The 55586-nt window shown below is 39.5% G+C and overlaps 2 protein-coding genes across 3 annotated transcripts; both read right to left on the reverse strand.

The window, feature by feature from the left end:
• Positions 1-4846: 4846 nt before the first annotated feature.
• LOC113013069 (protein HEG homolog 1-like) lies at positions 4847-8560 on the reverse strand. 2 transcript variants are annotated; one of them, XM_026153664.1, is made up of 10 exons: positions 8492-8560; positions 8031-8137; positions 7811-7869; positions 7526-7677; positions 6414-6542; positions 6276-6318; positions 6146-6183; positions 5884-5971; positions 5422-5701; positions 4847-5319 (listed from the first exon to the last, which is right to left on the reverse strand). In XM_026153664.1, exons 2-10 carry the CDS (start codon positions 8085-8087, stop codon positions 5179-5181), a joined length of 987 nt encoding a protein of 328 aa, XP_026009449.1. In that variant the 5' UTR covers positions 8088-8137; positions 8492-8560; the 3' UTR covers positions 4847-5178. The 2 variants fall into 2 exon arrangements, with proteins under 2 accessions (XP_026009449.1, XP_026009458.1); XM_026153673.1 differs by having other exon boundaries at positions 8488-8560.
• Positions 8561-45567: 37007 nt separating this feature from the next.
• On the reverse strand, positions 45568-49147 carry LOC113013081 (protein HEG homolog 1-like). Its single transcript, XM_026153686.1, has 10 exons — positions 49136-49147; positions 48675-48781; positions 48455-48513; positions 48170-48321; positions 47084-47212; positions 46948-46990; positions 46818-46855; positions 46556-46643; positions 46077-46368; positions 45568-45987 (listed from the first exon to the last, which is right to left on the reverse strand). Exons 2-10 carry the CDS (start codon positions 48729-48731, stop codon positions 45829-45831), a joined length of 1017 nt encoding a protein of 338 aa, XP_026009471.1. The 5' UTR covers positions 48732-48781; positions 49136-49147; the 3' UTR covers positions 45568-45828.
• Positions 49148-55586: the final 6439 nt, after the last annotated feature.

Raw genomic sequence — 55586 nt, forward strand, 5'->3', positions numbered from 1 at the left:
TATAAGGAAAGGACAAAACTCTGCTTATCGCTCACGCCTTGGAGGAAACCGGGGACGGAAATTTCCTTCAACGGTCAGTCAAAAATTTAAAAAGAGAAATGAATGAACTTTCCAGGTTGCCCGATCTCTTCACATATCTTCCTCCAAGCTCGGTCCTTTATATTCCTGTCTCGGTACAGAAAGCAGCTGGGGTCGTACAGCTCCGGGTTGTTTGCTACGCCGTTGATTAGCCTTCCCTCCATTGAAGAATGAAGGGCTTTGGCTGGATCTGCCCCTTTGACCTAAAGAGGGGACCTGAAAGAGGGGGTAGGGGCGGTAGTTACACTCGCAGTAGCACAGAAACAGAGTGGGAGGGAGAGAAAGAGAAAGAGAGCCGGGACAACAACGTCACATTAGAAAGGTATAGTGATCATCCACAACTATTTTCAGTTGATAAAGGATTCAGAATTTTATTTATGCAGGCCCATATGACAGAGAATATGCATGTTCTTTTTGTTTTCATATTGTAATTTATATTTAATTGTGTTGTGGTTTGCAGTGTTTTGTGTTGTTTCACTTTAAAATTGTTTAAAAGTAAAATGCTGAAAATTTAAATAGCTAAAAGTTGAAATGTGAATAAATGTTTTTTGAATTATATGATTTATTTATAAAATTTTATGTGGAGTGAATAAATAAAGTATATTTATGGTGCTCCAGGATGCTGGGCGCAGTGTTGAGCTTTTGTTACCTAGTGGCACACAAGCCAGGAAGTACCAACGACCGGATTTGGTGTGTGGTAGTAACAGGTAAATGAACTTTTTAAAAAAAAATTATTTGAATATATATGAGTGCTTGTGTATAAATACACAAACAATACACATATGCTTTCAATTGTGTAATTTAAGTGATGTAGGGAGCTCTGTTTTGGAAGTTCAGTTAACGCTAGAAATGTTTTTTGGTGTTTGTACGTGCTTTGTCTCAAGGGGGCATAAAATATATTTATATATAAACATTTATAAAGAAAACCACTTTTTTTTTTACATTAGTAATTCCTTTTGTGCATAACTTTATATTATCGTTAATAATATATATATATATATATATATATATATATATATATATATATACATATATATACACACACATATATATATATATATATATATATATATATATATATATATATATATAAAATAATTTCCCCCAGGGATCAATAAAGTATTCTGATTCTGATTCTGATTCTGATATATATATATATATATCTATATATATATATATATATATCTATATATATATATATATATATATATATATATATATATATATATATATATATATATATATATATATATCTACACATAATAACACCCAGCACGCCCCTGCGGGCAGTTTATCCTTGGCCTGGGAGCTTGAGGGTCCTGCGCAGTATCTTAGCTGTTCCCAGGACTGCGCTCTTCTGGACAGAGATCTCCGATGTTATTCCCGGGATCTGCTGGAGCCACTCGGCTAGCTTGGGAGTCACCGCACCTAGTGCTCCGATTACCACGGGGACCACCGTTACCTTCACCCTCCACATCCTCTCGAGCTCTTCTCTGAACCCTTGGTATTTCTCCAGCTTCTCGTGTTCCTTCTTCCTGATATTGCTGTCATTCGGAACCGCTACATCGATCACTACGGCCGTCTTCTTCTGTTTGTCTACCACCACTATGTCCGGTTGGTTAGCCACCACCATTTTGTCCGTCTGTATCTGGAAGTCCCACAGGATCTTAGCTCGGTCATTCTCCACCACCCTTGGGGGCATCTCCCATTTTGACCTCGGGACTTCCAGATTATACTTGGCACAGATGTTCCTGTACACTATGCCGGCCACTTGGTTATGGCGTTCCATGTATGCCTTGCCTGCTAGCATCTTGCACCCTGCTGTTATGTGCTGGATTGTCTCTGGGGCATCTTTACACAGCCTGCACCTGGGGTCTTGCCTGGTGTGATAGACCCTAGCCTCTATGGATCTTGTGCTCAGAGCTTGTTCTTGTGCTGCCATGATTAGTGCCTCTGTGCTGTCTTTCAGTCCAGCTTTGTCCAGCCACTGGTAGGATTTCTGGATATCAGCCACCTCCTCTATCTGCCGGTGGTACATACCGTGCAGGGGCCTGTCCTTCCATGATGGTTCCTCGTCTCCCTCCTCTTTCTTGGGTTTCTGCTGCCTGAGGTATTCACTGAGCACTCGGTCAGTTGGGGCCATCTTCCCAATGTATTCTTGGATGTTCCTTGTCTCATCCTGGACTGTGGTGCTGACACTCACCAGTCCCCGGCCCCCTTCCTTCCGCTTAGCGTACAGCCTCAGGGTGCTGGACTTGGGGTGAAACCCTCCATGCATGGTAAGGAGCTTTCTTGTCTTTATGTCAGTGGCTTCTATCTCCTCCTTTGGCCAGCCTATTACCCCAGCAGGATACCTGATCACGGGCGTGATGATGGCCCAGATCTTGTTCTTACATATATATACATATATATATACATATATATACATATACATATATATATATATATATATATATATATATATATATATATATACATACATATATATATATATATATATATATATATATATATATAAAAATATACATATACATATATATACATATATACATATATACATATATATTAGGGGTGAAACGATACACAAAATTCACGGTTCGGTTCGATACTTTGGTGTCACGGTTCGATATTTTTTCGATACAAAAAAACGTTCATGCATTTTTAATTTGTCATTTATTAAAATTATAAATATATATTTTAACTCAAAAGTACAGTTTTTAAATTTAACCCTAACCCTTGTGCGTGTTTTTTATTTTGACAGCGAATGCGCACCTGCGGACCACTTATGTGCAGCCCTGGTTATTTAGCTCGTCATATTGCAGCCACAGAAATTCTTTTGTCCATGAAACCATAAAGCTGCACTTTCTTTTTGCCTTATAGTCTGATTTGTCATAACTTCTCCGTTTTGTGGTAAGCTTTTCTTTGGCTGTCACTTCTTCACCCTGACCTGTCTTATTTGGCTCAGCAGAACTGAAATGCTTTTACACACGCACTCACATAAGCTCAGCGATTCTCTGCGCGATCAACCTCTCACATGTTTAAGCTTGCTGCGGGAGATTTCACTTGTCATGTTTGCATAGTAAGCTAACGATTAATAAGACGATGTCAGAGGAATTGGTGCACAAATTATCATCACTCACAGATCAGTGCTGTCGCTCTCTATACACAGTTCGCACGATTGCAAAGTGAAAGCAAAAAAACAAGCGCAAATTCAAACGCGACTTCAATATGTCACATATTGACAGTGGCTCACCGATGCCAATGACATAATTACCCAGCTACATTTCCGAAAGAATGCAAAAGCATTGACATATATTTTTCCTACAATAGCCCAACGGGCAGGGAAGAGATAGATTTTGGTAGCCCGACTGAAAAAATCGCTAGCTCCGGGACGTCGGGCTAGCGATATTGCAAGCCCTGTATCTGATTGAGGAATCACTCATCTTTGGAAAAGAGAGTTTATTACAGAGAAATGTCTCTTTCCAAAATAAAAGCTATACTATCCGCTTCTTCTGGGCTATATTCTCAGCAGCATAAGGAGAATCATGTGCTAACAGCTGTCTAAATGACTCGGCTAAAGTTAGTAGCATGCTTGCTTTTTTTTGTCTGCTTCCACTTGTCTTTGCACTAGGATGATGTCGGCGTAAATGTGCAGTCATATTCGTTGTGTTCCCACTAGTGCTTTCAGGTTAATCTCGTTGAAATGACCTTAACGCCACAACACGGCAAATCTCCGTTAACGAGCTACCGCCGATCGCTCCGTGCATGGGGCTAGACGGCCAACACGTTAACAAGCTAACTGCGCTAACACACTAGTTCACACCAATGTAATTGAGCATTGCATGGCACATCCAACATACTGTTTTACTTTAGTCCATGACTCGCTTACCTTCAGGGTCATACGTCACATGAAAACCAAAATAATTCCAAACGCCAGATCTGAATGAGGTTCAATTTGCCTGTTGCAAGGATAGCTTAACTTCTGTCTCGCTAGCTTGCCCTGCGCTCTTCCTTCTGACTATGCTGTCTGTGTTGAGCGCTCAGTGGATCTGCGCTCGACAGTGCAGCCTAGGCGGAGTAGTCGAACACAGATTCACTGAGCGCTCAACACAGACAGCATCGTCAGAAGGAAAATTGATAAAATAAATTACAAATGTTGTATTGTTCGATACATATGCGTACCGAACCGAAAGCACTGTATCGAACGGTTCAATATCGATACGAATATCGTTGCACCCCTAATATACATACACACACACATGTGTATATATATATATATATATATATATATATATATATATGTATATATATATGTATATATATATATGTATGTATGTATGTATGTATGTATGTGTGTGTGTGTGTGTATGTATGAAATGTACATGTATGCATGTAATTTTAATAAATATTAAATATTTAAAGAAATATTTAATTTAATATTTAAATAAATTCCCCTTTCACACTGTGGACAGTCTATTCTTTAGGCTCAGAGCTTGAGGGCCCTTCGCAGTATCTTTGCTCTTCCTGGGATTGACCCTTACTGGATACCGATATCCTTGTTGTAATTGGAAGTGACCAGATTTGACAAAAAGGCTACATCTTTGACACACACGCACACACATGTGCAACAGGTTCTTATAATTTTATTAGAAGAAACTCGTGTCATTCACAAAAACTGAATTAAACATCAAATTTCAGTTCATTACAAAAAATTTTTACATGAAAAAAAGAAATTGTGAATTCATACATGAAGGAAGCATTAATCGTATAACACAACAATATTAAGCAGCTCCTCATTATCGCATTATATTTGGACATGAACGTCCAGGTTTCTCATTCAGTTTGAATAGACAACTCTTCAGTAATTCATACTTCAATGAACCAAAACAGATTAAAAAAAAAAAAAAATGAGACTAATCCTCAAAATCATGCCACCAACTTGATATAAAGTAGTCACGATCAGACATGACTGGTTTATGACTGTTTGTACTGTAGTCAGATACATAAGATTCAATAAGGTTCATTACATACAGTAATTATAAAATACATTTAAAAACATAAACCTGTCATTGTATAGTGAGCCTTTCTGATTTTGTACTACTAGTAGCGTCTTCCATCATCGTGTGTGTAGTACGGGTTCCTCTGGCCTTGGTTCTGAGTATACGGGTTCATTGTAGGTTGATTCTGGGCATAAGAGTTGTTCTGAGATTGAGCCTGATCGTATGATTCATCATATAACCGCTATAGAGGAAAAAAAGAGAGAGTGAATTTAATGCCAAACACTAAGAAACCAAAAAGCCTGATGAGGGTATTTCTTCTCTATACACACAGAGACATACTCACCGAACCACTGTTCATATGTCCAAAGTTTTGTCGGCCATTGCTTGGTTTCATCTCCAGGTTGGTCCTGTTGTCCCAGCTGTTGGTGGTGGTGGCAGCTCGTGGGAACACAGGCACCCCACCATTCTGAAAACCTGAATGGCCATTGGCTGACCTGTTAAATGAGACTCCCTGGCTGTGGCCCAACTTGTTGCTAGCCATCGGTTGTGCGGCAGAACTCGGGTTAGTGTAGGGTTTTTCCATTTCTGCACTTTTGCTCTTCTTGAAGCTTATGTTTAATTTTCTGAAATCACAGCAGTAAAATAATATTTGAATTCACTATTGTGTCTGTCAGACATGGACAAATTCTCTTGATTTTAATTGCATTTGCATCTAAAATAAAGCCTAAATCAAAATGAGGAAAAACACTTTCTCACATTTATGGGGGCAAATGAAAGATGTTATTGTTATTGGTAAGAAACTTACTGGGTAGCTACTACTGGTAGAAGGATGATGGCTATGAGCAGCAGTCCTCCAAGCACAGAGCCCACAATTACCAGAATGAGCTGCCAGTCTAATAAAACACAATGAATAGGACATAAACTTTTATCGGATTTTCCAGCTTTTGAATAACCTTTCTACCTATTGTATCATGTGTTATATTTTATCTTGTGAGTTTTTTCTTTAAATAGCTGTCATTAAGTAACCATGCTTCTGCTTTCACTTTAAAAACATGCAGTATACTCACTTTCTGAGCAGTTAAAACCAGAATAACCAAACGAGCATCTGCAAGACAAGAAGAAGGTTGATTTTAAGATTTATATTTAAAAGCAACCTTACATCAACAGAGGACATACAGGAGGGGAAGGAGTACTTACGGCACGCACTCATTATCCTTCAATTCTTTCCCAAAGGGACAAGCTGTAAAAAAGAAAAATTGAGACACTTTGTCGTTTGCTTACATAAGACACACACAGACACACACACCACTTACTTTGCTCAGGAAATTGTCTTACCAATGCACATTCTAGTACTGTAGTCTGTTTGCATGTAGCCTTTGTTACAAATACAGCTGAAAGTTCCATCGCCTGATTTGCAGTTTGTGGAGTGTTCATCACAGGGAGTGTCATCACACAGGTTTGTAACTTTAAATGACGGAGAGAAAAAAAGCCTCAGTACTCAAGGACATGTTTCGCAACATGTACAACAGTAAAATAAATGAATCACTAATATGCCATGAAATGAACCCTGGACTGAAATTAACAGCATGACTTCATCTTCAAAATATCATGATCATCAGAACATCATAAATCACCGAATTATAAATAAAGATTACAATACATGCAATGGCAGCAGCTGCCCTGATTGTGACATCCATTATATTTTTATTACAACTAAATTATCTTTGACAGATGGTGGAAATAGTTTCATTTAGACAGAAGTGTAGATTTAGTACAAAGGATTCTGAAACACATCTTGTCAATTATATTCTTTCTGAAAACAAATCTATTCCTACTGTGAGTTTTATTCTAGATACATATCGACATAAAACAATGTGCTTGTCATGGCTGTGTTGTGTGGCAGGCAGGCAGGAAAAAGGACCCAAAATGCAGGACTCTCAAAACGGGACTGGAACTCAAAACGCAGCTTTATTGCTGGCAAAAGTTCCTCATAAAGTAATACTCAAAAAAGCAAAACAAAACCAAGACTCACAACAGAGGCGCTAGAGGACTGACCATGACAAACACACAGCATGTTGAGGGTACAACACGCGAGAGAGCAAAGGCCAACACAGGGCTTGTATACACAGGGGAGTAATCAGGGAATGGGAAACAGGAGGGGGACACAGCTGCGAGAAATTAGGCTAACGAGACAGGGGAGAAGTAAAACTGAGCACACTGACATCAGACATGAACATGTAAAACAGGAAACAAGAAATACTTTACTAAGACACGGACTTGACAGAAAATATAACCCGTAATACAAAATCAGACCAGCACAACTCAAGATTCAGAACATAAATATAATGAACATAATCTAGAAAAACACCAAAATATAAGAAACAGAAAAAGCTGGGTCAAAATGATTCAGAACCGTGACAGTGCTAGAATACAGGTAACAAACTTACTGTTAAAGGTCTTCTCAATCACGTTACAGCCCGTACACTCTGTTAATGTTTTTACAACTTGATCATCTGTGATTTCAGAACTGGCCTCGAAGATGATCTGTACTGATGCAATGACCTCTGAGCTTGCCCTTGACACACGAGTGGTTCTTGGACTGTAAAGACAGAAATCACATTTAGTGATGATTGCATCATTTATTTGTGCAGTATAATAACATGTTAATGTACATTGATGTGAAACAGGCTGAAAGATTTTATAGTAAAAGCTGTTGTCAGTCTGAGACTTACAGGAGTTTCAGCACTATAGATTTGGAGTAACCGTTCATCTCGTTATAAACTTCATCCAGCTGTGTTTTCAAAAGAAAATATGTTTTGCTCAGTATGACTATTAAGATTGATTAAATAACTGATGAAATTGTTTTTAGTATAACTTGTAATGTCAAGTGCATTTTCAAAAAATGTCCATAAAGACACATTTATTGATAGAGAATACTACCAAATTACTTACCTCAGCAATGATTTCATTAGCAGTTTCTATAAATTCCTTTGATGTGGTGTCTGTCATTTCATCTTTAAATGTTTTTTTCACTTGAAGATTTCCAGGGAAGACTCTGGCTGAAAACAAGAAAATATCAGAAGAAAGTGAAAATCTAATAAAATGATATTTTATATCTCTCATTTTCTTGCTGAAAGGAGGGAGATTGATGCCAGTCTCATACAGTGTCTGTCTGTTAAATATCAAGCTACAACTAGCAGGTATTTAACTAAGGTTAAGACAGGAGGCTAGCTGGGTTAGTCCCAGACATAAACCCCAGAAAAACAAAAAAAACCAAAATCCAATTTGTCATTCTTACACTTTATTTTTGCGAAGATAAAGTAAACCAAATCTAAAATGTTAACATTAAAATGTATTTCACAGATTGCATTAAGTTGGCTAAGCCAGGCTAACAGTCAACATTACTCACTTACTGTTTATGTCCGACTAAATCAGGGCTGCCCAATCCCAGTCCTCGAGAGCTACTATCCTGCAGCTTTTAGATGCATCCCTACTCCAACACAGCTGAATCAAATGAATGGCTTGTTATCAGGCCTTTGCCAAACACGATGGCATGCTGAAGAGGTAATCAAACCATTTGATTCAGCTGTGTTGGAGTAGGGATGCATCTAAAAGCTGCAGGACGGTAGCTCTCGAGGACTGGGATTGGGCACCCCTGGACTAAACTGATTAGGAGATAGCTAGTTCAAGAGGTACATATTGTTTTGAATGACCTGTCCTTCAGTGATCTACTAATCTTCCTCCAGCCCACGTAGTGTTATATACTGCTATATAATCTTCATTCATGTCACTGTTAAATAAAGTAAAATCTTCATAGCGGCACACAAACAAATACTTACAACGTTCACAACTGTTTGAAACATTGTTGTAGGAATCACCAGCGAGGCACAAGCATACATATGTGTTGTTATAACGGACCTCACAGGTGCTTCCAGTGCCACAGGGATTTGGGTTGCAGGGATCTTCAAAGTGAGAAACAAAACAAGTGCGAGCACACACACACACACACACACACACACACACACACACACACACACACACACACACACACACACACACACACACACAGAGAGAGAGACTTAGAAATAATATTATTAATAATGGATTGCATTTATATAGTGCTTTTACAGACCCTCAAAGCGCTTTACTATTCCTCTATTCATTCACATACTGGTGGAGGCAAGATACAGCAGAGTGACAGAAGTGAAGCTGCCATATCACACCATCAGCCCATCGTGCCATCACCAGTAGGCAGTAGGTGAAGTGTCTTGTCCAAGGATACAACGACCGAGACTGTCCGAGCCGGGGCAACCTTCCGATTACAAGACGAACTGCCAACTCTTGAGCCACGATCGAAACACTATATCAGCATTATAACCAGTGAACATTTAGATCCAGGGGGATCGAATTACCTTTAAATGGAGTTGTTGTTGTTGTAGTTGCAGGACCTGTTGTTGTTGGAGTTGCAGGGCCTGTTGTTGTAGTTGCAGGGCCTGTTGTTGTTGGAGTTGCAGGGCCTGTTGTTGTTGTAGTTGGAGGGCCTGTTGTTGTTGTAGTTGGAAGGCCTGTTGTTGTTGTAGTTGGAAGGCCTGTTGTTGTTGTTGTTGTAGTTGGAAGGCCTGTTGTTGTTGTAGTTGGAGGGCCTGTTGTTGTTGTAGTTGGAAGGGCTGTTGTTGTTGTAGTTGGAAGGCCTGTTGTTGTTGTTGTAGTTGGAAGGCCTGTTGTTGTTGTAGTTGGAAGGCCTGTTGTTGTTGTAGTTGGAAGGGCTGTTGTTGTTGTAGTTGGAAGGGCTGTTGTTGTTGTAGTTGGAGGGCCTGTTGTTGTTGTAGTTGGAAGGGCTGTTGTTGTTGTAGTTGGAGGGCCTGTTGTTGTTGTAGTTGGAAGGGCTGTTGTTGTTGTAGTTGGAGGGCCTGTTGTTGTTGTAGTTGGAAGGGCTGTTGTTGTTGTAGTTGGAGGGCCTGTTGTTGTTGTAGTTGGAGGGCCTGTTGTTGTTGTAGTTGGAAGGGCTGTTGTTGTTGTAGTTGGAAGGGCTGTTGTTGTTGTAGTTGGAGGGCCTGTTGTTGTTGTAGTTGGAAGGGCTGTTGTTGTTGTAGTTGGAGGGCCTGTTGTTGTTGTAGTTGGAAGGGCTGTTGTTGTTGTAGTTGGAGGGCCTGTTGTTGTTGTAGTTGGAAGGGCTGTTGTTGTTGTAGTTACTTCGTCTCCTGAACCTGAAATTTCAGGATCTTCTGCTCTTGTTGAAGAGGCTAATAGTTGTGTTAAAACGCAGTAGTTAGTATATGATTACCTTTGTTCACAACTTTGAAATTTGATACCCAGGAAGCAAGCCAGAGAAAAAAATTATATCAAAGTTATTAAAGCAGGATCATATAGTCTATGTTTAATGATGCAAGACATCAAACAAAGAGCTAAGTAGGGTCATTTCTCAGTCTCAGTAAGAGAGCACCAGCAGTGACACAGACTCTGCATGGAAAACATAAAGTTCACTCAACCATCATTTAGGATTCAGACATGTAAAGCATTAAACAGTTTGCAGGATCTGAAGTGAACAAAGAGACTTCCTTGATCGTGGCCTTGCCAGAAGGATGTGGTATAACAACAGGGTCATAAAATAATAAAATGGCAATTAATGTCAGACTGTTGACATGAACACACTGGTCAAATTTGCTTATATATGTGCTAAACCAGCCCAGATACACAATGGTTGCAAAGGAAGATGTGCAAGTTAGACCATTATTAAAAACATATGAGTACTGGACAAGTGTATAGAATTTGTATGGAAGCAAAACAAAAGGGGAAAGGAACTAGTAACTGTTAATCATGAAAATGATATTCTCATATTCAAGCTAATTTGAGATATTTTGATTGGAGGACATTTATCCAGGCAGTCTTACGTCATGGCTAGCTCTCCATTTTGCTGTTACAGCTGTAATCTTGGATCAGGAATGACTGCAAAGTCTTAAATAACATAATCCATTTATCTACTATTTACATAAAGCCTATTAAAGCTCCACCTGTGTGCATAACAGTTTAGACTGAATTAAACTGAAAGCTTAATTAAATAAATTAAAAAAACAACTATATTAAAATGAATATTTCACCTCTAAAGTTTATCTGATGTTTTAATTTGTTAACATGTGCTCTACCCTGTCACTCTATCATACACTATCAAACTGACAAAAATAAGGATTTTAAAGTTGTTGCAATAAAATCAGGCTACTTACCAAAAATGGCTACAACAAGCCAAATGACAGACAGGAGGATGAATTTTTGAGCCATTGGATGAATCAAAAACAACTTTACCACAGGGTGGAAAAAAGTTAGTGAAGGCCAGAAGTGGCCGAGTCTGTAGTTCTCTTAATCTTTGAGCTTGAAACTGCCAATTGTTCTCCACTGGCGGTTTTAATCAGCAGCCACTCCTCCTTTAGTGTGCTAAGTGCAGGTCACACCCAGAGACGATGACCAGGAAGCCCACTTTTCAAGCCTTTTATCTACTAATCAATTTTCCATGACTTTACCAGCTGGGTTATCTAATGGATATTTTAAAGGCTGGTCCAGACCAACATGGTGCTGATCACAAACATATGTGCTCTATGAAGTGCAGAGAAAAATGATTCTTTTAGAATTAAAATTACTGTGGACCATTTGGATTTATTGGCAGTTAAAACCAAAGAAAGTGAAGAGAAGGAAGAAATTCACAAAACATTGCCCCAAACCTTTTATTTTCAGAATTTTTATTTGTATTTTTCTATGCGTATGCCTTATTTACAGCATATATCATAATTAAACCCATACAGAATGAAGATAAATCACAGTTATGGTTAAATTAGGTGCTACAATACTAAAGATTAATGAAATTCAAATATATATATTTTTTGTTTGTACTTATAACCGGGGGGATCTCTTTTCAAGTAAAGTTTGATCCTAGCATACCAAATTATGGAAGCTTCTTTCCAACACTGACCACCAACCCCTGACCTATGAATACCAAAACTTGAGATTAATTTTGTTTTTATTAAGTTGTGAGCCTAGCACAAGAAAACATGTGAGCTTGTTTCTACCACTGAAAAAAAGAAAAACAAATTACCAGGCAGAGTTTAATCAAGGTTTTGAGTTACTATTTCAAAATTTTGACTTCTGGATGGCATCTTATTGGATCATCAAAAACATTATTAAAATTACCCTTTGCTATTCCTCATTGTATGTTAGTTAAAACCAAAGAAAGTGAAGCAGAGAAAGAAGAGTTCCTGAAAAAAGCTGCCCCAAAATTCAGCCTGGTTATATCTTTGTAGAAAATGTTCTATTTTTCTATGTTTATACCTTATTTGGAGCAGATTTCATAGTTAAAGTTAAACTAAGGGCTATATAACTAAAGAGTAAAGCTTATTTATGAGATTATTTGTTTCTTAAATTCTGGAAGGATCACTTATCCTTAATGGATGGTTTTATTTTGGTGTTATTTTTCGTAAAAACATTTAACTTAGGTGGATCATTGTTATGGTTATATTACATTATGCAGGGAAAGACTGAAGAGATTTAAAAAGGAAAGGAAACTATAGTTTCCTTTCCTTTTTATGTGTATGTGTACTTCTTCCCTATAGGGGAAGAAGATCAAGATCAAGATCAAGATCAAATGCCAACTTGAGCTTGTGTCCTTTGTACCCGCTAATAGAGTTTGATTTACAGTGGAACAGCTACCCATGGAGGTTATTATCATTGTGCAATATAAAACATGTCACAGTTGCTCTGAGCGACGCCCCACATGCTGCTTTTTTTCTTGCTGAACTTATCTCCATATAGCTGATGCTTTCAAATATGTGCAAAAAAACCAAAAGACAAAAATAATGCTTCAGTATTTATGTGGCACTGCAATGTTCAGTGTCAGGATTCGGCTGTGTGGCAGGCAGGAAGTGGACCCAAACGCAAGCTCACAGAGGCAGGAATGAACTCAAAACACAGCTTTATTGCTGGAGGGAAACGGCGAAACAAACTGATAAGAAGCTACACTGTGAAGCAATACACTAGCATACAGAGAAACACAAAGCCATGAATGAGGGAGAAGGCGACACTGAACAGAGGGAGACGCAGACATAAATACACAGAGGTTTAACGAGGGAGGTGGGAGCACAAGGGGGACACAGTTGACACAGATAATCGTAACGAGACAGGGCAGGAGCAACACAACATGACACATACTGACGGGAGACTGTCAAAGTAAAACAGGAAGTACACAAAGGCGCAGACAGGAGGAGAGAGGGAGCACGGGGAGAGCACAGATATAACGGGCTGGGGAAAACATGGAATAAAACACGAGGGGAAACGGGGGCTCACAGATACACAGAGGGGCACACAGGGGGTAAAAGTCACAAGGGGAAGTCAAATAAGGAACAAAATACAAAAATACATGAAACTAAGAATGCTGGGCCAACATGGCCCAGGATCATGACAGTTCACCTCATTTTCTAGTAAATCTCAATTTCAGGCTTTATCTGTTATTTATAGGGGCAATAACGAACTTGAGGAACAAAGATAAGATCCCTGCCCAGTCATTTTATAAATTTATGACACTTTGGTCAGTGTTTTATTTAACCCTCTTTAAGCGTCTTCAAAATCCCCAATAAAACACAGGTACATTTACACAACACTACAAAAGAAACTATGCCCATGAAATCCAATGTGATTACTAAAAAACATTTGAAATCGTTGCTTGATTAGATGGTTCACCCCACTTATAAGGTGTGTGGGAAACTAGGCGGGTTGTAAAACAGTGAAGGCTAAAGTGACCTTTGATTTTTAGATGTCATGTGATGTGAGATAACACAGTCGGGGCTAAACAACAAAGATTACAAGAGGTTAAAAAGACTTGAACAGAAGATTCAGAAGTTTTAAAATTTATTAAGAGCCATCATTATTATAGCGTTACATCACATCACTTTCACCATGGGTACCAATGTAAAACAAAAATAGTTTTAACCAAAGTCAGTACTACTACTACTAATTATTATAGTAACATATCAGCCAACTATTCATTTCTTGAATTGAATTAAAAGTCCTAAACAGGGTTGGATTGAGAGAAACTTTCTTAGGGTGGCATGGAAATCAGACAGGGTGGCAAAATCTCGTATATGAAACTATGGAAGCTTGTCTCCACCACTGAAATACATAAATAAATAAATAAATTTACACTCCCATGTTTTGACCTATGGATGCAAAAGCCTGAGATGCAGTGCAGAAAAATGCTCTTCTTGGTCTTCAAAGCAACCAATAATTTGTTTTTGTTTCAAAGTCTTCTTACTTTTAATTTTTTACTTTATACTCTGACTTCTTGATGTCCTTGTCCATTCTTTTATGAACACACTGTGCCCATCTACTGATGGCTGCTTCCAGCAGGATGATGCACCATCTCATGAAGCTCAAATCACCTCAAACTTGTGTCTTGAACATGACTCAAATGGGCTCCACCAGATCTCAGTTCAATAGAGCATCTTTGCTAAATCCCCCTCCCCTCCAGCACACACAAACAACAATAATTCAAAGATACAGCCTTGATGTCTACAATTTTGCTCAAATGCTTTATTTCACAAATGAGGATTACATTGCGGGAGAAACATAAAATGATCAATGTTCTTCTAGAATAAACTAGAGCTTAAAAACCTCATGACAAATGCTGCACAGTTTAAGGCTCTGTATGAAAAACTTTTCCGTCAAATGTATTCTTCAAATTAAGTTTATTCCACGTATAAGATTCAAGCCTCGCTCACATGTTGCAAAAAAGGCAAAATAACAGATATTGACATAATATAGTTGTCTTTACCCCAGTAAAGACCCAGATTAGTTAGCATACTGGTTTATTTTTTATTCACAACAACGGAGTTTTACAGTCCATATTGGATCGGCTGGAGCCACTGTCGAGTCCCCATGGTGACCATTGTTGCCACTGTTCCCTTCACCTCCTCACATCTTCTCATGCTCCTATCTCAGCCCTTGGTACTTCTCCAGCTTCTTGTGTTTCTTCTTCCTGACGTTGATATCACTCAGTATCGCCACATCTATTACTACAGCCGTCTTCTTCTGCTTGTCCACCATGACTAAGTCCTGTTGATTAGCCATCACCAGTTTGTTCGTCTGTATTTGAAAGTCCCACAGCAACTTAGCTCGATCATTCACAACCAACCTATTAGGCATATTCCACTGATACTGAATTGTCTCTGGGGCATTTCTGCACAGTCTGCATATCGGGTCTCGCCTGGTGTAGTAGACAAGTGCTTCTACCAATCCTGTGCTTAGAAATAGTTCCTGTTCTGCCAGGATAAGTGCCTTTGTGCTGTCTTTTGCTCCAGCTTTGTCAAGCCACTGGTAGGATTTCTTGATATCAGCTACTTCTTCTATCTGTCGGTGGTATATGCCGGGCAGGAGCCTGTCTTCCATGACGGTTCCTCTTTTTGCTCCCCTTTTTTCTTGGGTCTGCTGCCTGAGGCATTCAGTAAGCACATGTGGTGATTTTAATATTGACCTGTTGAATCCAAAAAAGCATAAAATGACCGACGAATTCCTAAACACTATGTACAGTTTGAGTTTACATCCTAAAATAACCAGGCCTAGCAGAATTACACCACATTGTGCCACCTTACTTGACAATATTTTCACTAACAATATGGAAAACAACATTGTGAGCGGAATATTAATTAATGACATCAGTGATCACCTACCAGTTTTTTGCAGTTTATGACACTAATTATAAGAAAAATCAGCATGAAGAACAACTGAGATACAGACGTGTAAGGACAGAAGAAACTATGACTGCATTTAAGAACGATCTATTAAATCAGGACTGGGACAAGGTGTACAAAGAAGCTGATATTGATATTGCATATGGCATATTTTTAAGAATATTCATGGAGTTGTACGATAAAAACTGTCCAACAATAAAATACAACAGAAAGCACAAATATTCAGATAGACCATGGCTCACTAAGGGTTTACAAAATGCATGTAAAAAGAAAAATACACTCTATAGGGAATACCTAAAACAAAGAACAAAAGAAGCTGAAAATAAATATAAAAAATACAAAAATAAGTTGACCAATATTATACGTGTATGTAGAAAGGAGTATTATAGTAAAATATTGAACAACAATAAACATAATATGAAAGGAATATGGGATGTTTTAAACGGTATCATTAAAAATAATTCTGGACAACAAAGTTATCCTGAATACTTTATCGATAATGGCAATATTATGGAAAACACTGCTGATAAGGTCAACAGCTTTAATCATTATTTTGTAAATATTGGACCAAAACTGGCAGAACAAATTCCTGAGTCACTGCCATCAGTAGAATGTAGTGAAAACCTGATTGATTGGAACCCTAACTCAATGTTCCTCACATCAGTGGAGGAAAAAGAAATAATTGACATTGTACACATGTGTAAATATAAAACATCTACTGATTGTAATGATATTGACATGAAAATCGTCAAGAAGGTCATTGAAGGAATTGTAGGACCTCTAACATATATTTGCAACTTATCATTTCAGACGGGAAAAGTGCCAAACAAAATGAAAATAGCTAAAGTTGTGCCGCTGTATAAAACCGGGGATAGACGCCACTTCACAAATTACAGGCCTGTTTCTTTACTACCACAATTCTCCAAAATCCTAGAAAACCTGTTTAATAAACGATTAGACAAATTCTTAGATAAATATAAATTACTCTCTGACAGTCAATATGGATTCAGATCAAAAAGATCAACATCTCTGGCATTAATCGAATCAATTGAGGAGATTACGAATGCTATAGATCAGAAACAGTATGCAGCTGGAGTATTTCTGGATCTCAAGAAAGCATTTGACACAATCAATCATGACATATTAATTAATAAACTGGAACGGTATGGGATTAGGGGGGTTGTACTGCAATGGGTGAAAAATTATTTAAGTGACCGGAAACAATTTGTGAAGCTGGGTGTCCATTCCTCATCATGCTTGGACATTGCTTGTGGTGTTCCACAAGGCTCTGTACTGGGTCCAAAATTATTTATTATTTATATAAATGATATTTGTAAGGCATCTGATATATTAAAATCAGTATTATTTGCAGATGACACAAATATTTTTTGTTCTGGGGGGAATCTAAAGGAGCTGCTGGATACAATTACTTCAGAAATGTGCAAAATTTAAAAATGGTTTAACAGGAACAAACTATCGCTAAATCTAAGTAAAACTAAAATTATCTTATTTGGGAATTCCCTTAGAAATGCACAAGTGCAGATTCATGTAGATGGTGTGGAAATTGAACGAGTACTTGAACATAAGTTTCTTGGTGTGATTATAGATGATAAATTAAACTGGAAGTCTCATATAAATCATATACATAACAAAATTTCAAGAAGTGTCTCAATCTTGAGTAAAGTAAAACACATTCTGGACCACAAATCACTCCACATTCTCTATTGTTCCCTGATTGCACCGTATTCGAATTACTGTGCAGAGGTTTGGGGCAATACTTACAAATGTTCGCTATCATCAATCTTTATATTACAAAAAAGGGCCATAAGGATAATCCATAAAACTGGTTACAGAGATCATACAAATCCACTATTCTTAAAATCAAAAATTCTAAAATTCACAGATCTGGTTCATTTTCTCACAGCACAAATTATATATAAAGCAATAAATAACCTGCTTCCTGACAATATTCTAAAAATGTTTTCTAAAAGGGAACGGGGATACAATTTGAGGGGGGAATTAAATTTAAAACATCCTCGTATCCGTACAACATTAAGAAGTTTTTGCATCTCTGTGTGTGGAGTGAAGCTGTGGAACAGACTAAGTAAAGATATGAAGCAATGTCCAAGCATGGCGCAGTTTAAAAAGCGGTTTAAGGATATGGTTTTTACAGGGTACAGGGAAAAGGTAGAGATTTGATAGGGTGTTCTTGTCTAATATTTTCATGTGTGTGCGCATGCACGGGTTTGTTGGTATGGGTATATATATATATATATATATATATATATATATATATATATATATATATATATATATATATATATATATATATAAAATTGTAGGTTGTGTATCCTTCAGGTGTTAATGGGGTTATTGAAAATGTGTATATGTGCGTATGTGTGTATATACGTAGGTATGGATAGATAGAAACATATATGTGTATATATTAAAATAAAAAAAAAAATAAAAAAAAATTACACATAACATATAATGTAATTGCAAGGAGGTATTTCTGTAGTCTATTGATACTAGATAGTGGAAAAGGGGTGGGATTAAATAAGCTTATGCTTCTTCCTGCTCCTTTTTGAACATGGACGTTATTTGGAGTTGTGGTTGCTCGTTTTCCTTTTGTTTGCTTTGTTCATTTGTCTCTTTTAATTCTATTTTTTTATACTTTTTCAACATGTTCAAAATAAAGATTCAATCAATCAATCAATCAATCACATCATAAATTCTTTTTTTTTTTTATGATGTGACTAAGGCAATTCTACCACACTTGTTCAGATTGGCAGGGAAGCCAGCTTTAGTAAGAGTCCTGATGGTTCCATTTATACATGTTGATTGGTAATTTATTTTTTCAACATGTGAACAATATACAGGTACATTTAGAAAAGAAAATAAGATAGAAAAAAAAAATACTATACAAAATACATACAAAAAAACATTCTGATTAATTTCCATGTTGAAGGGAAGAAGTAAACACTTATTTAATCCCACCCCTTTGCCATAAATTATCAGTTAATATTTAGTCAGCTTCCTTACTGATATAATTTGTAATAAAAAAAATAGTGAACATATTTCTGATATACAATATACTATAATATCACATCATGAGTTGTTTTTTTTGTTTTTTTTTTAAATAGAGACATTCACTTAATTTCAATATTTTCCTTTTCTTCATAGTTTGAGAAGATCATATTTTTATAACTGTTTTTGAACAGTTTTATGTTTGGACATTGCTTTAATTCCATATTCAGACTGTTCCATAGTTTCACTCCATGAACAGAAACACAAAAGCCTTTTCTTGTAGTACGTACCTTCCCTGTTTTGAAGTTACAAAAACCCCTTAAATTTTAATTTCCTTCTTTCAAAAAAAACATACTCTGAATATTACCTGGCAGTACTTTAGTTTTTGCTTTGAATAGAATTTGTGCTGTTTAGAATTTCAACATTTCAGACTGCAAAAATAGTGAGTTATGTTCCCTATAACCTGCATTGTGGATGATTCGAATTGCTTTTTATTTGAAGAGTAAAAAGTGAATGTAATGTGGTTTTATAGTTATTGCCCCAGACCTCTGCACAATAGCTTAAGTATGGTGAAACCAGTGAACAGTATAGAATATGAAGTGATGTTCTGTCGAATACCTGTTTTGCCTTGTTTAGTACTGCAATGCTTCGTGATACTTTGGAATGAATATATCTTACGTGAGCTCTCCAGTTAAGTTTTTCATCTATTATTACCCCCAGAAATTTATTTTCACTGACTCTTTCAATATCAACACCATTTATTTGAATCTTTGCATTTCTATTTAAACTACTATTTCCAAATAACATATGTTTAGATTTATTCAAATTTAATGATAATTTATTTTTATCAAGCCAGAACTTCACTTTACTTATTTCATTAGTCATGTCATCCAATAAATTCTGCAGATCATCACCAGAGCAAAAAATGTTTGTATCGTCAGCAAAGAGAACCATTTTCAATACTTTGGACACTTTACAGATGTCGTTAATGTACAAGTTGAAGAATTTTGGACGCAAAACTGACCCTTGGGGTACACCACAAGCAATGTCCATACATAAGGAGCAACCACCATTTAATTTCACAAACTGCTTCCTGCCACCTAAATAACTCCGTACCCAATCTAAAGCTACCCCTCTGACACCACAACGTTCCAGTTTTCTTATTAATATATCATGATCTATAGTGTCAAATGCCTTTGTCAAGTCTATGAGTAACCCAGCCACATATTGCTTTTTGTCTATGGAATTTGTGATGTATTCTATTGAATCTAATAGTGCCAATGATGATGATCTGCTTGATCTGAATCCGTACTGACTCTCAGTGAGCAGTTTATGGTTTATCTATAAATTTTTCCAGTCGGTTTTTAAAAAGTTTTTCAAGAACTTTTAAGAATTGAGGTAGTAAAGAGACAGGCCTGTAGTTTGTGGGGCGATCGTGGCTAAAGAGTTGGGAGTTCGCCTTGTAATCGGAAGGTTGCCGGTTCGAGCCCCGGCTTGGACAGTCTCGGTCATTATGTCCTTTGGCAAGACACTTCACCCGTTGCCTACTGGTGGTGGTCAGAGGGCCCGGTGGTGCCAGTGTCTGGCAGCCTCGCCTCTGTCAGTGCGCCCCAGGGCTTGCCATCACCAGTGTGTGAATGGCTGGATGACTGGATATGTAAAGCGCTTTGGGGCCCTTAGGGACTAGTAAAGCACTATATAAATACAGGCCATTTACCATTTGTGAAATGGTGTTTGTTTCCAGATTTGTATAGAGGTATAACTTTTGCTACTTTCATTCTGTCTGGAAATCGACCAGTTTGAAATGATAAATTACAGATGTATGTAAATGGTTTTATAATAGCCTCAATGACTCTTTTAACCACTATCATATCAATATCATTACTATCCAAAGATTTCTGATTTTTACATTTTTTGACAATTTCAAATAGATAACATGCCTGGAAAGGAAAGCTGACATACTGTTGCTGCACAAAGCATGACACTTCTTTACTCCTGAGTAGCACGGATGCTCCAAAAATGTTTGTCAGTAAAACTCTTGTAACGTTGGGTTGTGTTCAGTAGTCGAGAGGAGGCGGTAGAAACCTTAGCAGGATAGTAGGAAAAAAACACGATCACACTGGTACTGGGAATTCCACAGCGTATCCTTTAATGCACCTTCTCTTCATCAACCATGCAAGGCCTGGTTGAATGGCTGCTGCTTATCAAACATGACAGACAGTGTTCATACAACCTGTAGTGTTGCAAAGGGTTTCTGGAGGGTTAAAACATACCCATGTATTCGCGTGCAAGCACGTTGCTCCCATAAATCACAGAGATGGCAGTGGCGCACACTAATGACATAAATGACCATAAACCCTCGACTTATGTTACATTAAAAAGACACCACACCATTGTGACTGTTACACTCTGGTGCCCTCCAGTGGTTAAAAAAAACAAACACAAACTACAAATAGCTTCTCAGAGATTGATGCTGAATTCTGCGGGAGGATTGTGTGCTATTATGCTTTATCTGTGTGTAAATTAAATAAACATGGATTAAAATTATTCGACTCTTTCTAAAGCATCCATGCTATAAGAGGAGTCAGGTGTGCCTTCTCAGGTGAATCACTGAAAAAAAACAAAACGCCTTTATTTCAAAACCAGGTTAGTGTATTTAGCTACTATATAATGTATAAAAAAACCTAAACACTAATATACTTATATTTATTATATGAGTGCTAATAAAAAGATACAACACAAAACTGGGAAAATATATATTTATTTTGCTTATAAATTACTGACTTTAGTCAGTTATTGAAGTCAAAGTAAAATACTCTCTGTATATACAAAACAGGATATCATCCAATCTGCAACTTATAGATAGAGAAGCAAGAGAATTTAAAGGACCAGTGTGAATGATCTTTAAAAATAGGGGCTTGTTTATTTATATATATTTTTCAAAAATTCCCCTCTCACCCCGGTGGACGGTCTATTCTTTAAGCTCGGAGCTTGAGGGTCCTTTGCTGTGTCTTTGTTGTTGTTTGAAATGCACTTTTTCTGGACAGAGATCTCAACCAGCCAGTATGGCTTCAGTTATCCATCTCTCACTCATATCCAAGGTAAGCTTGGTTAGCATGGGGTGTCTAGGGACCCTTACTCAATACAGATGCTTTGGTCAGGAATCAAACTGACCAGGTCACTCAAACACACACACACACACACGCACACACACACACGCACACACACACACACACGCACACGCACACACACACACACCCTTGTGCAACCTCATCGCTTGATGCTAATATATCCTACATACAGGTTCTTATAATTTTATGAGAAGAAACTCATCTCATTCATAACAACTGAATTAAACATCAAATGTAAGTTCATTACAAAACTTTAAGACATTTACACTAAAACTGTCAATTCATAGATGAATGAAGCATTAATCAGACAACAAACAATATTAAGCAGCTCCTAATTATTGCATTATATTTGGACATGAGTGTCCAGGTTTCTCGTTCAGTTTGAATAGACAACTCTTCAATAACTCATACGTCAATTAAACAAAACAGAAAAAAAAAAATAAGGACAGTCCTCGAAATCATGCCACCAACTTGATATAAAGCAGTCACAATCAGACATGATTGGTTTATGACAGCTTGTACTGTAGCCAGTTACATAAGATTCATTACATATAATTTTAAATTATAAAATACATTTAAAAACACAAACCTGTCATTGCATAGTGAGCCTTTCTGATTTTATACTATTAATATTGTCTTCCATCATCATGTGTGTAGTGCCGGTTGCTGTTGCCTTGGTTCTGAATATACAGGTTCATCATGGGTTGATTCTGGGCATAAGGGTTGTTCTAATGTCGAGCCTGAGCGTATGGGCTTATGTCCTCTTGTTCATCATATATTTGCTACAGAAAAAAAAAAGAATGAGAGTAAATTTAAGAAACCAAAAATTCTGATGAGTGTATCACTTCTTAGGACAGACAGAGGCATACTCACCGAACCACTGTTCATATGTCCAAAGTTTTGTCGGCCATTGCTTGGTTTCATCTCCAGGTTGGTCCTGTTGTCCCAGCTGTTGGTGGTGGTGGCAGCTCGTGGGAACACAGGCACCCCACCATTCTGAAAACCTGAATTGCCATTGGCTGACCTGTTAAATGAGACTCCCTGGCTGTAGCCAAACTTATTGCTAGCCATCAGTTGTGAGGCAGAACTCAGGTTAGTGTAGGGTTTTTCCATTTCTGCACTTTTGCTATTCTTGGAGATTTTGTTTGATTTTCTGAAATCACAACAGTAAAATAATATTATAATTTACCATTGTGTCTGTCAGTGTCTTTCAGACATGAACAAATTCTCTTCAACAACTTCATCTTCTTTGATCTCAGAACTGGCTTTGAAGGTGATGTCTACTAATGCATTGACCTTCAAAGCCGTATTCCTTGACCTAGAAGTGGTTCTTGGCCTGTAAAGGCAAAATCACATTTAGTGACAACTGTATCTCGATTTACTCATGAAAATACCATGTTAGTGTTCTGTGATGTGAAGTAGGCTGAAAAAAATGGTACGGTAGAATTTGTTGTGAGCCTGAGACTTACAGGAGTTTCAGCACTATACATCCAAAGTAACCGTCCTTCCCTCTATAAACCTTATCCAGCTGTGTTTTCAAAAGAAAATACGTTTTGGTCAAGATGAATAAGATATCATTATTTTTAACTTTACCTTAAATTTAGCTTGTAATGTCAAGTGCATTTTATTGATAGAGAGTAGCAACTGATTACTTACATCAGCAATAATTATATCTGCAGTTTCTTTAAATTCCTTTGATCTGCAGTCTCTCATTTTTTCCATTAAATTCTTTATTTAGTTGAAGTTTTCCAGGAAAAACTTTGGCTAAAAACAAGAAAGCATCATCAGAAGAAACTTGAAATCTAATAAAATTACACTTTATATGTATAATTTTCTTTCTGATTGGAGGAAGTCCCAGTGTCGTACAGTGTCTGTCTGTTACATATGAACCTACAACTAGCAGGTACTTAACTAAGATTGAGACAGAAAGCTAGCTGGGTAGCTAACATAAAATCTTACCTGCTAACACATGGCAAAAAGAATATTTGAGGATGTCTACCTCACCTGTCTAAAGAATAAAAAACTCCAACTTGTCTTTCTTACACTTAGGTTTGCATGGATAAAGTAAACCAAATCTAAAATGTTAATTACTGACATTAAAGTTTGTTGTTTCACAAATTGTATTAAATTGGTTAAGGCAGGCTAACAGTTTACCAACAGTTTACCGAACTCACCCACTGTTTATGTCTGATTCGGAGATAGCTAGTTCAAAAGGTACATATTGTTTTGAATGACCTGTCCTTCAGTGATCTACTAATCTTTGTCCATCCCGTGTAGAATTATATATTGCTGTCTTCATTATGTCACTGTTAAATACAGTAAAATCTCCATAGCGGCACACAAACAAATACTTACAGCGCTCACAACTGTTTGAAACATTGTTGTAGGAATCACCAGCGAGGCACAAGCATACATATATGTTGTTATAACGGACCTCACAGGTGCTTCCAGTGCCACAGGGATTTGGGTTGCAGGGATCTTTAAAGTGAGAAAAAAAAAACAGGTGTGTGTGCACACACACACACAAAATTTGAAACACTGTGTGAATAGTATAACCTGTGAACATTTGGATCTAGAGCATTGAATTACCTTTAAATGGAGTTATTTTTGCTGCAGTAGTTGAATCGTCCGTTGCTGCAGTAGTTGAATCGCCTGTTGCGGTTGCTGAAGTTGCTAAGAGTTGTGTTAAAATGCAGTAGTTAGTACATGATAACCTTTGTTCATAACTTTGAAATTCGATATCCAGGAAACAAGCCAGAAAAAAAAATATCAATCAAAGTTATTAAAGCAGGATCATAAAGTGTATGAGCAGGCATGAAACAATGAAAGGTAATTTGTGGGGGTGTCAGTGTCAAACTCATTGAAAAAAAAAAATTTTTTCTGATAAAAATGCCATTTCACATTTATATGGATAATACAAAACTAACTCTAACTACATGAAGATACATTAATTATTTACTGATTTTATTTTTAATTAGGCAACACACTCTCAGTAAGAGAGCACCAGAAGTGACACAGACTCTGCATGGAGAATATAAAGTTCACTCAACCATCATTTAGGTTTCAGACATGTAAAGCAGCGGTCCCCAACCCCCGGGCCTCGGACCCATACCGGTCCGTGAGTCATTTGGTACCGGGCCGTGAGAGTAGAGGCTCAGGTGTGAAATGTATGGTTTTCAGGGTTTTTATCGGTTTTCAGCGTTATTTTGTTATCGTTTTTATCGTTAACTCAGTTTTCCTGGGTCTTTTCACGTGTGTTGTGAATAAATCTTCTTTTTTTCGGTACTGGTACTAGTTTTATTTTGTTGTATTTATCCGCGACACCTTAAAGGCCGGTCCGTGAAAATATTGTTGGGCATAAACCGGTCCGTGGCGCAAAAATGGTTGGAGACTGCTGATGTAAAGCATTAAACAGTTTGCAGGATCTGAAGTGAACAGACTTCCTTGATATTGGCCTCCGAAAAGGATGTGGTATAACAACAGGTTCATAAAATAATAAAATGAAATATTGTCAGACTGTTGACACGGACACACTGGTCAAATTTACTTATGTATGTGCTAAACCAGCCCAGATACACAATGGCTGCAAAAGAAAGCTGTGCAAGTTACACAATTATTACAAACGTCCTGGGCAAGTGTATAGAATTTGGATAGAAGCAAAACAAAAGGGGAAAGGAACTAGTAACTGTTAATCAACACAACTCTGTTGCACAACTCTGTTGCTTGTGAAGCTCGCACACAAGAATTTCACTCACATGTGCTGTACCAATGTACCTGCACATGTGATGTGACAATAAAAGTGATTTGATTTGATTTGATCATGAAAATGATATTCTCATATTCAAACTAATTTGAGATATTTCGATTGGAGGACATTTATCCAGGCAGTCTTACGTCATGGCTAGCTCTCCGTTTTAGTGTTACAGCTGTAATCTTGGATCAGGAATGACTGCAAATTCTTAAATAAAATAATTTATTTATCTGCTATTTATATAAAGCCTATTAAAGCTCCACCTGTGTACATAACAGTTTAGATTGAATTAAAATGAAGCCTAATGAAATTAAAAAACAACTATATTAAAATGAATATTTCACCTCTAAGGTTTTTCTGATGTGTTAATTTGTTTATCACTTTATCATACACTATTAAACTGAAAAAAAATTAGGATTTTAAATTTGATGCAATAAAATCAGGCTACTTACCAAAAATGGCTACAACAAGCCAAAGGACAGACAGGAGGATGAATTTTTGAGCCATTGGATGAATCAAAAACAACTTTAACACAGGGGGGAAAAAAGTTAGTGAAGGCCAGAAGTGGCCGAGTCTGTAGTTCTCTAAATCTTTGAGCTTAAAACTGCCAATTGTCCTCCACTGGTGGTTTTAATCAGTAACCACCCCTCATATAGGCAGTGTGCTAAGTGCAGGTCACGCCCAGAGATGATGACCAGGAAGCCCACTTTTTAAGCTTTTTGTCTACTAATCAATTTTCCACGACTTTTTTGCCAGCTGGTTTATCTAATGGATATTTTAAAGGCCAGTCCAGACCAACATGGTGCTGATCACAAACGAAGAAACATAAAATTCCCACACTTTTTGTTTGACATATGAGCTCTATGAAGTGCAGAGTGATAGGTTTGTAGCTTGAACTTATTCGCTGGAACGTTGAAGACAATATAAGTACACAGCAAGCAAGACACAAAGTAGGCAAAGTTCTTCATGTTTCTCGTGCACGGGAGAGAACCGGACAAACGCCGTTCCTTCGCTTGACCCCAGTTGCTCTCGTCCGCTCCCCCATAACACTGCTCTTTTATTGAGGTTACATGAATATACATAGGTTCATTAACATATGATGTCTACATACAAACAAAGAGTACCTCACCTGTGTGTGTGTGTGTGTGTGTGTGTGTGGGGGGGGGGGGGGGGGGGGGGTCAGAGTGTGACCCCATAAATGACTTCCCTAAACCTGCTGGTCTGGAAGTCCAGCAGTTCATCTAAACAAAAGGCACTTAGCCTAAAACAGATATAGCTACGTTTATCCTACCATAAAACAATAAGAGAAGGTACGACCTCTCCCATGCTCCCAGAGTGCTCTGGAATGCATACAAAGTTTGCAGACTATTAAGGATCAAACCTCTACCAATCTAAAACTAATTATAAAACTCTAAGCATATATAAGTAGATATTTCTAAGCATAAATGACAATCAACAATACAAAACCTAACACAGAGAAAAAGTGCAAAACAACACTAAAATTATTGTGAACCATCTGGATTGATTGGCAGTTAAAACCCAGCAAAGTGAAGAAGAGAACGAAGACTATGGGCAGAAATCTGTGCCATCAAAAACTGAATTTGAATAAGTTCAATTTGAATTTGAATTGCTCAGGTTGAATCTGAATTGTAACTTGAATAAATGCTTTTGAAAACTGAATTTGAATTAGTCTAAATTGAAATTGAATTTATACTTTGAAAATGAATTGATTTGCTTTGAAACTGCATTTTATCCTTTAAAAATTCAGCTCTCGAATAATTTCAGTTTCACTTCTCACCATTCAGTTTCAGTTCTACAATTCAATTTCAGTTCCAAAATTCAGTTTTTTGGAACTTACATCCGGTTCCGGTTCAAGCGCAGATTAATAGAACTACGTTTTACTAGCGGACCGAAAGTGTTACTGACTGTTTCTTTTTTTTTTTGGTTCTTTAGCCATCAGAATTGTTGTCTGAAGACCAACAAGGATACCCAATGGATTTACTTTGCCAAATGGATCATCGTGACATTGCCGTATTGGTCCATTTAGTCGATCTTTGTTTTTATTATTTATTATATTTTATTTTCAGATGTTACAGATGGGACAGACATGAGTGAGGGATAGGAAAGGGAGAAAGAAAGAGGAAGGAAAGGAAAAACAGAAGGGGAGAGGGACAGTGAGAAAGGGGGGGAGAAAAAAAAATCTCCTGGATCACCTGTTGAGAGAAGAATAGAAAACAAGCAAAAAAAACAAAGCAACATACTAAACATAACACCATCGCATTAATCTAGCTAAGTGTAAACAGCAGTAAATACTAAATATTCAATGTTGTTGTGCAGCACGCAAGACAGATGTGCTTCGAAGTAGCAGCCAAGAAAGGTGTAATTTGGGTCTACGAGCAGTGAACACCCGTGTGCATACCTGTGTGGATCAGCGCGCTTGTATTCCAAAGGTTTCTCCATGTAACAATCTGCTAGGGAGTGTGGGGGGGCCACAGCCCCGTCCTCCGGGGTGTGAAGCGGGTATGGAGGAGATCAAAACTCCAGACATCCAGAGGCCCCCAGAACACAAGAGACCATGGAAGACCAACAGAGGGGCAGCCGCGCCACTGTTCCAGTAAGAGCTGAGGAGAGTCCCAGATGAGGGTTCACTCAGCAGCCGCGGAGCGGAAGCCAGGGGGAGTTGCAGTGACGCGCCCATGAGCTCCGCCGGCCCCCAGCTGTGCCTGAGTGACCGAGCCCCAGGCCGAGAGGCCGGGGGCACCCCACCTCCGAAGGGGCCCAAGCGAGCCCCAGGCTCTAGGCCCCGATAAGCGGCCGCCAAGGAGTGAGCCGGTGTGTACCTGGACGCCCACCCCCATACACAAAGAACCACCAACGCACCGACACCTGAGGGAGTCCGCCACTGGCAGGGGAAGTGGTGGTGGGTGGAGATAGGCCTCCAAACCTTGGAGGACCTGAGGTGTCCCCAGAGAGGTGGCGTCTGATACCCAACCTGACATATAGACACAGACATACAGGCACACACAGACACAAACATCCATTCCCACCCCCATGCTCTCATATGCACTCACTCCACACTCAACCAACGTGGAGACAGACATAAAGAGACGCTGTACACACGATCCCACTCCCCAAGCGTACTCTACAAACCGGGTCTAGGTACCCTTGCCCCTGGAGGGGGAAACTGCACCCAGACCCAGGTGGTGTTACCCTTTTCCCTGCGGTGGGGAGAGGCAGACCACCCCGACTCCGTAGCAGCAGGGAGGCCCCACACCCCAGACCGCAGTCGGACGGCCAACTCCTCCTAGCCCCCCCGCTCCAGCAGGCCGCAGAGAATGGGGGTGGGAGAAGACTCCAAACCTCCCTCCACCCGCTCATTGTAGTGTTGATGCACTACAATGCAGGTAAGCGCATAGTCCCTCCTGATAGCCCTCAATGTCTAAGTGTATTTAAAATTGAGAGGTGGGCAACGACGCCAGGGGTGAGGTGTACACCCTGATGGTAATTTGGACTCCGTGATTGTGCCCACCCCCAAGATCCTATATGTATGTGTAATGAGAGTGTGAATAATGTGAATGTCTAAGTTGTGGGATAAAATTGAGGCAGAGGCAGCCAGAAGGGGACAGGGGGGGGGGGGGGGGTAGCCTCCTCTGCACCCTGGTGACATACCCCTGCTCCAAGGCCCTGCATGTGTGGGTGGTTGTGGTGGAGCGGGAAGAGGGAGGCAGCTGGAGATGGGGAGGGAAGGAAGGGAGGGGCAGGTAACCCCTCCCTGGGGCCAGCTCCCCCGCTGACCCCAGTAGGCACTCCCATACTCCGCGACCCGCCAGGGAAAGGGGGCCCAGGCCCATCCAGACCGGGGCCCAGTGCAGCAGCGCCCCCCGGCCCCACAGAGCCCGGGACAGTCCACCCAACCCCACCACAGAGAAAACTGCACCCACCCCACCATCCACTCATCTTCCAGACTACATAAGACAGTAAACGCCCAGGCTGAGATCTTCCTCCACCTCTCCTGTATCTCCCCCTCCTGCAGAGAGAGTTCCTGAAGAGAGGAAAGCTCCTGCAAGATGTGACCATCTCCCCCACCAGTTGAAGAGCCCCCCAGGTGGCTCGACACACCGGCGGCACCCTGCTCCAGGGCTGGGCCCCCATGCACCCACCCGCCCACAACCCCGGCAACACACCAACCAGGACCCAAGCCCCCAAGGCCCGTCCCGGGCCCCAGCCCAGAGACGGAGCACCCCCAGAACCTCACGCCCATCCCAGACCCACCCAGGGCCACCCAGGCTACCAGGTCAGTAACCCACGTCCGTCAGCACAGACCCTCCCCTAGCCCCGCTGCATGCAGCCGCGAGGAAACAGTCACCTGAGAGCCAACAGAGCCCCCAACCGGACATGACCGCTACCACGGGTTGAGATGGCATCTTCCCCCAAGGAAGATGCCTCCGGGGAACCCCCCGACACCCTAAGCCTGTCCCTACCCCCACACCAATCACAACAGTGAAGGCGGGACCAAACTATGACCCCCCACCCCCACTAGGTGATGGAGCTGATAAAAGGAGCCCAGAGCAATTGATCTGATGTGGTGGCAGAGGCTGTGTCAAGACTATTGTAATCTAATAGATAATTTCTATATTGGTTAGAATTAAGATTATTTTTATTTTTCCAGTTCATGAGGACTGTTTTCTTGGCTATGCATAGGGCAGTGAAAATCATATGGGCTATATTCTTTTCTGAAGTGACATTATCTAAGCTGCCCAGTAAACACACTAAGGGGGAAGTTGGAATGTTACATTTCAGACACTTTGATAAGTCTTCACATATCTCGCGCCAAAACTTTTGCACTGGTGGACAGAACCAAAGAGCGTGGATGTAATTGTCTGGTGTATTGCCTTGACAGTGTGAGCAGTTGTTGGAAGATGTAAAGCCCATCTTGAACATCCGATGACCTGTATAGTGCACTCTATGTAGTATTTTGTATTGTATTAATTGCAGACTGGGATTTTTAATTAATTTAAAGGTTTTTAAGCAAATCTGAGACCAGAAGTTTTGGTCTAAGCTGACTGATAAATCTGCTTCCCACTTTGCAATAGGAAGGGATATTGATTCATCTAATTTAGAAAGTGTTCTGTATATTTTAGATAATAATTTGGGGGATTTAAGAGTAAGAAAATGTCCCGCACCTAGTGGTGTTTGTAATTCAACTTGACTGAGGTTAAATTTTTTTTTTACTATGGATTTAATTTGTTGATATTCTAAAAATCTTGTCTTGTTGATCCCATATTGTGCAACTAGTCTGTCAAATTGAATAAATTCTGTTCCCTCTAATATATGTTCTAAGTATTTAATTCCTTTACAACTCCATTCTGGGAAATTAATCATATTATTGTTTTGTAATATGTCAGGGTTATTCCAGATAGGTGTACGTTTGCATGGGATTAATGAAGACTCCGTTATTTTTAGAAACTCCCACCATGCTGTCAGAGTTAAGCTGATGTTGATACATTCATGTCTTTTGATGTTTGAGCTAATAAATGGTAGGTCTGAGATCTCTAGATCCTTGCATAGTGCCTGTTCGACATCTAGCCAGGGCTCAACTAAGAAGGTATGTTTTAACCATTCTGAGATGAACTGAAGCCTGTTGGCTAAGAAGTATTGGTGAAAATTAGGCAGATCTAATCCTCCTCTATCCTTCGTTCTCTGTAGCGTTTTTAAGCTGATACGCGGGGGTTTATCTTTCCAAAGGAATTTGGAAATATATGAATCCAGAGATCTGAACCAATCTTGTGATGGTTTGTTAGGGATCATCAAAAATAAGTAATTTATTTTTGGCAAGATCATCATTTTTATAGTGGCGACCCTTCCCATGAGTGATATGGGTAAAGATTTCCATCTAGTCAGATCGCCTTCTACTTTCTTTAGAAGTGGGATGTGGTTTAATTTAATTAAGTCTGAAAGCTTAGGAGAGACATTAATACCTAAATATTTAATATTTCCAGATTGCAGTGGGGCAGAGGAAGAATTATGGAAGGAGCAGTTAATGGGGAGAACTGTAGATTTTGGCCAGTTAATTGAATAATCTGAAACTCTTGAAAACCAGTTTATTAAAGTAATTACCTCAGAGAGGTTGGTTTGTGTGTTTTGCAGAAAAAGCAACACATCATCCGCATAGAGACTGATTTTATGTTCTATGTTCTTACATTTTATGCCCTTAATTGTTGTAGCCTGTCTAAATGCTGCTGCTAGAGGTTCGATAAAAATTGCAAAAAGTGAAGGGGAGAGTGGGCATCCCTGTCTGGTGCCCCTCAGGAGACAGAAGCTGGAGGATGTCTGGTCATTTGTTCTGATACGAGCTGTTGGGGAATTGTATAATATTCTTATCCAGTTTATGAAAGAGTTTCCAAAACCAAATTTGTGTAAAGTTGCGAATAAAAATTTCCAGTTAACTCTGTCAAATGCTTTTTCTGCATCTAGAGATAATATTATGGTTTCGATATTTTTATCGTATGAGTAGTCTATTAAATTAAGTAATCTACGAGTGTTTGTTGAGGAGTGCCGACCTTTTATGAAACCAGTTTGGTCAGGATGAATTAAGAGGGGGGTCATTTTCTCTAATCTCTTTGAAAGAGCTTTGCAGATTATTTTAAGGTCTACATTTAAAAGAGAAATTGGACGATAGCTTGAGGGAAATAAAGGGTCTTTGCCTGGTTTTAGCAGGAGACTAATGTTGGCAGAATTCATATTTGGTGGTAGTCTGCCATTTTCCTCGATTTCCTGCAACATGCCGTGGAATACTGGTGCCAAAATTGTCCAGAATTCTTTGTAGAATTCTGCAGGGAAGCCGTCTAGACCTGGAGCCTTATTATTGGGCATACTTATCAGGGCGTCCTGGAGTTCACTTGGCGTCAGTGGCGAATCCAGTTCCATTGCTTGACTGTCTAGTAATTTTGGAAGAGTTACGTTGTCAAGAAACAGATCAATTTCATTTTTAGATGGGTTTATTTGTGGTGAGTATAAAGTTTCATAGAAATCCCTAAAAATGTTGTTTATTCTTCCAGGATCATATGTTGTGTTCCCCGATAAATCTTTAGCAGCACATATAGTTGTTTTTTCTTTATTTATTTTTAGCTGGTTAGCTAGAAATCGACCTGATTTGTTACTGTGTTCAAAATTCTGCAAGCATAGTCTTTGTATAAGGAATTGTGTTTTTTTATTAATAATTTCATTTAATTCTAGTTTTGTTTTGCATATTTTGTTCAATGTTTCCTGATCTTGGTTGCACGCGTAGGCTTCTTCTAGTGATTTGATGTTTTTTTCTAATTCCTGAATATTTTTGTTTTCTTCTTTCTTTTTGTGTGATGAGAAAGAAATTATTGTACCTCTCATCACAGCTTTCCCTGCTTCCCATAGAACAGAAGCAGATATTCCGGGAGTGTCATTAAAGTCTAAATATGAAGTCCATTCCTTTTTAAAATATTTAATAAAGTCTTCATCTTTAAGTAGTGATATATTAAATCTCCAGTTTTTTCTTGGCGTAGTGTTATTCTTGTGCATTAGTGTTAAAGATACAGGAGCATGATCGCTGACAGCTATAGGATGAATCTCAGTGTCTGAAATGTCACACAGCAGTGAGCTGCTGACCAAAAAATAATCCAGACGAGAGTAGGAGTGATGAACATGCGAGAAAAAAGTATATTCCTTACTGGTGGGGTGAAGAGAGCGCCATGCATCGCAAAGACCAAAGTCGCTCATATACTGTTTGATTATATTTGTGGACTGCCAATTCCGCTGAGTTCCTGTTGTGTTGAGCCTATCCATGTCTTCATTTAGTCCAAGGTTGAGGTCACCGCCAAGAATGAGTGTGCAATCAAGGTGTTCAGAGAGTGCACTAAAAAATCCGTGGAAGAATGAGGGTTCATCAACATTTGGACCATATATACTTACAATACATAGTTTTTTGTTCAATATTGATAGTTTAATAATTAGAAATCTACCCTCTGGATCTATAACTGTATTGAGTACTGTAAAATTAACATTTTTATGTATTAAAATTGCTACTCCCCGTTGTCTAGAATTATAACAGGCTGCAAACACGTTAGGAAACTCAGGTGTTTTAAGTTCGTTTAAACCTGTGACAGGTTTATGAGTTTCTTGTAATAAAACAACATCTGCCTGTAGTTTTTTAAGCTGGTTAAATATCTTTAAACTCTTTCCTCTGGTGCCAGCTCCATTTATATTCCATGTGACAAACCTCAGCATGCCCATAATTGTGTGTGTATGTCTAATGAAGTATGCTGGGTGTTTCGTTTAGACAGGTGGAGAGAGTGTGGAAACATCCCTTGTTTGTAAATAGAAAGAGAAAAAGAAGTGTGGTGAGAGGCTCCATAAGTCTGACTATGTGTGTGAATATTCACTAATATGAACAAGCGTGGCTTGCTTATGTGTCCTGCAAGTCTGTGCGTGCTGTGAGGCTGTTGTGAATGTGCTGCCGTTGAGCTGATGTGTTTGCGTGATCGTGGTGTGAAAATATGGAGAAATAGAGGGTGTTGTTTGTAGGTGAGTGGGGAAGTAGGTGACCACAGCAGTGAAAGACAAGAGAAAGAAAGAAACCACATGAACTGTGAGCAACAACAACAAAAAAGAAATGAAACGGAAACATTCCAATTAAAGCAATGACGGAGGGTGACGGTGTTATATCTGCTATGACATCATATTGATAATACTAGTTTAAACCCATGCTAAAAGAGAAAGTGTGAATGAATAAGAAAAGAGTGTAGCGGGTTCTTATCTGGAGTGCAGTCAATATAACCACGGTGTGGTGCCGGGGTCCGTCCACGTAGAGCCGGTCCACGGCGATGACAGCACGGGAGCCTTTCATCCAGAAAGGCTCCCGTGTTTCTAGTAGAATTCTAGTAGTAGAATTCTAGTAGAATTCCAAAGTTGTCATGTTGTACCCTCTCAGAGTACCCCCTCTGTATGCTTGCAGAGACCCCTACAGTAGGGAAACATGCAAAACAGTGTCCAAACCTTTGTATTTTAGCTTTATTTATGTCTTACACAGCATCCCATTCTTGTCCTGCCAGAAGAGAAGAGAAACTTCAGTCTTCATTTAGTTCAACCACACCCGTCATATTCCGTATGACAGGGGTCTCAAACTCCAGTCCTTGAGGGCCGGTGTCATGCAACTTTTCCATGCCCTCGAGGACTAGAGTTTGAGACCCCTGCCGTATGGTGTTCATGCTGTTTTCTAACACACAGTTACAGCATGTCTGACTGCCTGTTCAGCATATGCAAAAATATATGATGAGTTTAAGCATGTGATGACTAAGGCCTTCCATTATGGTGTTTGTCATCACATGTCACAGACATCTGGATGATCATTTGGAATAAACAAAAAACTAAAAACTTGTTGCTTCATCTTTTATCTTTATTATTATTATTATTGTTCTTATTTTACACTTTTCATTGTTAGGCATTAGGTTTATTTGTAGTAGTCCTTTCCAACGTCTTTCTCTCTTCCATGTTACTGTGTCAGCTTGTCAGCATCTATTTGGGTTTGGAAGTGGAACAGAAAGTAAAGAAATCCAAAGTGCCATTAAAACCAGGAGATGTTCTTATATTTCAGAAGAAGGGATTAATTCAAAAGAAATGACCTCAATGCCATATTTTATTTAGGAACCCGAGAGAGCACTTTGCAAAATAACACATTCTTATAATTTCACCCTCAGATGAGCCAAGCTACGACTGTCAGGGAAGGTGATGTAGGTACAGAGCATATGAGAGTGGTTAAGTTAATGTCTCTTGTCTAGATGAAGGCACAATAGGGATCAATGGCAAGGCGTAGAGATTCAGTATCTTCAGTCTTCAGTGGAGACTCCATTTCTAGCACAAAACACCTGTAAAAGATGGTCGATTTAGGAGGTGACCCGACAACTTCAGCCTGTCAAACATATTAATGGAGCAGTATGTTTATAATAATAATAATAATAATTAAGCATGCACTCAGTACCCTAAGAATTATTATGGTAGTTAAACACAGTGATAGTTGTATATCACATTATATCACTTCAAACAGAGGTGATCCAGTAATGCTGCACTAGGGCTGCTCGATTATGGCAAAAATGATAATCACGATTATTTTCACTGAAATTGAGATCTCGATTATTTGACGATATTTATTTAACCCTTTAAGACCTACTATAGAACCAAGTCCGCCGGAGCTTATTTTTTTTTTTTTACATGTTGTAGTGCCATTTGTGGGAGCATTTCAAGTTGCTATACAACTGTTATAGCCCATATTTTAATAATATGTATGCATTAAGTCCATAGTAACTACATTAATTGCAAAAAAGTGCAATAAACTACAAGAAAATTGAAAATCGTTTTTGTTTTTTTACATATATTTCTACTTGGAGAAATTTAAGAGGCTTATCCCTCAAAACTTTAAATACAAAAAAGTTGCAAAACATAGTTTACAACAACAGGAAATTTATTTTGAGTGTCTTCATAGTTTTATTTTGGAGATACACCAATTTCTATATACTGCAGGAAAAACAAAAAAACAATCCTATGATGCAAATTTGCAAAGAAAACAGCAGGTGCATCAAAATAAACTATTTTCAGCAGTGCAATTTGAGTTCTAAGCATCCCAGAAACTATTCAGAAAAGTCAAACATGACCAGTATAGGTTTTTAAGGCCTACAAGTAAAAAACTACATTTCCGCGAAAATGACGTCACTTCCGGTTTCGGCCAGGAAATGGCGGACATGCGACAGTTCGCGCTGACGTCTGTTTCACTGTGGGAAGTGTTACGAACAGCTGATCGGATCGGCAAAGTGTGTTTCTCTTTTCAACCAACAGCAGTCACTCTCCTCTTCAAATAACTTCTGCTTAGCTTTCCGAGCTTCCCTCGGGTCCTCTTAACACAGGGGTGCCCAATCCCGGTCCTCGAGAGCTACCGTCCTGCAGCTTTTAGATGCATCCCTACTCCAACACAGCTGAATCAAATGGTTTGATTACCTCTTCAGCATGCCATCATGTTTGGCAAAGGCCTGATAACAAGCCATTCATTTGATTCGGGTGTGTGGGAACAAGGATGCATCTAAAAGCTGCAGGACGGTAGCTCTCGAGGACTGGGATTGGGCACCCCTGTCTTAACAGATAACAGCTTGTGATGAAGAGAGTTATTTCTACTTAAAAATGCTTGATATCGTCTTTTAAAGTTATTATTTGAAATGAGGATGAGGTTGTTCTGTTTGACAAACTATTTAGAGATCACTGTACACAGAACAAAGAAATTATGAGATTGGGTGTTGCATTTGTGGGGGAAAAGGTAAAAAAAGAAAAAGGAACACAGTCTATCTAAACTATTTAATTAATTTTAATTATTTAATTTATCCTAAATTATGTATGTTGATAACATCTTTTCATTTTAAAATTTAAAGGCAATGATAATTCCTCTCATTTATATATAAAAAACAAAAGATACATTGCGCTAATACTTTGACCCCTTTTTTCCCTCGTTCACTAGATGGCGCAAAGGCCATGCGCATTCCTGTGCTTAGCTCGCTTACTATTAATGAAAACGTGATGGCAATAGCATCATACATGAGTATTTATACTGCCACCACCAATATTTAGCCAACATCTTCCATCCTCACTCTTAGACCTCAGTAGCTTTAAGGTCTGCCACTCTGAAGTTTACGTGTAAAATATAAAAACGCTAATTTAATGCATTCTAAATATCATTTGTATTAAGCTTTTCGGTTCTTAGTCAGGCACAAGTTAAAGTGCAAAAAAAGGGTTTTTTTTATTTGACCCTAAAACAAACATGGTTAAATTATACAGAAAATTCAAAATCTTGGATTCTTCAAAAATAGGTCAAAGTAACAAAACTCTTCTCAAAAGCTGGTAACAAACAATACTACTAACTCAAACAAACTAACCTACCTAAACAAGACAAAGGGGAAACTTAAACAGTGTCTGATCAGCCAACAAAAACACAAAAAGGTGTAGAACACACAAAACCCAACTAAAAGTAACATATGTTACGGCCCAGCCTAAGGGTACAGGAACGTAGCATAAGGGTTAAAAAGGAAGTGACCCCGCCCTGGTCCCCAAAACCATACACAGAAAAAACAATTTCTTAAGTGAAAGGTGTTTTATCCGGTATTTAGGTCTGACGTCATTAGCCGTGTCTGTGCCCAAACTCGGCTGCAGGTCCATAAATCAAACGATTACTGTGGCATCACTGAGAGTTGAAAAACTGTCTATATTCTTTCATCTGTAATAAAATGATCAGTGTGGCTGCCCTACCAGGTGTAACAATTAAGTTTAACATACAGGCATCCATTAAAATGGAATTTATTAAATTCAACGGAGTTAGAGGTTAGCAGAGAGTTAGATCCTAGTTTCCATCTACATATAACATAGCATGTCCTGACTGAGGGATTTCTGAAACAAATTGAGACGTACAGCTCCGCTATCACGTCCGACATAAATGAAGACAGGAAAGGAAACATCAGCGACGTTTGTAGGGTTACTGAAGTTGGACTAGCTGGTACACTCATACACCCATATATTGATAAATAAATATACAGTGTGTATGTACTCAATTTCTATATCTTTAAAAGATGTTTGCACATTATATGGCACTCATCCAAGTGATTTCTTCAGTCATATGCAAATTATAGATGCGTAAATAATAACATTGTTGTAAATGTATTGAGAAGTTGGCAAAAAGGTTTGTACAACCTTGTGACAGTATAAAGTGTGTGAAACATGATACTTGATGTTGGTGTAGTCCATCTGCTAGAAATTAATTGCGAGCATTCACAACCACAGACTGGTCTGCTTCATTGTTGTTTTGATCTCTCTGAGCAAATGTCATGCATAGTGTTGGAGCCCACTGCTCCAGGATTAGAGACAACTTGACATTAACCAAAAAACTGCAAATAATCTTTTAAATCTTACTTTATTGACCCTTTTATTTTGTTTCAGGATGCATGGTTCAGCCCTTGCAGAACTCATAGGCCAGCAACTGGATTTCTGGAGGAGTGTCTACCAAATGTCAGGAAAAGGCTTCGTTCTATCAGGGAGAAGAATTCAGCATCAAAGGAAACCCAAGAAAATGTTCATCTTGCCTGATACTAGAAGATAGATTTGTTTCTGCTTTTTGCAGCAATTTAAGATCTGTTGATGGCTGCTTCAAAGCATTTTTTGTTTTTGATGCAGGTTACCCAAAGTTATGCGCCCAGGTTTGGGAATTCCTTCACACTGTCATCTATTCCAGAAATAGATGAATCCCAGGACATGAATCAAATATGATCAAATTAATGATGGCTCATTTAGCTATGATGGAAGTGTAAAATGTTGTCCATAAAGGTGCATGAAAGCACAGCACTGATCTGTGAGTGATGATAATTTGTGCACCAATTCCTCTGACATAGTCTTATTAATCGTTAGCTTACTATGCAAACATGACAAGTGAAATCTCCTGCAGCAAGCTTAAACATGTGAGGTTGATCGCGCAGAGAATCGCTGAGCTTATGTGAGTGCGTGTGTAAAAGTAGCAGGATATATACTTTAGTTCTGCTGAGCCAAATAAGACAGGTCAGGGTGAAGAAGTGACAGCCAAAGAAAAGCTTACCACAAAACGGAGAAGTTATGACAAATCAGACTATAAGGCAAAAAGAAAGTGCAGCTTTATGGTTTAATGGACAAAAGAATTTCTGTGGCTGCAATATGACGAGCTAAATAACCAGGGCTGCACATAAGTGGTCCGCAGGTGCGCATTCGCTGTCAAAATAAAAAACACGCACAAGGGTTAGGGTTAAATTTAAAAACTGTACTTTTGAGTTAAAATATATATTTATAATTTTAATAAATGACAAATTAAAAAGGCATGAACATGTTTTTTGTATCAAAAAAATATCGAACCGTGACACCAAAGTATCGAACCGAACCGAACCGTGAATTTTGTGTATCGTTGCACCCCTAATATATATATATATATATATATATATATACAGGGAGTGCAGAATTATTAGGCAAATGAGTATTTTGTCCACATCATCCTCTTCATGCATGTTGTCTTACTCCAAGCTGTATAGGCTCGAAAGCCTACTACCAATTAAGCATATTAGGTGATGTTCATCTCTGTAATGAGAAGGGGTGTGGTCTAATGACATCAACACCCTATATCAGGTGTGCATAATTATTAGGCAACGTCCTTTCCTTTGGCAAAATGGGTCAAAAGAAGAACTTGACAGGCTCAGAAAAGTCAAAAATAGTGAGATATCTTGCAGAGGGATGCAGCAGTCTCAAAATTGCAAAGCTTCTGAAGCGTGATCATCGAACAATCAAGCGTTTCATTCAAAATAATCAACAGGGTCGCAAAAAGCGTGTGGAAAAACCAAGGCGCAAAATAACTGCCCATGAACTGAGAAAAGTCAAGCGTGCAGCCGCCAAGATGCCACTTGCCACCAGTTTGGCCATATTTCAGAGCTGCAACATCACTGGAGTGCCCAAAAGCACAAGGTGTGCAATACTCAGAGACATGGCCAAGGTAAGAAAGGCTGAAAGACGACCACCACTAAACAAGACACACAAGCTGAAACGTCAAGACTAGGCCAAGAAATATCTCAAGACTGATTTTTCTAAGGTTTTATGGACTGATGAAATGAGAGTGAGTCTTGATGGGCCAGATGGATGGGCCCGTGGCTGGATTGGTAAAGGGCAGAGAGCTCCAGTCCGACTCAGAAGCCAGCAAGGTGGAGGTGGAGTACTGGTTTGGGCTGGTATCATCAAAGATGAGCTTGTGGGGCCTTTTCGGGTTGAGGATGGAGTCAAGCTCAACTCCCAGTCCTACTGCCAGTTTCTGGAAGACACCTTCTTCAAGCAGTGGTACAGGAAGAAGTCTGCATCCTTCAAGAAAAACATGATTTTCATGCAGGACAATGCTCCATCACACGCGTCCAAGTACTCCACAGCGTGGCTGGCAAGAAAGGGTATAAAAGAAGAAAAACTAATGACATGGCCTCCTTGGTCACCTGATCTGAACCCCATTGAGAACCTGTGGTCCATCATCAAATGTGAGATTTACAAGGAGGGAAAACAGTACACCTCTCTGAACAGTGTCTGGGAGGCTGTGGTTGCTGCTGCACGCAATGTTGATGGTGAACAGATCAAAACACTGACAGAATCCATGGATGGCAGGCTTTTGAGTGTCCTTGCAAAGAAAGGTGGCTATATTGGTTGTTTTGTTTTTGAATGTCAGAAATGTATATTTGTGAATGTGGAGATGTTTTATTGGTGTCACTGGTAAAAATAAATAATTGAAATGGGTATATATTTGTTTTTTGTTAAGTTGCCTAATAATTATGCACAGTAATAGTCACCTGCACACACAGATATCCCCCTAAAATAGCTAAAACTAAAAACAAACTAAAAACTACTTCCAAAAACATTCAGCTTTGATATTAATGAGTTTTTTGGGTTCATTGAGAACATGGTTGTTGTTCAATAATACAATTATTCCTCAAAAATACAACTTGCCTAATAATTCTGCATATATATATATATATATATATATATATATATATATATATATATAGGAAGCTGTCCACACCTGAGGCCTTGGAAACTGCCAAGCAACGACTCACAGCCTTGGCCAGCCGCTTGAAGAGATAAACCAGAGAGATAGAAGGCAAGAGAATAAACCAGCTCTTCTCCACGGAACCAGCCAAGGTGTACTCTCAGTGGCAGGGGAACAATATGACCAAGGCACCACCAAGGCTGGAGACGGAGCAATACTGGAAGAGCATATGGGAGAAGGACGCAACCCATAACGGCAATGCTCAGTGGCTAGTGGATCTGAGGTCAGACCACAGCGACTTCCCCGAACAGGGTCCAGTAACCATCACAGTGGCAGATATCCAAGAAATGGTCTCCAGCATGAAGAGTTGGACAGCACCAGGCCCTGACATGGTTCACGCCTACTGGCTGAAGAAGCTGACTGCACTCTACGAGCGCCTGGCAGCACAAATGAACCAGCTGCTAGTTGAAGAGAGACACCCGGAATGGCTAACCGAAGGCCAACTACCGACCAATAACCTGCCTCAGCACCACGTGGAAGCTCCTGTCAGGCATCATAGCGGCTAAGATGAACAGGCACATGGGTCAATACATGAGCGGGGCACAGAAAGGGATGGGCAAGAATACCAGAGGCGCAAAACACCAGCTACTGGCAGACCAAGCAGTCATCCGAGACTGCAGAACCAGACTGACCAACCTGTGCACTGCCTGGATTAATTTGTAATCAATCCAGGCAGTGCAAGGCCTATGACTCAGTGCCCCACACCTGGATCCTGGAATGCCTAGAACTATACAAGATCAACAGGACCCTGAGAGCCTTCATCAGGAACTCAATGGGGATGTGGCGGACAACACTGGAGGCCAACCCAACCCATAGCACAAGTCACCATCAAGTGCGGGATCTACCAAGGAGATGCTCTGTCCCCACAGCTATTCTGCATAGGCCTTAACCCCCTCAGTGAGATAATTGACAAAACTGGCTACGGATACCGACTACGGAATGGAGCAGTTGTCAGCCACCTCCTGCACATGGATGACATCAAGCTGTATGCCAAGAGTGAACGAGAAATCGATTCACTGATCCACACCACCAGGATATACAGCAATGACATTGGAATGTCGTTCGGACTGGAGAAGTGTAGTCGGATGGTAACAAAGAGAGGGAAGGTAGTCAGAACTGAGGGAATTGAACTACCAGAAGGCAACATTGCAGACATAGAGGACAGTTACAAGTACCTGGGAATCCCGCAGGCAAATGGGAACAATGAAGAGGCCGCTAGAAAGGCTGCAACCACCAAGTACCTGCAGAGGGTCACGCAAGTCCTGAGGAGTCAGCTGAATGGTAAGAACAAGATCCGGGCCATCAACACGTACGCCCTGCCCGTGATCAGGTACCCTGCTGGGGTAATAGGCTGGCCAAAGGAGGAGATAGAAGCCACTGACATAAAGACAAGAAAGCTCCTTACCATGCATGGAGGGTTTCACCCCAAGTCCAGCACCCTGAGGCTGTACGCTAAGCGGAAGGAAGGGGGCCGGGGACTGGTGAGTGTCAGCACCACAGTCCAGGATGAGACAACGAACATCCAAGAATACATTGGGAAGATGGCCCCAACTGACCGAGTGCTCAGTGACTACCTCAGGCAGCAGAAACCCAAGAAAGAGGAGGGAGATGAGGAACCATCATGGAAGGACAGGCCCCTGCACGGTATGTACCACCGACAGATAGAGGAGGTGGCTGATATCCAGAAATCCTACCAGTGGCTGGACAAAGCTGGACTGAAAGACAGCACAGAGGCACTAATCATGGCAGCACAAGAACAAGCTCTGAGCACAAGATCCATAGAGGCTGGGGTCTACCACACCAGGCAAGACCCCAGGTGCAGGCTGTGTAAAGATGCCCCAGAGACAATCCAGCACATAACAGCAGGGTGCAAGATGCTAGCAGGCAAGGTATACATGGAACGCCATAACCAAGTGGCTGGCATAGTGTACAGGAACATCTGTGCCGAGTATAACCTGGAAGTCCCGAGGTCAAAATGGGAGATGCCCCCAAGGGTGGCCAAGAATGACCGAGGTAAGATCCTGTGGGACTTCCAGATACAGACTGACAAAATGGTGGTGGCTAACCAACCAGACATAGTGGTGGTAGACAAACAGAAGAAGACGGCCGTAGTGATCGATGTAGCGGTTCCGAATGACAGCAATATCAGGAAGAAGGAACACGAGAAGCTGGAGAAATACCAAGGGCTCAGAGAAGAGCTCGAGAGGATGTGGAGGGTGAAGGTAACGGTGGTCCCCGTGGTAATCGGAGCACTAGGTGCGGTGACTCCCAAGGTAGGCGAGTGGCTTCAGCAGATCCCGGGAATAACATCGGAGATCTCTGTCCAGAAGAGCGCAATCCTGGGAACAGCTAAGATACTGCGCAGGACCCTCAAGCTCCCAGGCCTCTGGTAGAGGACCCGAGCTTGAAGGATAAACCGCCCGCAGGGGCGTGCTGGGTGTTTTTTTTTTTTTGTTAGTTCTTTTTGTGAGTTCTTCTCATTATTCTTTTCTGCTTGCTTTTTTAGCAGTTCTTTATATTTCTGTTATATTTCTTCATAAGTCACCATCAAGTGTGGGATCTACCAAGGAGATGCACTGTCCCCACTACTGTTCTGAGAAGGCCTGAGCCCCCTCAGTGATATCATCAAAAAGACTGTCTACGGATACCGACTTTGGAATGGAGCAGTCATCAGAACACAAGATCCATAGAGGCTGGGGTCTATCACACCAGGTAAGACCCCAGGTGCAGGCTGTGTAAAGATGCCCCTGAGACAATGCAGCACATAACAGCAGGGTGCAAGATGCTAGCAGTCAAGGCATACATGGAACGCCATAACCAAGTGGCCAGAATAGTATACAGAAACATCTGTGCCGAGTATGGCTTCGAAGTCCTGAGGTCAAAATGGGAGAAACTCACTAGGGTGGCCAAGAATGACCGAGCTAAGATCCTGTGGGACTTCCAGATACAGATGGACAAAATGGTGATGGCTATCCAGCTGGACATAGTAGTGTTGGACAAGCAGAGGAAGATGGCTATAGTGATTGACATAGCGCTACTGAATGACAGCAACATCAGGAAGAAGTAACACAAGAAGCTGCAGAATTACCAAGGGCTCAGAGAAGATCTTGAGAAGATGTGGAGGGTGAAGGTAACGGTGGTCCCAGTGGTAATCAGAGCACTAGGTGCAGTGACTCCCAAGCTAGGTGAGTGACTCCAGCAGATCCCATGAAGAACATCCGAGATCTCTGTCCAGAAGAGCGCAGTCCTGGGAACAGCTAAGATACTGCGCAGGACCCTCAAGCTCCGAGGACCCGAGCTTGAAGGATAAACCGCCCGCAGGGGCGTGCTGGGTGTTTTTTATATATATATATATATATTTATATATATATATAGCCAGCTCTAGTCCTGATGGTTCCATTTATACATGTTGGAAGCAACTGTGTTCTTTGGGACCTTCAGTGCTACAATTTTTTCTGTTTCCTTTCCCAAATCTCTGCCTCAATAAAATTCTGTCTCAGAGGTCTGCAGACATTTCCTTGGACCATGGCTTGGTTTGTGCTCTGATCTGCATTGTTAACTCTGTGACATTATATATGTGCCTTTCCAAATCATGTCCAATCAACTAAATTTACCAGCTGTAGAAACATCAGGTTCTGAATTATTGCAACACAAATGATGTGTTTCTAAGTTACCAGTCTGAAGTTTCATGAGGAAATCATGTGGTTTCCTCATTGGTACATGTGCCATGCATTGTCAGGGTTCTGGGTCCTTCTGACCCAGCATTTTGTGTTTCCTTGTGATATTTCTGTATTTTGGGTTATGTCTTGGTTCTTTAGTAGTCTTTAGTTATATTCTCTGTTTAGCTCCTTGATTATTTGAGTATTTGGGTTTGACATCAAGGCTACATCTTTGAGTTTCCTTTTTCTAGACACACACACACACACACACACACACACACACACACACACACACACACACATGTGCAACCTCACCGCTTGATGCTAATATATACTACACACAGGTTCTTATAATTTTATTAGAATAAACTCCTCTCATTCACAAAAACTGAATTAAACATCAAATTTTAGTTCATCACAAAAAATTAACATATTTACATGCAAAAAATTTGTGAATTCACAGACGAATGAAGCATTTATCAGACAAAGGAACAATCATAAGTAGCACCTCATTATCGCAATATATTTGGACATGAGTGTCCAGGTTTTTCAATTTAAAATAGACAACTCTTTAATAACTCATAATTCATATAACCAAAACCGATAAAAAATGAGACCAATCCTCGAAATCATGTCTCCAACTTGAAATAAAGTAGTCACGATCAGACAAGATTGGTTTATGACAGCTTGTACTGTAGTCAGTCACATAAGATTCAATACGATTCATTACATACAGGAATTATAAAACAAATTTAAAAACATAAACCTATCATTGTATAGTGAGCCTTTCTGATGTTGTACTAATAGTAGCGTCTTCCATCATCGTGTGTGTAGTGCGGGTTGCTGTGGCCTTGGTTCTGAGTATACGGGTTCATCCTGGGTTGATTCTGGGCATAAGGGTAGTTCCGAGGTTGAGTCTGAGCGTATGGGCGTATGTCCTCTGGTTCATCATATAGCCGCTACAGAGAAAAAAAGAATGAGAGTAAATTTAACAGCAAACACTAAAAAAACCAAAAATCTGATGAACATATCTCTTCTTTATACACACAGAGGAATACTCTGAGCCACTGTTCATATGTCCAAAGTTTTGTCGGCTGTTGCTTGGTTTCATCTCCAGGTTGGTCCTGTTGTCCATGCTGTTGGTGGGGTTGCCAGCTCGTGGGAACATGGGTACCCCACCATTCTGAAAACCTGAATTGCCATTGGCTGACCCATTAAATGAGACTCCCTGGCTGTGGCCAAACTTGTTGCTAGCCACTGGTTGTGCGGCAGAACTCAGGTTAGTGTAGGGTTTTTCCATTTCTGCACTTTTGCTCTTCTTCGAGATTTTGTTTGATTTTCTGAAATCACAGCAGTAAAAAATATTGTAATTCACTATTGACTCTGTCAGACATGAACAAATTCTCTTGATTTTAAATGCATTTGCATCTACAATAAAGCCTAAATTAAAGTGAGAAAAACATTTTCTCACATTTATAACTGTTAGAATGACACAAAAGTGAATGAATGAATTAGTAAGAAACTTACTGGGTAGCTACTAATGGTAGAAGGATGAGGGCTATGAGCAGCAGTCCTCCAAGCACAGAGCCCACGATTACCAGAATGAGCTGCCAGTCTAATAAAACACAATGAATAGGACATAAACTTTTATCGCATTTTCCAGCTTTTGAATAACCTTTCTATCTATTGTATCATGTGTTATATTTCATCTTGTGAGTTTTTTCTTTAAATAGCTGTCATTAAGTAACCATGCTTCTGCTTTCACTTTAAAAACATGCAGTATACTCACTTTCTGAGCAGTCAAAACCAGAATAACCAAACGAGCATCTGCAAGACAAGAAGAAGGTTGATTTTATGATTTCTATTTAAAAGCAACCTTACATCAACAGAGGACATACAGGAGGGGAAGGAGTACTTACTTCACGCACTTATTATCCTTCAATTTTTCCCCAAGGGGACAAGCTGTAAAAAACAAAAATTGAGACAGTCTGTCGTTTGCTTACATAAAACACACAGACACACACACCACTTACTTTGCTCAGGAAATTGTCTTACCAATGCACATTCTGTTACTGTAGTCTGTTTGCATGTAGCCTTTGTTACAAATACAGCTGAAAGCTCCATCGCCTGATTTGCAGTTTGTGGAGTGTTCATCACAGGGAGTGTCATCACACAGGTTCGTAACTTTAAATGACGGAGAGAAAAAAAGCCTCAGTACTCAAGGACATGTTTCGCAACAAGTACAACAGTAAAATAAACGAATCACTAATATGCCATGAAATGAACCCTGGACTGAAATTAACAGCATGACTTCATCTTCAAAATATCATGATCATCAGAACATCATAAATCACCGAATTATAAATAAAGATTACAATACATGCAATGGCAGCAGCTGCCCTGATTGAGACATCCATTATATTTTTATTACAACTAAATTATCTTTGACAGATGGTGGAAATAGTTTCATTTAGACAGAAGTGTAGATTTAGTACAAAGGATTCTGAAACACATCTTGTCAATTATATTCTTTCTGAAAACAAATCTATTCCTACTGTGAGTTTTATTCTAGATACATTTCGACATAAAAGTGACTGAAACAACACAATGTGCTTGTCATGGCTGTGCTGTGTGGCAGGAAGGCAGGAAAAAAAACCCAAAATGCAGGACTCTCAAAACAGGACTGGAAATCAAAATGCAGCTTTATTGCTGGCAAAACAAGACTCACAACAGAGGCGCTAGAGGACTAACCATGACAAACACACAGCATGTTGAAGGTACAACACGCGAGAGAGCAAAGGAAAACACAGGGATTATATACACAGGGGAGTAATCAGGGAATGGGAAACAGGAGGGAGACACAGCTGGGAGAAATTAGGCTAACAAGACAGGGGAGAATTAAAACTGAACACACTGACATTGGACATGAACATGAAACATGAAACAAGAAACAATTTACTAAGACAAGGACTTGACAGAAAATATAACCCATAATACACAATCAGACCAGCACAACTCAAGATTCTGAACATAAATATAATGAACATAATCTAGAAAAACACCAAAATATAAGAAACAGAAAACGCTCGGTCAAAATGACTCAGAACCGTGACAGTGCTAGAATACAGGTAACAAACTTACTGTTAAAGGTCTTCTCAATCACGTTACAGCCCGTACACTCTGTTAATGTTTTTACAACTTGATCATCTGTGATTTTAGAACTGGCCTTGAAGATGATCTGTACTGATGCAATGACCTCTGAGCTTGCCCTTGACACACGAGTGGTTCTTGGACTGTAAAGACAGAAATCACATTTAGCAATGATTGCATCATTTATTTGTGCAGTATAATAACATGTTAATGTACATTGATGTGAAACAGGCTGAAAGATTTTATAGTAAAAGCTGTTGTCAGTCTGAGACTTACAGGAGTTTCAGCACTATAGATTTGGAGTAACCGTTCATCTCGTTATAAACTTCATCCAGCTGTGTTTTCAAAAGAAAATATGTTTTGCTCAGTATGACTATTAAGATTGATTAAATAACTGATGAAATTGTTTTTAGTATAACTTGTAATGTCAAGTGCATTTTCAAAAAATGTCCATAAAGACACATTTATTGATAGAGAATACTACCAAATTACTTACCTCAGCAATGATTTCATTAGCAGTTTCTATAAATTCCTTTGATGTGGTGTCTGTCATTTCATCTTTAAATGTTTTTTTCACTTGAAGATTTCCAGGGAAGACTCTGGCTGAAAACAAGAAAATATCAGAAGAAAGCGAAAATCTAATAAAATGATATTTTATATCTCTCATTTTCTTGCTGAAAGGAGGGAGATTGATGCCAGTCTCATACAGTGTCTGTCTGTTAAATATCAAGCTACAACTAGCAGGTATTTAACTAAGGTTAAGACAGGAGGCTAGCTGGGTTAGTCCCAGACATAAACCCCAGAAAAACAAAAAAAACCAAAATCCAATTTGTCATTCTTACACTTTATTTTTGCGAAGATAAAGTAAACCAAATCTAAAATGTTAACATTAAAATGTATTTCACAGATTGCATTAAGTTGGCTAAGCCAGGCTAACGGTCAACATTACTCACTTACTGTTTATGTCCCACTAAACTGTTTGGGAGATAGCTAGTTCAAGAGGTACATATTGTTTTGAATGACCTGTCCTTCAGTGATCTACTAATCTTCCTCCAGCCCACGTAGTGTTATATACTGCTATATAATCTTCATTCATGTCACTGTTAAATAAAGTAAAATCTCCATAGCGGCACACAAACAAATACTTACAACGTTCACAACTGTTTGAAACATTGTTGTAGGAATCACCAGCGAGGCACAAGCATACATATGTGTTGTTATAACGGACCTCACAGGTGCTTCCAGTGCCACAGGGATTTGTGTTGCAGGGGTCTTCAAAGTGAGAAACAAAACAAGTGCGAGTACACACACACACACACACACACACACACACACACACACACACACACACACACACACACATCTGAATCACTGTATGAGCAATATATCATGTGAACATTTGGATCCAGAGGTATCAAATTACCTTTAAATAAAGTCGTTGGTGTTGCAGTAGTTGCATCGTCTGGTTTTGCAGTAGTTGCATCGTCTCCTGAACCTGAAATTTCAGGATCTTCTGCTCTTGTTGAAGAGGCTAAGAGTTGTGTTAAAATGCAGTAGTTAGTATATGATAACCTTTGTTCACAACTTTGAAATTTGATACCCAGGAAACAAGCCAGAGAAAAAAAATTATATCAAAGTTATTAAAGCAGGATCATATAGTCTATGTTTAAGCATGAAACGCAGGAGCTCTCAGCGAAGGCGGTCGCACTTTTCTCCTCTCCTCCTCACCCTTCTCTTCCCTGCTTAGCCTCTATGTCCTTGTCTTGTCTTGTGTGCATTACTTTCCCTGGAATAGCCTCCCACTGTCGTTCTCTAAAACCTAAAAGAGAACTATGGATTTGATCAACTGGTCTCTGAATGCTATTGACACCCTTTTCTCAACGAGAAATCTGGGCTCGGGAGATCCTGAGTGCCCTGGAGGGACTTTCCCTGCCGGATACACAATGGACGGGTGGCAGAACTGGAGAATCATGTGCCTGACGGGACTGTCGATCGAGGACGCTGAAGATATCTATCTATTCGGAACCATGATAACAGGGTTCATGCTGATCGGAGTTGGCTTAGCCCTGCTTTATCGGAGAAATAAGAGAGCGGAACCGGCTGTTCAAACCCCCCCAAGGCTGCCCGCTGGAATCGAAATGGAACGAGGCGCGACCTCTCACAACGAACGTAATATGGTCAACACCTTGGAGACGCTTGCAGCTGCTGTGAAGGCTCAAACAACACCATTGAGCATATGAGGGGAAACATCAGAGAGAGGCCTGCTCAAAATGAGACCCTTGACCGACAGTTGGAAAACATCGCGGAACCGATCACTGCAGTTGTGAGGTCTCAGAATCAAAAGAATGATAACACCATGGAACAGAAGTTTGATACCATCATGGGGAGGCTCGCGACTCTCCAAAGGGAGATCGAGAGGCCAGTGTCGGAGTGTTAAAGAGCAGCCTGAAAATTCTCCTGGGCTGCTCGCATGGAAATTAACAAAATCAACATGAACATTGCGGACCCCCATAACGTGCCAGCTGCAGGCCCAAGGCTGGAGCCGAACAATCACTCCCTGATAACGACTGTGTTACGGCTATTCTTCCCATCCCATGCAAGGACACCTGGATTGGCTGGAGGACTGTTTACTTAGCCTGATAGGCTGAAGGACACTGTCTCAGCTGAACTATGGACACGCACACACATACACTTACACTGATAGGCACTCACTCATCCCCCCTCCCCTTCCAACGCCTTCGATGCTTGTTTCCTGCGAGGGAACGCGGCGGGCTGTGTGCCGCGCTGGAATGGTAGCGCTGTGCAGGGTGGCTGCTGTGTTCGCTTCGGATTACTCCTCACCCCCCACCCACCCCTGTGGCTTGTCATGTCTTCACAATGTTGTGCTGTGGACATTTATGTGCTTTTTGTGCAAAGGAGTTTTTTTGTTTCCTGTTCTCATGCTGTCCTACCATGGAAGCACAACATGAGTAGGGGTCTCTTTTTTCCTCTTGCACTTTCCCCACTGTAGTGTACATTTCAATGTTTTTTTTCTCTGATTCTACCAATCTCCGACCTGTATCCCCATGTAATGTTTGTGCTATATGTGTAAGGTCGGGGGGGGGGGGGGGGGGGGGGGGGGGGTGGTCCCATTTCACTGCAGGGCAACCTGCATGTGACGAATAAAGCTTTGATTGATTGAAAAAGAAAAGAAGAAATTGTTCATGTAGGTGTCAGTGCCACACTTTTTTTTTTCTGAAAAAAACGCCATTTCACATTTATATGGATAATAAAAAACTAAGTAACTCTAACTAAAACACAAAAGATGCAAGACATCAAACAAAGAGCTAAGTAGGGTCATTTCTCAGTCTCAGTAAGAGAGCATCAGCAGTGACAAAGGCTCTGCATAGAGAACATAAAGTTCACTCAACCATCATTTAGGATTCAGACATGTAAAGCATCAAACAGTTTGCAGGATCTGAAAGGAACTAAGAGACTTCCTTAATCGTGGCCGACCAAAAAGACCATGGTATAACAACAGGGTCATAAAATAATAAAATGGTAATTAATGTCAGACTGTTGACACGGACACACTGGTCAAATTTACTTATGTATGTGCTAAACCAGCCCAGATACACAATGGTTGCAAAAGAAAGTTGTTCAAGTTACACAATTATTGCAAACATATGAGTCCTGAACAAGTCTATAGAATTTGTATGGAAGCAAAACAAAACGGGAAAGGAACTAGTAACTGTTAATCATGAAAATAATATTCTCATATTCAACCTAATTTGAGATATTTTGATTAGAAGACATTTATCCAGGTACTCTTACGTCATAGGTAGCTCTCCCTTTTGCTGTTACAGCCGTAATCTTGGCTCAGGCATGACCTCAAAGTCTTAAAAAAAAATCCATTTATCTACTAATTATGTAAACCCTATTAAAACCCCGCCAGTGGATAACAGTTTAGATTGAATTAAAATCTAAGCTTAATTAAGTAGAAAAAAACTACTATATTAAAATTAATATTTCACTTCTGATGTGTTAATTTGTTAACATGTGCTCTACCCTGTTACTCTATCATCATCATCACTCTTAAACTGAAAAAAAGAGGATTTTAAAGTTGATACAATAAAATCAGGCTACTTACTGAAAATGGCTACAACAAGCCAAAGGACAAACAGGAGGATGAATTTTTGAGCCATTGGAAAAATTAAAAGCAACTTTACCATAGGAAAAAAAGTCAGTGAAGGTTAGAAGTGGCCACGTCTGTAGTTCTCTAAATCTTTGGGTTTAAAACTGATAATACTCCTCCACTGGCGGTTTTAATGAATAGCCACTCCTCATTTAGGCAGTGTGCTAAGTGCAGGTCACGCCCAGACCAGGAAGCCCACTTTTCAAGCCTTTCGTCCACCTATCAATTTTCCACTACTTTTTTTGCCAGCTTGGTTATCTAGTGGATATTTTAAAGGCCAGTCCAGACCAGCATGGTGCTGATCACAAACATACAATTCACACGCTATTACTTTACCATATGAGCTCTATGAAGTGCAGAGAAAAAGGATTCTGTTAGGTTGTGCAAAAACAACATTAAAATTACTGTGAACCATAGAATAGAATAGAATAGAATAGAATAGAATAGAATAGAATAGAATAGAATTCAACTTTATTGTCATTGCACATGCACAGGTACAGGGCAACGAAATGCAGTTTGCATCCATCCAGAAGTGCTTTAGTAATATAGATATATTACAATATATATTAGCAATAATATAGATATGTGAGTATATTACAGAAATGGGTCTATTATGGTATGTTATAATGTACACGGTATGAAGTATGTTGTGAATATTCTATAACTATAAGTATGTACAGAGCTTGTAGTGAGTACAAGCTATGTACAGGATATGAACAGGATATAAATATGAAAAACTATACAGAATATGAAATAAATAACTTTACAGAAATCTGAGATATACAGTTATACAGAAATGGGAACTATGCAAGTTGTAAACAGTTGTAGGGTTAAAAATTATCGAATGTACAGAATGATTATTTACACAGAGCTATACAGTAGTGCAGTTAAGATAAGTGAGATATAATTCCTACAGAGGCTATATAAAGTGCTAGTGGTTGTGAGTGGTGGTTCAGTCCATGTTATTATTGTGTGTTTGAGGGTACGGTTGTCCATTGTGGGTGTGTGTATGTTCAGTCCATGAGTTTAATGTGGGTCAGATGTCAGGAGGCAGAGTTCAGGAGTCTGACAGCTGTGGGGAAGAAGCTGTTCCGGTACCTGGTGGTCTTAGTCCGGAGGCTCCTGTAGCGCCTCCCAGAGGGCAGGAGGGTGAAGAGTCCATGTGATGGGTGACTGGGGTCTCTGATGATTTTCCCAGCCCTTTTCAGACACTGCTTCCTGTAGATGTCTTTTATGGCAGGAAGTGGTGCTCCGGCGATGCGCTGGGCAGTTTTCACGACCCTCTGCAACACCTTCCGGTCCGAGGCAGAGCAGTTCCCGTACCAGACTGTTATACAGTTGGTCAGGATGCTCTCAATGGTGCAGCGATAGAAGTTCACCAGGATGTCTGAGGACAGGTGGTTCTTCCTCAGAGTCCTCAAGAAGAAGAGGCGCTGGTGAGCCTTCTTGACCAGCTTGGAGCAGTTGGTCGTCCAGGTGAGATCCTCGGAGATGTGGACTCCCAGGAACTTGAAGCTGCTCACACGCTCCACAGCCGTCCCCTTAATGTGGATGGGTGGATGTGGGTCAGCATTCCTCCTGTAGTCCACGATGAGCTCCAATCGATCCAGAACCATCTGGATCGATTGGCAGTTAAAACCAAACAAACTGAAGAAGAGAAACAAGACTTTCATGAAAAGTGGCCCCAAACCTTTTATTTTCTATGGTTATGCCTAATTTACATCATATATCAAAACTAATCCCATAAACAGTGAAGATAAATCACTTTTATGGTTAAATCAGGTGCTATAATAGTGTAATAGATTTTAAAAATTCAAATGTATTTTTTTGCTTGTACTTATAATTGTGGAGACCATTTTTCACTGTTGAAATGTAATCCTAACATGTGAAAGTATGGAAGCTTCTTTCCAACATTGAAATAAATACATTTCCAGGTAGAGCTTAGTCAAAATGTAATAACTCACATTTTTGAGATTGTGACCCAAAATATTGACCTATGAATTCCAAGAGAGTGCAGAGAGAAATGTTCTTCTTGGCCTTCAAAAGAGCCAATCATTTGTTATTGTTTTTAAGTTTTCTTGCTTTTTTTTTTAAAGTTGTGAGTCTAGCAAAAGAAAACGTGTGGTTGTTTTTACTACTGAAAAAAGAAAGAAAATTACCTGGCAGAGCTAAATTATAGCTTTGAGTTACAATTTAAAAATTTTGACTTCTGGTTAGCATCTTATTGGATCATCAAAAACAATATTAAAATTACCCTTAGCTCTTCCTCATTGCTTGTTAGTTAAAACCAAACAAAGTGAAGCAGAGAAAGAAGACTTCTTGGAAAAAGTTGACCCAATATTCTTATATTTTTGTAGAAAATGGTGTATTTTTCTATGGTTGTACCTTATTTAGAGATAGATTTGATAGTTATTTTTAAACTAAGGGCTATATAACTAAAGATTATGGTTCGTTACACTTTTAAGGTGTCCTGGAAACTAGACGGGTCGTAAAACAGTGGCGAGAAGGCTAAAGTGACCTTTGATTTCTAGATGTCATATGATGTGAGATAACAGTCGGTGTAAATTACTAAACAACTAAAATTATACGAGGTTGAAAAGACTTGAACAGAAGATTCTAAAGTTTTAAAGTTTAATGAGAGCTATCATCCCATCACCACCCATGATATTACATTATTGCCAAGTTAACCTTGAACACATATTATAGTTTTACACAACATCACTGTCATCATGGGCACCAATGCAAAACAAACCCAAAAATCGTTTTAACCAAAATTCATAATAATAATAATAGGAATGAAAATAGCAATAAGAAGAATTCTTCTCCTTCTCCTTCTTCTTCTTATTATTATAGTAGCATATCAAACAACTTATCATTTTTTTAACTGAATTACAAGTGCTAAACAGAGGAGCATCTAGACACATTTTCTTAGGGTGGCATGGAAATTACACGTGGTGGCAATATCAAAGCCATTTCTTTACACGAATACAGGTGTTACTTTCTGTAATGTGAACTATATGTGGTTAAAATACATCAAATGCAGCAAGTATACACACATTTCATATTAACATCCTCTCGAACTTTCTTTTTGGCTTTGGCCCAAATAAAGCATTTTAGTTACATTAAAAAAAAGTGAATTTTATTTTGAAGTACTGTATAGCCTATACAGGGTGGGCCATTTATATGCATACACCGTAATAACATGGGAATGGTTGGTGATATTAAAGTCCTGTT

This window comes from Astatotilapia calliptera, chromosome 3 (genome assembly GCF_900246225.1).
Source record: "Astatotilapia calliptera chromosome 3, fAstCal1.2, whole genome shotgun sequence".
Lineage (NCBI taxonomy): Eukaryota > Metazoa > Chordata > Actinopteri > Cichliformes > Cichlidae > Astatotilapia > Astatotilapia calliptera.

What these genes read in the sequence shown, in the direction of transcription:
- LOC113013081 (XM_026153686.1), bottom strand. Translation starts at nt 48,731, where the DNA reads ATGACAGACACCACATCAAAGGAATTTATAGAAACTGCTAATGAAATC. An exon ending in GATTGAGAAGACCTTTAACA is followed by an intron (nt 47,213 to 48,169) that starts GTAAGTTTGTTA and finishes CGTCATTTAAAG; the next exon opens with TTACGAACCTGTGTGATGAC. An exon ending in CAGTAACAGAATGTGCATTG is followed by an intron (nt 46,991 to 47,083) that starts GTAAGACAATTT and finishes TGTTTTTTACAG; the next exon opens with CTTGTCCCCTTGGGGAAAAA.
- LOC113013069 (XM_026153664.1), bottom strand. Translation starts at nt 8,087, where the DNA reads ATGACAGACACCACATCAAAGGAATTTATAGAAACTGCTAATGAAATC. An exon ending in TGGTTTTAACTGCTCAGAAA is followed by an intron (nt 5,972 to 6,145) that starts GTGAGTATACTG and finishes GTGTTTTATTAG; the next exon opens with ACTGGCAGCTCATTCTGGTA. An exon ending in CTACCAGTAGTAGCTACCCA is followed by an intron (nt 5,702 to 5,883) that starts GTAAGTTTCTTA and finishes CTGTGATTTCAG; the next exon opens with AAAATTAAACATAAGCTTCA.